Source organism: Notamacropus eugenii, chromosome 1 (assembly GCF_028372415.1).
Source record: "Notamacropus eugenii isolate mMacEug1 chromosome 1, mMacEug1.pri_v2, whole genome shotgun sequence".
Taxonomy (NCBI): domain Eukaryota; kingdom Metazoa; phylum Chordata; class Mammalia; order Diprotodontia; family Macropodidae; genus Notamacropus; species Notamacropus eugenii.
Window position 1 is genome coordinate 248,019,513 of NC_092872.1, and position 65,609 is coordinate 248,085,121.

At 41.4% G+C, this 65,609-nt stretch overlaps 3 protein-coding genes across 4 annotated transcripts in view; 1 reads left to right on the plus strand and 2 right to left on the minus strand.

Moving 5' to 3' along the window:
* The window catches only part of MTG1 (mitochondrial ribosome associated GTPase 1), a 15,720-nt gene extending 12,263 nt beyond the window's left edge, over positions 1-3,457 (minus strand). Inside the window, exons 1-3 of the mRNA XM_072628453.1 lie at positions 3,220-3,457; positions 973-1,037; positions 7-111 (exon numbers count right to left, since the gene is read on the minus strand). Coding sequence (XP_072484554.1) covers positions 7-111; positions 973-1,037; positions 3,220-3,331 — 282 coding nt within the window. The 5' untranslated portion in view covers positions 3,332-3,457. The remainder of the gene's footprint in view (positions 1-6; positions 112-972; positions 1,038-3,219) is intronic.
* Positions 3,458-9,651: 6,194 nt separating this feature from the next.
* On the minus strand, positions 9,652-22,549 carry PAOX (polyamine oxidase). Of its 2 annotated transcripts, none has more exons than XR_011971542.1 (7): positions 21,121-22,549; positions 20,174-20,660; positions 18,962-19,161; positions 16,654-16,906; positions 14,082-14,194; positions 13,324-13,582; positions 9,652-10,119 (listed from the first exon to the last, which is right to left on the minus strand). XR_011971542.1 is itself a non-coding variant. In XM_072628452.1 (7 exons), exons 1-7 carry the CDS (start codon positions 21,299-21,301, stop codon positions 9,976-9,978), a joined length of 1,536 nt encoding a protein of 511 aa, XP_072484553.1. In that variant the 5' UTR covers positions 21,302-22,549; the 3' UTR covers positions 9,652-9,975. The 2 variants fall into 2 exon arrangements, 1 of the variants encoding a protein (XP_072484553.1); XM_072628452.1 differs by having other exon boundaries at positions 13,324-13,481.
* Positions 22,550-35,474: 12,925 nt separating this feature from the next.
* Positions 35,475-54,143, plus strand: ECHS1 (enoyl-CoA hydratase, short chain 1). The gene is made up of 8 exons (XM_072628455.1): positions 35,475-35,724; positions 42,315-42,512; positions 44,660-44,787; positions 47,343-47,442; positions 48,285-48,389; positions 49,125-49,244; positions 52,005-52,072; positions 53,574-54,143. The coding sequence occupies exons 1-8, from the start codon at positions 35,637-35,639 to the stop codon at positions 53,637-53,639; spliced, it is 873 nt and encodes a 290-aa protein (XP_072484556.1). The 5' UTR covers positions 35,475-35,636; the 3' UTR covers positions 53,640-54,143.
* Positions 54,144-65,609: the final 11,466 nt, after the last annotated feature.

A 65,609-nucleotide genomic window follows, 5' to 3' on the forward strand; every position in this document is an offset into this window, starting at 1 on the left:
CCATACCTGTTTCTCTTTAAGATCTGCCAAGTCCATCTTGTTAAGTACAAGCAGGTGAGGCTTAATTCCAAGAGTTTCCTGGAACAAAGGATTTCGACCAGATAATGGAATGTTCCAAAATTAAGGAAAAAGTTCTTGGAAACACTTAGACATTTCTAGATATATAAATCCTTTCTAACAGGGTTATGCAAGAAGTGGGCTTCTTCTAAAACTCAGAAAGACAAGTTACAGAAAAGGCAAAAGCCCAGTTTGGTTCCAGTGCTCAAACTAGCACATTCCTACCTACTAGCAACAGAATCAATGCCCTTTCAATACTGTTTTAGGTGGACTGTCATGTCACATTGTCACTTAAAATTCTTGTCCTTAGGTTAACATTAAAGATCATTTGTAAAGGATTCTTCCTCTCCTTGAAAGACCTCTCTGAATGAGCATTAAAAAAAATGTTAGCTGCTCAAAAAGAAACAGTCAGTATTTAATTAGCATGTGGAATTATTACCTTTGCTTTCTAGTGACAATCAAAATGACAAATAAGTGTAAGGAAGGTGCCCCAAAGAATCTGTCAGTCCACAAAAGGACAAATTCCATTTGGGCTCTTCTGGGTGAGAAGTTTCATTTTGATTTTGTTTCCTTACTAGTCTCCCTGTTCTGAGGGTGATTCCAATCAAGCTCTTACAAATGTCAAAATTAATCATTTTCATCCAGAATACACTGGACACCTGCTAAGGCAAATGCATGATGAATGACACTGTATTTACTGCCTTCTTCTTAAGAAAACTCAACAGGGACAGTTCTGACCGAAGAAAGTTCTAGCAGGCTTACTAGACCAAGAATGTAAATAACCGAGGGCAGAAGAAACCTTGGGAGAGACAAAAAAAGGTCAACTGCAAACACTGGAAGGCAAATCCAAATGGTTTTCCTGCCCTCCTTCCTGCCACTTCCTTTGGGGAGACAATCAGTACTATAGCAGGATATCCGAGCATCATGCACCTCAATGATACAATCTACCAGTTTCAGGCTGCTCTGCATCTTCTTGAGACCTGTAAAACACAGAAGTTGCTAAGACACAATAGAAAAAGTTAAGACACCTGGAATCAGGATATCTGGGTTCAATCCTGCTTCAGAAACTTACAGTTATGGAACTATGAACAAGTCACTTCACCAATAGCATCTTAGTTTCTGTATCTGTTAAATGGAGATAATCCTTACAGTACCTACATAGAACAGTGCAGTACCTACAGTACTTTAGAGTACCTCATACGGTAGTACTTTGCAAATCCTGAAATCTATAAAAATGTGAGTTATTAATTATTGAGTGCTTTAAGGGTAGTCAGAGAAGATGGAGTGAGGATTTATGTTTAACATGAATGGTCACAATATAGTAGTGCCAAATATATTATTATTCATCTAGGCAGTATACAGATATACATGAATTTGCATACATTTATCAATTTCCTTTGTGTTTTAGCAGATTTCCACTCAATCTAAAGAAAGATTTCCTAACAATTAAAACTACTTAAAAGTGTAATAGCCTGCCTTCAAAAGTAATTCTGTCTTCAAGTAAGGGCCTTGTCAGGGAAAACTGCCAAGGAAATAATTGAGTACCTAGGAGAAAGCATTGAAGCTTTTTGTTGGAGTTGAACTAAAAATACCTCTAAAAACATTAAAAGATTTAATGACTCCACTGGTTTGAGCTATTAAGAAAAACAAGAATTCATTGGAAGGTCAGGGGCAACGTTAAAAACATTGGCCACGAAGTAAGGTGATCAAGAAATCTTTCAATAACACCCTCATTTCTTAAAAAAACAAAATGATTATCACAAGTTCTTATTATTAAAGAGGCTGAAATTCACATTAATCTCCTTTAATATCATTAAGAAGTCATGTTTGACATGCTACCCACCTGCAAAAGAGGTGACAGACTTAGGGTATAGAATGAGACATACCTTATTTTTTTTGACATGGCCAATGAGAGAGTCTGTTTTGTTTATATATATTTGTTACAAGGGTTTTATTTTTCTTTCTTTCTTCTTCTCCAATTCCCAATGAGAAAGTAAGAGGAAGAGAGAATATTTTTAAATAGTAAAAAAAAAATTAAACTTTAATAAAAGAAGCATGATTAGAATTTACATGAGATTTTACTTACAACAGTCTTGGAAAGTACGCGATTCAATTCAACATTTATCAAACTGACCATATGGGTGTAAGAGAATACTACGCTCAGTTGGCAGCCTGGAAGCAATATTTGACAAAGGTGATATAGGACAGTTCTTACCCTCAAAGAACTTGAAAGCACAGAGAGGGAGAACGACATGTATGAAAATATTTACAGGGCAGAATATTCAGAAAACGAACTCATAATTTTCCTGTCCTCTCCTGTCTTTTTACCTCTGCCTGGACTCACTTTCCCCTTCCTTCCAAGGCCCCATTCAGGAGCTGCCTCTTCCACGACGCTTTCCCAGACCACTCAGGACAGACCGCGATCTGTCCCTCCCCAAACTTCTCGTAGCACTTTATCTGGCTCTCTCCCTTGAATCCGCTATTTGCGCGCTGGACCCCTCACACCCACCTCTGGCACGCAGCAGTCACTGACTCCATGCCGGTGGCCCGCGGGGGGCCAGAGCGCTCTGCGCCGAGAAAGGGGGAGCTCATGTCCAGCTAAGAGAGAAGAGGGCCCCTTAGTAAAGTCAATAATAGACCTAAGGCTACACGCGGGCCCTAAGACACTTGCCCAAAATCTCAGGCGGGGCAGCTGGAAGAGCCAGGATCTTCCTGGAAGAACCAGAGTTCTGACTCTACCCCAACCCGCTCGTTCCCCCGGCAGCATAAACGTTAACCACATGAGTATGTCAGGTCCCTGCTTTTATTAAGCACCTACTATGTGCCGGGCACTGTGCTGAGGGGAAGGCAGTCCCTGCCCTCAAGGAGTTCACAGTCTAAAGGGGAGACAAGACAACCGTTATGACCAACGAGGTAGAGCCGGGATCAAGGGGGAGGAGTCTCAGGGAAAGGCGGACATCGGAGGCATCCCAGGGCCTAGCAAAGGGTCTCGCGTACACAGTAAGTGCTTAATAAATGAAGGTGGAGCCGAATGCACGACCGGCTGGGCAGTTCTTCCACTCATGCCCAGGTGGCGCGGACCGCTCTGCAGGGCTCAGAGGCCCCAGAGCCTTCGGGAGCGGAGGCCGGCGGTGCGCCCCCTCTCGGGGACCCGACTCTCACCTTTGGCCATGTGTCCCGGGAACCAGCGCGCCACATCCTGGCCCGCGAAGGAGAAGCCGCCCCGCCAGGCTGCCCCTGCCACACTCCACAGCCCGCCCGCCGGAACCCTCATGCTCCATTCAACTGTGCCAGTCCCGGCGCCGGCCGGACACTTCCGGCCACGGCGCAGCGCGCACTCGTCCCTGTTCTCGACGCATCCGGTTCCCTTTAGTTCCGCGTCCAGAAGGTCCGGTCTGGCAGCTGCGCATGCTCAAGGGAACGCGCGAGTCCTTAAGCTGGCCCACGTGAGGCTCCATCATTTTCCTTCCCTCCCCTTTCCGGGACCAATCGCGCAGCACCTCCGCCTGGGTCAGAGGGAGGGCCTGAGCACTGGGAACCTGCAGGTCGCGTTAGTGGTTAACCACAATACCGCGGTCATCTGACAGAAGGGGAAACAGACCCGAGTCAGTTGCAGCCTCATGAACGTGATTACCCTGGGCAAGTCACTTAACTTCTGCCTCAGTTTACTATTTGTAAAATGGGGGTAATAAAACGACCTACCTCCTAGGGTGGTGAGGATCAAATGGAAGAATATCTGTAAAGAGTTTTACAAACCTTAAAGCGCTAGGAAACCGCTAGCTTTGGCTTTTATGACTCCCCGTAGTAGCAACTCCCTCTTTTAATGTTTTTTATACGTATGCACTTGTATGTCTGTTTCTGTTACATTGTAGCTTCCTCCAGGGCAGGAGCTGTCCTTTTACTCTTCTTGTATCCCCCGCATTTGGCACGGTGCCTGGCGCATACTGGGGCCCAACAGATGTGTGTTACAACTAACAGCAGTCAGGACAGCAGTCCTAGTTTGCTGTGGGGAGTTAGAGACTGGTGTTCAACTGATGTCGCCTTTAGGAACTCAGGGTCATTTATTCACGATGAGAGATGGGAATACAGTGGGACTTTCCATTTGATCCCATTAAAACTCATCTTTACTGCAACTCAGCATTGCAGCTGGGGCCAATTATTTTTAATCTTGACTGCCCTCCTCCCCAATTTTTTACCTATTGAAGATTTAGTAAATATGCCTTCTGTCTTCTTCCAAGTCATTTGAGACTTCACAATCATTAACTTACACTGAGTACAATTATTCAAACATCTGAGAGTTCATTTAGTGGACTGTTATCTCCTCCGTAAAGCTCTTTGCTCTGGAGTCCCTCCCATATTATCCCACCTTTTGAATTCCACACCCATTTCTGCTATGGACAGTGAGTGGGATAGGTTTAGTGAAGACTTCTCAGATTGTAATTCTTCTTCCAGGGGTGAGGTAAGGCCTAAAGGCTCAAGATTACACTATTTTTAGAATAGAATAGTTCCATATAAGGATATAAAACTGTGTAGTGTATTAGGGTCTCAGTGATTGCACAAAACTCACATAATTCCTCGATGTCTTCATTTCAAAAAGGATTGGTTACATTTCGTGTCTAGAATGTAAGATCATATTCTCAGCTAATGAGGATAATGGTCAGTGGGGGAGGAGGGAGTTGTGTTAGGGTCTATATAAATCACTGCCCTTTTCTTTGTCTTCGGCTTTCCTACCCCTACAGGTTAGCCCCGATTCTCGAGAATCGAATAAATCTCTTTCTGTCATCACTTTGAGAGGCCTCTGAGTAATTGATTTATGTAGGGACCTGAGCCATCCCACACAACAGCAAAACCCATAAACACTTAAGTGAACAAATATTTTAAGAGTCCCAGAAAAGCAGATATTGTAATGTTACCTAATTACAATTAATATTGTAACATTGCCTAAAATCTGCTAAGTGGCTGTTAAGAGCTGAGTGATGTGACAGATACTGGGTATTCAACCTAAGTCTGCTTTTCCAAACTCTTGTCGTTTTTTATACTTAGAGAAAATTTTTCATTACAAACTATCCCACTGAAAATTGTTTATCTAGGTGAAGTTTTTAGCATGGCATTTCTAACATGTATCTACAATTTGTCATTTATATAGCTTTTAAAAAAATTTATAAAAACATTAATAAATTTGGGGGGAAATTTAACATTTTTATTTAAAATTTTGAGTTCCAAATTCCATTCCTCCCTCCTTCCCCCCCACCTTCCCTGAAAAGGTAAGCAATCAGATATAGGTTAAACATGTGCAATTATGTAAAACATTTCCATATTCGTCATTTTGTGCAAGAAGACCGAAAGAAAAAAATGAAAGTGAAAAATAGCATGCTTCAGTCTGTAATCAATCAGCATCAGTTCTTTCTCTGGAGGTGGTTAGTATGCTTCATCCTTAGTCCTATGGGATTGTCTTGGAGCATTGTACTGCTGAAAATACCTGTCATTCACAGTTATCAAACAATATTACTATTTTTGTACACAATGTTCTCCTGGTTCTGTTCACTTCACTATGCATCAGTTCATGTAAGTCTTTCCAGGTTTTTCTGAAATCATCCTGCTTGTCATTTCTTATAGTACAATAACATTCCATTACAATCATATAGCACAGTTTGTTTAGCCATTTGGGCATTGATTGGGCATACCTTTGATTTCCATTTCTTAGCCACCACAAAAAGAGCCGCTATAAATATTTTTGTACAAACAGGTCCTTTTCCCTTTTTTTGGACATCTTTGGGATATAGATCTAGCAGTGGGACTGCTGGATCAAAGGATATTGCAGTTTTATAACCCTTTGGGCATAGTTCCAAATTGCTCTCCAGAATGGTTGGATCAGTTCACAACTCACCAACAGTATATTAGTGTGCCAATTTTCCAATATTTTCTCTTTTTGTTGTTATATTAACCACTGATAGGTGTGAGGTGGTACCTCAGAATTGTTTTAATTTGCATTTCTCTGATCAGTAATGATTTAGAGGATTTTTTCATATGACTGTAAATAGCTTTGATTTCTTTGTCTAAAAATATTTGCCTGTTCATATCCTTTGATTCACCTTCCAGATTCTCAAGATGGCTGAAATCACCATGCATGAAATTGGTGCACTTAAAAACGGAACTGTCTAGCTTTTTACCTTTCTTGTTACTGATTCATAGCAAGGAAGAAGGAAATTTCATGAGTGATATTTTCAATTGGTTAATCAGGTTGTAGCTGGCAATTACAATGATATTTAACTTTCAGGAGGGAACAATAATACTTAGGCATTTTATTCAGGAACTTCACATTTTAGACACCACTGGAATGTAAGCTGAGGACAGGACATTGATGGGTTGGGGTTTTTTTTGGCTTTCTACTCATAGTACACTGCCTAGCACATAAACGTTTGATTGACTTGCCATTGTCAGGATCCCCATGCCAAGACCATTGGCATTATTATTATTAGGAGACACTCTGTTTTCCAGAGCTAAGCCTCAGCCAGCAAGCTGTGCCCCGAGCTTGGCAGAACAACAATCCTTTGCACTCAGCCTCTGGATGATCTCAACCCCAGCAAAATGCCAGAATTGTTTCACACCACCAGCAGGTGGTCCCTGAGCTGGGGCAGGCCCCTGTAGCACCCATGCTCTGGTCATGAAGTCCTGCTATGAATCAAACTGCCTCATTGTTGCTGTTATCCCTCATTATCAGGGCTACAGCTCACTGTGTAGCTGCCTTTGATGAATGTATTAAGATTTCGTCCTACCAAAGCAGGTCTCCTCCTCCGGAGGTCCCAGCACTTGTGTCTAGTTTCCCTCCTCCAGCAGAATAAAGAAAGCTTTTTTGCATATGCCCACTCTTAGGTCTCTGTTTCTATTTTATTTCTTAATAGTTACCTGTGGTTGTGATAATCTGTGTGAGCTCTTTGGCATTTTCAGAGTTCACAACAGTTGCAGAGCTGCCATGGTTGTATAATTCTTCAGTCATTCGTTTTCAGATTTGACACCATATTGAAGAAATGGTCCCATTATTGATTCATTGGCTGATATGCCTCAGCCAAACCTGGTGAACCCAAGTAGACTGGCTTTAGTATTTGCATTGAGCAATTATGATTTTTTTCTCCACATGAAAACACTGTAACACAAAAGATATTGTAAAACTCAAATAAACATCCTTATAGTTATGGATAGTCTTATTTCTGGAGGCAGTAGTGAATCTATAATTGAAAAGGATCTGACGACTGTTGTCCAATTGTGTCCAATTCTTCATGACTCTATTTGGGTTTTTGTTGGCAGAGATACTGGAGTGGTTTGCCAATTCCTTCTCCAGCTCATTTTACAGATGAGGAAAACAGGGTTAAGTGACTTGTCCAAGCTCACACAGCTATTGTTTAAGGCTGGATTTGAACTTCCTGACTCCAGACCCAGTACTCTATCCACTGCACCACCTATCTGCCCCATCTGATGATTAGGTCAAAGTCAAACATTTCTTTCCCTTGATCTGATAAATTCCTGAATCATTATCTACTCCTAAACCGAGAAACAAAAGCTAAACTGTTGGACTGAAGTCAGATAAGGTGAGCTGGTTCTAGTAAAATGTGAAGAGCAAAATATCTTGGAACTAGGGCGAAGAGAACAATATTATGAAGATCAAATGAAATAATTTACACAAATCACCTTGCTGACCTGAAAGACTTCATCAATATCAGCTACTACTGTTATCATTCCCCACCCTCAGTATCCCATCTACCAGTCCCAATAACCTCAACATAGAACTCATCCTATCGAAGGCTGCTCCTGGGTTGGCCACCAGTGTAACCTGTGGCTCTAAGTTTTAATAGTGTCTTTGGAAGTTTCATTTTCTGGGCAACTAAATCACTTCTCTCTGAATTTAATCCCTCTTTTCAAATAAGGATAATGTTGACCATTTTTGTTTGAGGATAATTGGAAGAATGACTAATCCAAATGAAGGTCAACCCATTTTCACAGAATAAAGTACTATAGAAATTGTAAATAATGCAGCTCTATTTGGATGGATCTGATCCATTGATGTGGAAAGCCTTTCATTAGTGTGGATTGCCAAATTTCCATCTGAAGTAATTCTTATCTATTTGCTTCCACAGGTCCTCAGAAGAGGGACTATACAACATGCTGACAGCCTTCCCTTTGGTTTTTTTAATAATACATATCAGTGAAACATTCCTGACCGTCCATCTTTCATTTTGAACATGGTTCAGTTCCTTCAGGAATATGGGTCACTGTCCAAAGTACTTGCATTTGTAATAGCTACAGTTAAATAATTTACCTGTCACTGCAGAATCAAAAACCAAATGAGGTGAAAGGGTATTTCATCTTGTGCCAGTCTCATGGGTTGCCACAGCCAAAAAATTCATCTCCTGCTGGCCAACCTGCTGGTGATGAACCCAACTGTACTTAGCATCATGAGCATTTCATCAAGCAAGGAAATGTGCAGGAAAGCTGTAATTCTATTTGAGGAGTAAAGGACACAGAGTCACTGGTTCCAAGATGTAATAGATTTGTGATCTTGGAGCAAGTAATTTAACTCTTCTAGCCTGTTTCCTCCATCATAAAGAATAATTACACCCACAAACTGGAACATCTACATGAAGCGGCAGATAGAAGACCCAAGTTCAAATCCAGCATCAGACACAGTAGTTACGTGATCCTGGGCAAGTCACTTAACCTCTGTTTACCTCTTTCCCCAACTGTAAAATAGAGATAGCAATAGCACCCACCTCGAAGAATTGTTGTGAGGATCAAATAAGATTCATTGTAAGGTGCTTAATACAGCACATACCTAGCACTATACAATTATTAGCTATTATTTTTACTGTTGTTATATTTATGCTACACATCTGGCAGTACTGTTTTTAGGAAAGAATTTTATAAATGTTAAAGTGTTAACAAATCACATGTATGTGCTATAATAATTATTACTATTTTTACCTACGCTCCGATGAGAGACAAGCTGGTCCAGGTTGGAAATTGAGTAGGTATAAGTTCCTTAGTCGATCAGAGTGGGATTGGTGCATGAGAAGTTTCAGAATTCCAGACTTGACAAGATGAGAATACCTAGTCTTTAAAATACATACATATACATGTATGTATATGTATGGAGCAGCTAGGTGATGCATTGAATAGTGCTGGGCCCAGAATCAGAAAGACTCATCTTCATGATTTCAAATCCAGCTTCAGAAACGTACTAGCTGTGAGACCCTGGGCAAGTCACTTTACCCTGTTTGCCTCAGTTTCCCCACCTGAAAAATGGGCTAGAGAAAAAAATGACAAACCACTCCAGTATCTTTGCCAAGAAAACCCCAAATGGGGTCATGAAAAGTTAGACACAACTGAAAAGCAACTCAACAATAATGTATATGCACCTGTCTATATATTATGCATCTGTACATGTTTGTGATACCTACTAGGCTAGTCTTCTGACAGCAGAGATAACCTGTCCATCCTTGAAACATACTTGAAACTTTTCCAATCTGGGAGAACTTGGCAGAGCTTATAAACCCAGGGTCACCTCCAAAGTATTAATGATGAAAACCATCAACAGAAACGTGTTTTTAAAAGACTTTATTTTAGTGCAATACGGTTTATCATACACTGTATTCAGAATCACTAGAAACAATTAGCTCTTGCTGCTCAGGCATGACACAGATGGTAATTTTTCTGGGAGTCTGAGCATAGCAATAGCCTCAAAAAATACAAGTTACCAACTAACAAGTTTTTAAAAATTGGAGAATGACTCTCAACATTCCCAAAGAAAGCCTGACTTGGACTGAAAATTATTTGTTGGAGGAAATAGTGGCCAATAATTAAACAATCATGAAGCCATCGGAGAGGAACAGCATTCAGAGCAAAGCTGCAGCAAGAAGGAAGGTGTCAGGGCTTGGGTTTCAGATGCTGGGCCTCCGAGTCACAGCAGCTGATGAGGCGATCCGCTTCCCTCCACCCAGACAGCAGAGCACCGTGGGTGGTAGAGTAATATGTCCGATGGGTGGCTTCCCCAGCAAAAAGGATCTGAAACTGCAAGTCAAATGGAATGCTTACAGGAGAAGAGAAGGGGCTGGAAGCACATGAAACATGTGTTTGCCCCCTTAAGGAATAATTTTTTTCTAATACTGTTACCATGGAGATCACAGCTTAGAAGAGAAAGGTTTTTTGGTTTTTTTTGCTTTTCACTTAAATATTGGAATGAGACCTCTTTCATAAAAAGGATAATGCCTGGAAGAAAAAGAAATATTTTCAAACATGCTTCTGTTCACTCCATTAGGATCTGTGTGTTTTCCATGCCTTCTTAAGGTGCGAAAGGGCTACTGACCAAACTATTAAGAACGAGACATTAGGGTCCCTCCATAATGGGCATGGCACAGATCAATTAAAAGGCAACAAACCAAAGCCTCAGTGTGTTTCACATGTATCTCTCTCTATGTTAGAGCCCTTCTCCCTGGATAGGATATAAATTTCTTAAAGCCAGAGACTGTCTTTGGTTTTGCCCTGTGTCCACAGGTCCAAGTACAGTGGCTGGCACTTAATTTTTGTTGAACTGAACTAAACTCAGATAAATGCAAAGAAAAAAGAAAAAACTTCTATACCAGGGAGGTTTCACATCCACACTCCCCTCCCAATTAATATAACTAACAAAATGTCCTATTCCCTGATATCCCAATGAGCTGAGAACACCTTTTTGATTTACAGAATTGAATGTATAAACCAGATATGAACAACTCCTAGAGTTGAGTAACTAGCCCTTTGTGCCTGGAACTAGAGGTAGAGACTGTAAGAGTGTGTGCATGGCTCCACTAGGTCATTAGGGAGTCAAGACCAGCCAGGAATGGTGGGAAGACAAACTGGACAAGTTGAAGAAAAGTGTGAGTTCTTTTGGCAAAGGATCCTGAATCCTCAGGGCCTATCAGAGCCATAGACAACCACAGGAATTGCAGCAGGATTCCAGGGGCTGGGAGATACATACCCCCCTTGCCATACATGCTCTCCAAGCTTGCTTTCTTTTCTCTCTTTGTTTTCAAAACTACCTTCCCCTGGCCTCTGTAGGCAACTGTGAAAGACTAGGCCCACTTTTGCAGATGTTCTGTACCCACTGTTCTAATCATACTGCCTTAGTACATACCCCTGAAAGCTAATTAACCCTGGCTGGCTAATTGATATCAACTAGATAATCAATGAGAACCAAACCAGTAGGGGATCATAAGGACAGTACAAGAAAACTACCCCAAGAAGCCGGAGGGGAAAGGTAGTCTGCCACATTCTGGGGACCCAACCTGCTGGCATAAGTGGGGGTTGGGAGAAGGAGGAGCTACACTGAAATTGAGGGATAAAGTAAATGTGTGAAATTATCAGCATTTCCTCTCTACACTAAACTCTTCTGCCTTTCCCTAGAAAATGTGACCCGTCCCTCCAGATCAGGGACTGTTTTATTTATGTCTTTGTATCTTTACAGCTACGTACATGGCCTTGTCTAGCAAGTACTTAATAAATGCTTGCTGGGTTCATCAACAGTTATATCTCTCCTCTACCAAACCCCTCACCATTACTATAAAGAGGTTAATTAGGTTGAATTTATCCCTCTTATTTCCTCTGTCCATCTTCCAATGATCAAAAGGAAGGTCTGAAAATTCAAATTCCATAATCATTCTAAATGCTCACAAAAGTGTCAGGACCACTGAAAGTACAGGATGCATTGATTCCTTGCATCAATGATCTCATACTAATAAATCTTAAAAATATTTACTCATACACATAGTATGTTTCCTAATCCAAGTGAATATGCTATATTCTTCTCATGACTTATGCCTCTGTGTTACCTGGGCAAATACATTTGTATCTGAGGCACCCCAAATTAGGAGTGGTGTCTTCAAAGTTCATTTGTAAGGCATTGTAAGTCATTCGATTATTTCCATTTCATGACATCTATATTCCATTCACTCCAAGGGACATGGCACCTTCTGCCTCCATGCCTTCACCTCGTCCATCCCCCATCCCTAGAATGCCCTCCCTGCCCCCAGCTCTGCCTTTCAGATCCTGCTTTTTCTTCCCAAGACCAGCACAGGTGCCACCTGCTCCATGAAGCCCTCACACTGCCTTGCAACCAAAGTTTTCTCTCTCTCCTCAAATTTTCCTAGCACTCTTTGTCAAGATGTCTCTTTTACCCCCTGATACAACCTCTCTTGTATTGTACTTAGACATCCATACTTTACCTTCTGCCACACATTCCCACACCTCTCCCAAGGAGAAAGCTCCTAGAGGCACAGACTGTCATTAAAAAAATACTTCTTAACTCCAGTGCCTAGCATGGTGCTTTTTGTACATAACTTTCTATTTGTTGAATGAACTTTTTTCAAATGTTATAAATGATGGTCAGGGTCTTAGTCAAGGGTTCAAAAAACAATTTAAGCTATAATGCATCTAAGAAAAATACTATTTCATTCCCACCATCCTTTCCCACCCACCAGTCTGTGAGACTGGTCAAGGGGAAAGAAATGGGTTTGGAGTCAAAGGCTCTGAATCTGAACGCTGCTTAGCCACTTTCAACCTGTGTAACCTACCTCAGGTTCCTTAAGCTTTTTGATTCAGTTTCCTTAACTGCAAAATAAGATCAACTGCAAGATTCTTTCCTGCTTTAAATCTTTTATCCTTTGATTATAAGATTCTTCCTACTGGAAAATGTATTCTGAATTCTAGTTTGTAATATCAAGACCACATTCCTGTCTGTCCTCTCCCAAGCCAAAGGCACATGGTCATATACTTCTTGGCACTAGGAACTATCCAGCTTCATCCATCTTCATGACAGAGGCCATCTGCCATCTTCATATCTACACAAGGGGTAATGCTTTAACTAATCACTGTGTATGAATTATAAATTAGAAAATAAAATCTAGTTGCCTCCTCCAAAGGAGACCCAGAGCCAGAGTACTAGTCTTATCTTCTTATATTGCTTGTTTTTAAGTGTAAGATTTTTTTTTTTAATATAAAAGTGTTCCTAAGTTGAACAATTAGAAATTGTCAACATGCACTGTGGTCAATGTGTTGGTTTGCTTTGCTTTACTGTAGCTCTTTGGTTTAAGGGCATGGCAGGGAAGTGGTAAGGGTATCATGGGAAAGTGACAGCAATGCTGTTTTATAAAGCACCAATAAAACATTTTTTTAAAAGAGATTGACTGTACATCAAAAAAAGGTATTAGAGTTCACTGTCCAAAGAGGAAAAATATTTACCTGGGGGACTGAGAACTCTGCAGGAAGGGGTTGGGCAAGTGTGTCAATGTCTTCTCCGGAACTGCCAACTGCAACGTAGCTGTAAGAGCCTCTGGTGTAGGGGGCACTGCGCCACCTGGACCTGAGCATACTCCTAGGCCTGGAGAGCTGTGGATTTCCTGAACCCCAGAGATGCAGCAGGTTAACACAGCACTCCCTCCCGTATGTTTGCAATTTGCTTTTCATTTTAAAGACTGGGTATTTTCCAAAATGAAAGACACTACCAGGGAAGAAAACCACGTCATACAGTATATTAGCAAAAGGCTCCTTCTGCCATGTTAGCTTTGCTAAATTCTAAAAAAACAAAAAACAAACAAACAAAAAACCAGAAAAGCAATGCAATCTAGTGGATAAAGTGGATGCTTATCAATCAGTAACAGATTAAGAGGGGAGGAAGTGGATTCTGATCCATCAACTATGTACAACCTTGACAACACTACTTTCCCTTTCGAGGTTTCAGTTCATCTGTAAAATCTGGTTAATGTCAATTGCTTCTGTTTTAATTTAGGGTCATTGGAAGGACTAAGCAAGACTGAACCTACAAACCTCAAAGATAAGTGCTTTTAATCAATCTGTGTTTATATAAAGTGGAAACTCCCTTAGGAATGCATAGATCAAATCTATTACTGGGATATCCTGAAACATTGGGCTTAGGAATCAGTGGTCAATTCAAAGGAAACACAATCCAGGTTCCTTATTTCCATGTAAGGGAGGAGTACCTGTTATTCTCCTTAAGACTTCGGTTAGAGATGAAAGTATTTCCTCATCAGAAAGTGTTTCCATAAATTCCGATTCCTGTCCAGCAATGAACCCACAGAGAACATACGTGGACCTGCAAAGGAAGAAAGGAGCTTTCACTGGATGGGAAGTAGCTTAGGTAAGAGACAGGCAAACCACAGTCCTTCCTGGCCTCCTGGTCTCCTGCCAGCAAGGATACTGAGAACCACTCTGGGCAGAATTGGAGACAAGAATGCTGTGAGATGGGGCAGGCAAATGTTGGACTGGCTCCTTTAGCAGGGTCTGAAGAAGAAAACTGCTAACTCTTCCCCTGCTGACTCAGTTGTTTGGCAACCAAAGGACCGTGTTCCTCCTCCTTCTGTCCTGCTGTGCTGAAGTCTCCTTTGCTGTTTATCTTTTTTGCTAGGATAACATTTTTCTTCCTTCATCATACTATGCCAATTTAGATCCTTTACTCTTCTCGACGAAACAGTTCTTTCAACCTCTAAATTATTCATAATCATCTCTGAATTATCATCACCATATATATATATAACAATTTACATACATGCATACATATATATACATATACACACATACACATGTATACAGATAATTTTACATGGTATAAAGGCAATGGGATTGAGCTGCTGGGTATGGAGTCTGGAAGATACAGGTTTGAATTCCACTTCTCGACACTTACTAGTTATGTGAAGCCCAGGAAGCCCCTTAACATCCCTGTGCCTCAGGCAACTTTCAAGGACTAATCTATGAAATCCTGAATGGGTTTTGATCTACTCTGCAGAGTTGGTGGAAAGAGTCTCAGACCACCAAATCAAAGATGCTTTTATACATACATACATACACACACACACACAGCAAGCCTCATACATATGCATATGTGTGCACACACAAGCAAATTCTTTTATATATATATATATATATGTACACACACACATATGTATATACACATACACATATGGCAAGCCCCATATCTATATATACATCTATCCTTATATATCTATACACATATACTCACACAGCAAGCCTCATACACACACATATATGTGCATACACAAGCAGATTCTTTTATATATATATATATATATGTACACACACACACACACACACACACACACACACACACACACACACACACACACACACACATATATATATATACACATACACATATGGCAAGCCCCATATCTATATATACATCTATCCATATATATCTATACACACATACACACACATATACTCACAAAGCAAGCCTCATACACACACATATATGTGCACACACACAAGCAGATTCTTTTATATATATATATATGTATATATATACACACACATACATATGGCAAGCCCCATATCTATATATACATCTATCCATATGTATCTACACACACATATACACACACATACGTGCATGGGCACGTGCACCACCTTGGCTCCCAAAAGTAAGTTATCATAACCTATCTGTGACTTAGTAGATCAGTCCTTGGAAGCTGCCTAAGGCACGGGAAGGGGCAAATAAGTGTCAAGATGCAGGATTTGAACCCATGTCTTCCAGACTCCAACCCCAACACTCTATATCTCCTTAGCTTTTCCATATGATGCTGCCTATGTCAAACTGTATCATGTGACTGAGCATTGCTACTCTCTGGTGTAATCTTGATGAATGACATCTTGTTTATTATCTTCATTGCCAGTGCATTTAGGAGGGACATCCCAGTTCATCTAATGCAATACCTTCATTTTAAAGATAAAGAAGTTGAGATCCAAAGAGTAAATGGTTTGCCAAAGTAGTAAGTAGTAGAGGCTGGATTTGAACCCAAGTCCCATGATGTGCAGCTAAGTGGTGCCACAGTGCTTGAAAAACCAAGGACAAGAGCAGCTACGTGAAACAGTGATGCTGGACCTGGAATCGCAAAGGCTCATCCTGAGTTCAAATCTGGCCTCAGAGACTTACTGTGTGATCCTGGGCAAGGCACTTCACTCTGTTTGCCTCAGTTTCTTCATCTACAAAATGAGTTGGAGAAGAAAAAGGAAAAACACTCCACTATCTTTGCCGAGAGAACCCCAACTGGGAGAACAAGGGGTCAGACACAACTGAACAACAAAAACAACAGCCCATTACTCCAAATCCCTAACTCTTTTCACTATACTGTGCTCCAATCTTGCCTCACAACAAGACTATAAACTCCTTGTGGGTAACATCCATGTGTTTGATTTTTTCTGTGATACTCAGCACCTAGCAGATTATAGGGTCCTCAATACCTCAGATATTACCTACCCTCCCAAATACTCAAACAGGCCAGGTCTTCTATGTAGCAATCCAGAATGGATCTTCTCAGAACCACATAGACTTATTTCCCTTCTTAGTGGGCTTTGAACCAGTCAAAGAGGTTGGACATGAAGATTAAATTCCTAATGTCATTTCCTTTCAATGCTAACTCCCCAAATTGCCAGGAACATGGTTGCCATTTTCTACATCATCATCCACTCATAATTCAGTCCTGAGGAATGTCTCAAAACAAAAATAAAACAAAACAAACAAAAACCAATACATACTCCAAGGGAGGCAGGACTAAAAAGCCAATGAGCTTTTTGAACCATATGTCCCGTAGCTCAGCCCTGACATCCGCCAAGGGCGATGTGTCCTCCCACACCACCTGGATTTGTTGGCAGTCTGGTTCCCAGAAAGGTTCTTCAAACTCCAGGAATATTTTATTGTTGGTTCCAAAGCCCAATCTCCTGATCACTTCTGCTTTCCTACGGGGTAGTGGTGGGCTGAATAAAGTATTCATCTGCTCTTTGAGAACACCTGAAATAAATCAAATCAAAGCAGTTTGGGCGATCACTGATCAAAACCTGAGTCTGAAGTCAAGATGAAAGTAGATGGGATGAATTAATAATTAGGAAGAAGCACAAAAATATCACAGCTTTGAATCTCAATAGTTAGCCTAGTTCCCACCAAGTTGATGCTTTGAGGATAGCCTAGCAGGAAAGAGGAGCTGGTAGGATGCTGACCCAGAGAATTAGCTGATGTGGAAGCAGTTACTACCAAGGGGCCTGAAATGACTACAGATATCTTCTCAGGAGATCAGATAAAGCTCCTTCACTTTAACACCACTGTTTAATGTATAATGTCACTAATAACAAGCATGGATTTCATCTTGTCGATAATTTGGAGTATAATGAAGTTCACTAAGATCATACGAAGAGTTTTGAAATCATCTCAATCCCACAAAAATCCAGCACCCTTCACAATGGCAAAGAGTGAGGATGCTGGTCAAGGAAGACTGCTGAATCCAAGAATTTAACCTAATTAAAAGCATGATTTCTGGTAACTCCCACTCTACCACTTGCTCTCTCTGTGACCCTGGTTAAGTTACTGAACCTGCCTATTTGGTCATGTTAAATGCTCACCCTCCCCACCCCTAAGGGTAGGAGTTTTAATCCAGGTGCCCACCAAGGGCCATTCCAACCCTAAGCCCTGTGATGATATGACTAACTCTATGAAGGAAAGCATCCTCTTAAGACTTATGTACAACTAGTCCAAGATTTTTCTATATTCAAGCCATAAAAGGGCAGAAAAAGGGTCTTTCAAATATGGACAATGAATCCAGGGGTGGGGAACCTGTGACCTCGAGGCCACATGTGGCCCTGTAGGTCCTCAAGTGAGGCTCTTTGACTGAATCCAAACTTCATGGAACAAATTCTCATGATAAAAGGAACTGTCTCACCCTTATTTCAAACATGGGGAAAAAATTGCTTATAAACCTCATTTTTCTCAATATTTAACCTTTGTCTACTATATGAAGGATATTATTTCCTCAACTAAGGGAACTGCCTCCATCAAAATAGATTGTAATTTATCAGTAATGCAGCAGATCATCTGATCAGAGTCAAAAGGAACCTTACAGGTCACCTAGTCAAATCCCTTGATTTACAGCTAAAGAAACTGAGGCCCACAGAGATGAAATAACTTGTCTAAATTCACTTACACTATATGTGGGAAGTGTTCCCTTCCCCCTCAACCTAGCCCTTTCCCCACTAGATTACATTATTCTCTGGCTCAAATCCATCAGTGGTTCAACACTGCCAGCTACATCCTTGGGAGATACAAAGGGGATTAATGACATGGTCAGGGTCATATAACTAGCAGCCATCAGTTATCAAATGCAAGACTGGAATTCTGTTGTTCTTGACTTCACATCCAGCATTCTTCACTAAGTCTTACTGTCCCTCTCTGTGCTAAGAAGCAGAGCAGGTAGAGGGCACAGCAGAGTACCAGGCCTGGAATCAGAAAGACTCATCTTCAAGAGTTCAAATCTGGCCTCAAAGTGTGTGACTGAGCAAGTCACTTCACCTTCTTTGCTTAGTCTCCTCATCTGGAAAATGGGCTGGAGAGGGAAATGGAAAACCACTCCAGTATCTTTACAAGAAAACCTCAAATGGGGTTAAGAAGACTTGAATATGACTGAAATAAGAAGGAAGAATAATATAAACTTTTAAAAAGGCACCAGGCTTTAAGTCAGAAGACCATGGTTAGAAACTCAGTTTTGCCACTTATTAGCTGTGTGACACTGAGCAAGGTGCTTAATTTAACTAAGCTTCAGTTTCCCCCTTCGTAATATTGGCATGATAATACCTAGTTCACAGGGCTGCTTGGAAGAAAGACTTTGCAAACTGTAACAGGTTATACAAATACGAATAAGGACATGGTTGAAACTAAAATTAGTTCATTAACACAGCAAAAGTGAAATAAGGCACATGGCTACTTCTTTAAGACAGGGCTATTGAGATACAAGAGGCTACAACTATCAGATGAGTTTGGATTAAAAATGTAGCAAGAAAAAAGAGGAAAAGAGTTTACCTAAGGGTATAGTAACTATAACATGATGTGCTGGGAACTTCTCTCCTCCTTCACATTCCAATAGTACTGGAAATTTCTCTCCTGGATATTTTTCTTGTCTGTAGGAGCCATTCCAGTGAATGGTCTTCACTGGTTTGTTTAAAAGTATAACATTTTTCGGCAAAGAAGTCATTATGCAGTTTGTGAGGCCTTCATACCCCCTAGGAGAGTTATGACACAAGTCAGAATTATTTGTCAAAAGAGTCAGATGGCTGAAACTCCTTTTAAAAATTGTTGCAATAAAACAAAACCATGTAATTGTAATGACCAAGCTTGAGTCTGGAAGAGTTGAGCAAATGCACCTCCCTCCCTTCATTGCAGAGGTAAGGAATTCTGGGTGGGGATACCGTATATACTGTCAGACAAGTTTGACTCACTAGTTAGTTGGTTGAACTAGATTGTTTCTTTCTTTTATCTTTTAAATATATGTTACAAGAAAAGACTTGCCAGGCCAGGGAAGGTGAAGGGCTGGTTCAAAATGAATTTAATATGACAAGTAGCATCAGTAAAGAGAAAAAAAAATTATAAAGAAATTGTTCCCAGCTTGCAAAAAAAAAAAAACCTTCTGAGGTAGGAGCTATTTTAGTAAGCTCTAACACAGAGAAAAGAACACCAATTCCTGAGGTTTTCTATAAAATTTTACTTCTGGATCTGCTCACATTAGATCTATCATCTCTATTCCTGAGCAATAGAACTCATCATATGGCCACAGGTTACTACACTTAAGAGTCTCTCACACACAAATCCGGGTGAAAGATAAATTAGTGGCTCAAAGTGGCTCAGTCTGGGGAAGAATCAGAGGATACTATGTCAAAAAATGCTTCTCCTTCTTTTAATTATTTTCTCTTGAGATTAAGCAAATCTATATGCCCTTTCCCTTTTACTTAAGTGAGAGAGACCTCAAAGACTGATTAGCCAAGGGGAAAAATAGCTTCTTTGGAGGAATAGGGGGTGAGGAGAGCAATGCTCAGGAATAGAAGCATGGAAATGTGACTCATTCTAAAATCCTCTTACCCACCTCCCACCCCATCCCCCTGATGTTCAGCATTTTCTCTGGAAAACCAGAATCAAAAGCTGGGGTTTCCTCAACTAGGTCAAACCACTATAAATGACTTCTTCAGACCAAAGTTACAACTACCTTTAGGGGCACACTATGAAATGAAATCTACTTACTCAGAAAAGGTACAATCTAGCCCTGGCAACATGGCGTATTCCCCAAAGGATCCAAGGGCAACCAAATCCATACTGTGGCTCCCACTCACACAGCACTCAAGGTTGAAGAAGGTGTTCATGATGGACAGTTTAAGGCGCTTTGTTGCTTCATCTTCTGTCCAATCCACCATATGCCGAGCAATCTCCTTCTTCAGGTATTCCCCCACGCTGGGGACAGGGGTCTCTGACATATGAAGGAACTCACGGGTTTGGTCTAACAGAGTATAAAACAGATTAGACACCTCTTCCACCAGCTTGAGATTCACATTATTGCCAGAGCTGGAGAGGGACAGAGAGGGCAGACCAGGGTGGCCACCAACTTCAATAAGCTGATTTTCCTCGGACATCTCTTTCTCACCCAAGAGGCCATACTCTAAAGCCAGCTGGAAGACAGGGTTGCTCTTGGAGGGCCCATGAATCCAGTGCGCCCCAATCTCAATCACGCTGCCTGAGGGAGTGGAAGGAAAGGGGGAACAAAGTTCATCATCTTGGGGCTTTTCTGACTTCCCCTCCCTTGACCTTGCTTGTCTCTAGCTCTCAGACCCACAACAGAGAGGACTGCTGAACCTCTCCAGGGCGAGGTCCCCATCACCTCGGAACCTTCTCCCCAGGGGGCAAGCTAGGATCTGCTTCTCCCCACGGCTTCCTCCTCTGTAAGAAGGGTTGAACTACAAAATTGCCAAGGTCCTTTACAGTTCTAAATCGAGGGCCATGGGCCCAACTCTCACCCCGCGGTCAGGGGGCTTCACTAGATGGCCTCGCAGGATCCTCCCTCCCGCGACCTTTTTGGATGACCAGGGTCAAGGGGCATCGGGTTCCCCCACCCCCATTCCGAGGAACCCCTGGTTTCTACCAAAAGCGGCGGGCGGGGTCTCCCTGGCCTGGAGGGTCTCTGGGGCGTGTGTTACCGAAGGCGGCCTGTGAGCGGATGCGGCCCCCGCAGCGGTCAGTGGCCTCCAGGAGCAGCAGGTTCCGGAAGCTCGAGTGCCGGCAGAGCCGCTGCGCCGCTCCGAGCCCCGCTATGCCGCCGCCGATCACCACCACGAAGGGGTTCGGCCAGGGCCCTCCTCTGCCGCCGCCCTTCTCCATGCGCTTCCCTGTCCCGCCAGCCCGGCCGCGCTCCGCTCCGGCGGGGTGGCGAAGCTCCGGGGATCTGCTGGACCGCAGCCTGCCTCCGGCCCGGGACACTCAGCTGCTGCTTTCTCCGCCTCCGTCTCCGCCTCCGCTCCGCCTCCGTCCGGACGCTTTGACCACGCCCCTTCCCGCCCACGTTCTTCTGATCCCGCCCCTGCTCGGCTCCGGCTCCGCCTCCGTTGTGGCCACGCCCCCTTCCGCTTTTACCTGGCCAGTCAGAGCTCAGGTCTAACTCTGCCCCTCGTCCAATCAGAGCCCTTCCTCCGGCCTCCGCTCTAATCCGTTCCCATCTCCAATCGTGGCCCCACCTTCGGACCTCTAGGTAAATCCTCCTCCCCGTCAGGGCCCGGTCTAACTCATCCCTTCCCCGCCCCCGCGTTGTAGCTCCGCCCCTTCTCGCGACCCTGCTCAGACTCCAGTTGTTCTTTCAGCCGTGTCTGGCTCTAAGTGTTCCAGGGGGTTTTCTCAGCAGACACTGGGGTGGTTTGTTATTTTTTTTCTCCATCATGCCTTCATTTTGCCCTTTTCGGCGTCTAGGTCTGACCCCCTCCTCTCCCCGCTGCGACCCCTTCGGTCCCTAGATCCGATCCCGACCCGGCTCCTAGATGTCCCCAATACTCAACTCCTTTCGTGTTTCTCCCAGGCTTTAACCCAGCAGTCCCCGTTCCGCCCCGCCCCCTCCAATCCGGGCCACGCCCCGAAGTCCTCTGCCCTCCCCAGCCACGCCCTTCCAGCCCACCCTCCCCCTGGGGTTCCGCCCCCACTCCCGTCTCAGTCCTCGCCCGCTCTTTTGGGGCTCCGTTCCCACCCTTCCCCAGGCTCCTTCTCGGTTTGGTTAGCTCCCTTCCTCTGCCTCCGCTGTGTGACCCACGCGCTCTCGCTCAGTCACCCTCTGGGGTCCCACCTCCCCCCGGTCTAAGGCTAGGCTCCCGCCCTGGCCCAGACTGTTCTGCAGCCCTGGCCCTTGTCCATTACTCCACGCGACCCTGCTACCCCCGGATCCCAACTCGTTGTCGGTATCCTGGAATCGCCCACTCCAGGAAGCCAAAGGGGCTGGGACCAAGGATCCGAGGCTGCCGGCAGCGGGCAGGGGCTGCAGGATGCATGGGGATCGGGGCGAGCCTAATTACACTAAGTGGGAAGATTGTCCCAGCTGTGCCCCCCTCCCCTCCCAAGAAAAGAAAGGAACAACTCGAATAAAGCTACTTCTGCGTTGATCATTTTCTGTATTCTTACTGGTGTCCGCTAAAGCCGGTCCTCCTCGAGGCCCCCCTGAAGGTGATCGAAGGCCATGCCAGATGGCCAGCTCCAGGAGCTCCTTCCAGACTGGAAGGGCCCCCAAGAAGCGCCTGGAGGAGAGCTGTTTGTCTGTTATCTGCGGACCAGACCAGCTAAATGAGCAGACTCCTGACCAGGTTAGCTAAAGAGCGAAGGCTTTTTTTTTTAAGCCCTGCAACTCTCCAAAACCATCTACAGAGTGGTAGAGAGGTTCTCATATGCCTAACTGGAGAACTTGGGGGAATCGCATTTACTTAAAATATTCACAAATGACCGTGCCCCAGACAAACTACTGAGGCCCTGCTACCTGAAGACCCTTAGCCTGTTATGTAAACCCAATTGTTATTTTCAGTCCTGTACAACTTTTCTTGACCCTATTTGGGGTTTTCTTGGCCTATACTGGAGCCATTCACCATTTCCTTCTTTAGATCATTTTACAGATACGGAAAACAGAGGCAAACAGAATTACTGACTAGCTAGCCCAGGGTCACACAACTAATAAATGTCTGAGGCCAAATTTGAACTCGTCCTCCTGACTCCGGGCCCTGTACTCTATCCGTTGAGGTCAGATGATAGAATGTGGTTCCAGTGAAATAATTCACTTAGACATCCTCAGTAGCCATTGGGAGTTTTATTACCTGAAGCACACAAGCCTTGTCAGCAAGTAGCTAATTAAAGGCCCTGATATTTGGGAGGACAAGGCTTACATAGACAGAAAGCTATACAGTCTGAATATGTTCAGCATGATGATGTAGTTTTAAAGTTAAAGATTAAGAATGAGGAAGAATTTATGAAACGGTTGCTTACAAGATAAGGAGGAATTTTATGACAGAAAAAGGACAGGTGAACACAGGATAGGGAAAAAAAACAATTCTTTTAGTCTTACAAGATAAGGAAAAGTTTTATGATATTTCAAGATAAGGAGAAAAGAGCTTTAGGATGCCCTCAACTTACAGGATCCTCAGGGGATACTTCACAAAGCATTGGGAAAGCAACCCTTTTTTAGCTCTTAGGGCACCATATGCTTTCTACATGACAAATTCCTTCTCTTTGGAAAGATCTACAATTGTGTTTCCCTTGATTATGCTTGTTAGTTCCAAAGGTTCACCTTCTTTTTCTTTTAAATTGCAGGAGCATTGGCCTCAGGATCATTGATTTAGAGCTGGAAGGTATCTTAGAGACCTTAGCATAGAAATAACATAGAAATAAAGCTAGAAGAGACCTTAAGGGACCTCTCCCTCCTCATTTTACATGCAGGGAAATCTAGGCCCAGAGAGAGGGAACAACTTGTCCAAGGTTACCTTGCTAGTAAAGGAGCAGAGTTGTTATTGGAACTCACATCTTCCTGACTTGTCCAAGATTACAAAATTTATAACTGAACAGGGATTAGAAAACCTAGATTATGATACCTCTTTGATCCAGGGCAAAGTGCCTAAGAGGCTACAAGAGTCTCATTGCCTGGATCTTCCCAAAACAAAAGCAAATAACTTTCCCATAGGCTTCTTCAAAATGAAAAGGGGGTGAGGGGTGAAGAGAAGGATGTGATCATGTTTTTATGCTGCCTGGCTACTTCCCTCCCTACACAAACTTTTAAGTGCCTGCTAAGTACTATTTATGAGAGATACAAACAAAAATAAAAGCATTTATATAATACCTTAAAGTATATGAAACGCTTTGCATATTATCTTTATCAATCGATCTTTATCATGGTTGTTAACTAAAAAATAAATCAAGCACACCAAAAAAAGACACACACCCCAACCCTCATCAATCTCAGTTATTGATATCCACCCAAAACACATAGGTGAACAGCAGAAAGAGTGCTATATTTTAAGGAAGCTGACCTAAGATTAGTATAGTGTAACAGCAAGCACCCTAGCATGCCCAGGATGACCTGCTAGCACAAGTTCTTAGATCTGCTTTTCTAAAAGGAAAGCAACTTTTGAGGGGGTCAATCTTCTTCAATTTAATCAAACATATATATCATCCACATTTCTGGAGAAAACGTTGACACCTTGAACTTCAGAGAAAATACAAATAGAAATTACAGAGAAAATAGCATAAAGACGAACAGACGAGACTTCTAACTGACCATAAGCAATACATATATCACAGATAACAGACAGATCCAGCTGTTTGACCATTACATACATACATAGTTATGAGAGAGAAACACCAACATCTGGGTTTTCAAAGGGGGAGGGGTGTGTGTGCTTCTTAACTCTACCCAGAGTCTCATCTGGCACACAAACCTTCTTCTAAAGAGTAAGCTCCAAAGCAAAACCTCCCATAAGAGTATATGTACACTTTTCAGAGTCAGAGGGCATCAGGACTCGGTAACCCAGTGCCTCATTAGAAATTAACAAAAGGTATGGACCTTCCTACAAAAGAAGTCTCCCCTATTCAAGCTTCCCTTAAAGGGCTCTACCAGAGGACTATTAATGGGCAGGGAAGATCTTTAACTCTTACAAATGGCTCTGCTAATTAATATTTGGGTAGTTGGTGTCTCAAGATCCCTGTGCCTCCAGTCAGGAAGACTCATCTTGCCTGGGTCCAAATCTGGCCTCAGACATTCAATAGCTGTGAGACTATGGGCAAATCACTTAACCCTGTTTACCTCAGTTTCCTCATCTGCAAAATGAGCCAGAGAAGGAACTGGCAAACCAGTCCAGTATCCTTGCCAAGGAAACCATAAACAGGGTCACAAAGAGCAATCAGTTGAAAATGACAGAACAACAAATAATACTTCTGTGACAGGGCAAGTCACACCTCCTCTGTTCATTAATTTCCTTATCTTTAAAAAAGAGGAGATTGGCTGACATGACCTATGAGCTTCTCTTTCAGGATCTTATGAGTCTTTCAAATACACGAAGTAACTGCTTTTTTTATAAACCAAGATACTGCTACTGACCCACAGTAAATAGGAAATTAGTTGAGTTGCTGAGTTTTTGGTTTTTTTTAAATAGATTTTTTACTAATTAATCCATATTCTCCCAACAACTCTGCTTTATGATCTAGTATGTAAAATTAGGGGATGCAATCTGTGATCCCATAAGAGGATCATTTAATTAGCATATGCCCATTATGTATATAACAGTGGGCTAAGCCCTGTGGAAGATTATTTTAAGTATGATAATAAATAATTTGTAATAGAAAAAGCTCCTGCTCCATCTTGAGCAAGTTATTTCATGTTCCTGAATCTTTATTTTTCAAATGAGGACATTGGACTAGATAATCTCAGGTTCTTTCTGTCTCTAAATCCTATGAAACATTTGGTCTCTTTTCAAGAAGTGGGACAGTGGCAAATACGGGACATCAGGGCATATGGTTTTCCTTCATAGGCCCTTCCTATCTCCAATTCATTCTCAGGCACTGGAGACAATTCAGGACCCTTGGCCCAAGAGTCTTGGGAATAGCAATGGCCCACAGACCACTGGTGCTGCTTCCAGCTTAGCCCTTAATAATCATTATTTCCCTCACCTCACCCCCATACCAATTATTGACCAATTCCCATTGATGGGAAGGTTAAATTAAAGAACTCTGAGAATAGTAATGTTTCCCAGATCACCAGACCTTCTTCCAGTTTAGCCCCTGAAACCATTCAGGGAAGAACAACCCAGGTAAAAGCACGGCCTTCCTATGTTGTAGCCCTTGCTTCTTAAGTGGTCACAGTTACTACAGACCTGGTAAAGAAGATTCTCACCACCAAAGTCCTTGGCACTGCCACATGGCTTAGTCTCAGAAACAAAAATTGTTTTATCAATTAAAATGGCATTAAGGTGGTATGCTAGCATCTGTTTTGCTCCCTTACCCTAAACAATACTGGACCTCTCCATATTACTTGGAGTTGAAACCTCCTCTCTATATTGTCTTTTTTTAAAAATATTTTGGTTTTTCCCCAATTACATGTAAAAACAATTTTTAACATTCATTTTAAAGTTTTGAATTCCAAATTATATGCCTCCCTCCCTCTCCTTCCCCCTCCCTGGGACAATAAGCAATCTGATATATGGTATACACATACAATCATGTAAAATATATTTCCATATGAGTCATTTTGTGGAAGTAAACTTGAAGAAAGGAAAGAAAGGAGAAATGAGGGAAAAGAAAGGAAAGAAGGAAGGAAGATGAAAAAAGAAAAAGGAAGAAAGAAAGAAAAAAAGAGGATGGAAGGAAGAAAGAGAAAATGGAACATTTTGGCCTGTATTCAGATACTATCAGTTCTTTAGAGGCAGATGGCATTTTTCATCATGAGATCTTTGAAACTATCTTGGATCATTGTACTGCTGGGAATAGTTAAGTCATTCACAGTTGTTCGTCATATAATATTGCTGTTATTGTATACAATGATTTTTCTGGTTCTGCTCACTTCATTCAGCATCAGTTCATGTAAATATTTCTAGGTTTTTCTGAAATCATCCTGCTCATCATTTCTTATAGCACAATAGTATTCCATTACAATCATATACCACAACTTGTACAGTTGTAACGGGATGAGTCAGAGCCGACCCCTGTCCATTGCAGGACACCACACTGAGAGCCTACCTAGATAACCTGGGGGCTTGTCAGTAGGGGTGGAACTAGATGGATTTCAGGAGGAAGGGTCTCGTCTTTGTTTGAAACGTGGCAGTTCTTTGTCCAGCTCCGGATGTCCAGTGGAGAAGACACCCTTATAAGGAAAAGTGTTAGGTGATAGGTTCAATGTATAGGCTTAGGAATGTTCATGTAATTAAGACTATATATGCATGTGAACTAGCTGGAATAAATGGAGTCCTCACCACCTTGTCTCCTGCCTCATTTCATTACTCACTAGATCAAGGCCTCTTGCCAGATAAGAGCCTTGGGTCAGGTCCAGGGATCCCCGTAATGGTCTAGGGGACCCCAACATTCTGGCGCCCAACGTGGGGCGGGGAAAAAAAATCCATGGAACACAGCGCAGGGCTAAAAGTGCAGTCCTTTAGCGGGGGAAAAGACACGACCTGTGCGCCCTGAGGAGCCTCGGCAGTGACCGCTCTGAGAAGAGGTTCGGTGCACTCAACCTCAGAAAGACAAGGAAAAGAAGACACCAGTCTTGTGAGTAACCTGCTTCTAGAGTAGTGAAGTAAGAAGGAAAAATAATCTTACTATGGGGCTAGTTGAATCAATAGAGATGGCCAACAGAGAAACTTTTGTTAAGTTAATTTACAGATCAGCTAAGACACAGGGGGTCGTCATTCAATTGAAAGTGATCAGGGAGTTCTTAAAGGAAGTAGAAAGAATTTGTCCCTGGACAAAGCAGAGACCTCCAGTCTCCATAAGCTTGTGGAAAGTTGTAGGAGAACAGTTAACTAGCTATGACTCTGAAAATCCTGGGGATCTGGAGCTAACAAGTTTCTTTCTGTAAAATATAGTAAAAGCGGCCCTTCAGGCTGCGGATAGCTGTTGTGACCGGCAACCCAGGCAATTCACAGCCTCCGCACAAACAACCTTCTGTTTCACCAGATTCCTCCCCCGAACCATCCCGAGTGAATTCTCCCAGTCCACCTTCAATTTATCCTAATTTAGAACAGCTTCAGGAGCAGAATCAGAGGGAGGAGGAGAGAGAAAGAATGCAACAGGAGATAGATGAGTTAAAGAGTAGATTATGGGACTTAGAAGTGGAAAAGAAAAACTCAGTTAAGTTCAAGGAGGAAGCGAAAGTTCCTGCCAGAAGGGAGGACACTGAAACAAAGAGCAGAGCAGAAGAGCAGAGAAACAAAGGGAACTTGAACAGTCTCCAGGGAGAGAGAGCGCAAGGGAGACACCTAGTGGAGCAAACAAGTTTAAAATCACTCTTCAAGGAGATTACTTACTGTGGAAATTTGAATCTCACAAAGTATGTTTGGAACTAAGTAAAAGAAATCAAACCATAGGTCTAATTTGTGCAGAGGATTTCTGACAATCTTTTCTCAGTTTTTGAATTTTTTTTATTGTCTGTGTATGTGTTCAGTCTTTACATGTTCTGTGTGCATGTGTTTGTGAGTTATTACAGCTGGCTCCAGTGTAGATGGAATTTGGAATGTTATCTCTTTTCCCTCCCCCTCATCCCTTCTCTCTGATGGCTGCAGCATCAGGGAGGAGAATGGGAGAGAGAAAGTGAGAAACTAATCTTATATTATTTATATGATTGCTAAATGCAGTTTTAGATAAGAAATGCAAGGAAATAATGTATGTGTAGTTTTAAAGGGGCTTTAATCAAAGCCCACTAGGAATACAACATGGGTATGAAGTTTAAGGAAAGCATAAAAGTTTTGGAACTTATTGGAAAGTTGTAGGTAAAATTCTCTCTCTCTTTCTACCTTCTAACCCTGGCCAGGTTGTGAAGGTAGAGAGAAAGACAAAAAGAAACTGGGGAAATTTTTTTCCCTCATATCATAAAGGCAGATTGAATAGCATTTTAATTATCTCATGCCTCACCTAAAAGAGAAAAGTTTTTGTGTATGGGATACAACTAAAAGGTAGTTATTCTGGTCATATTTTAAGTGAAACATGTCACTCCTAATTGGATGTTTAAGACAGGTCAGAATTTATTGTATTATTTGGCACTAAGGCAAATTGAGAAAATGCATAAATCTGAAAATGAAAAAAGACACCTCAGAGATCAAGCCTTGAACTACCAAGTGGAAAGGAGGAGGCTAGGCGCCACTGGACTTTGTTCCAGAGTCTTCCTCACTTCCACTTGCAGTTTTACAACTTTTTCTTTCAAAAACATTTTTAAGGAGTAGACATAGATGTGAAATTTTCTTGAGTAAAAATTAGAACCATTGTGATTTTTATTTTACTCTATAATCCAGAAATGGTGTTAGAGAAAGCAATTTGTAATCTGAATCTTGTTGAAACTAAAAGATGTTGGAAAAATTGCGTGTAGCCATTTATGTTATTTAAAAATTTTATCAGTCCTACTAACCTTATCTTATAATGTTTTGTAATTGCCATTTAGAAAACCAGGTATTTTCACCTTTGCCTGTTAAAGAAGTTACAGCTAAAATAATTTATCATGTATAAAAGTTGTAAGATTGTTAACTAAGTTTTTGAAGTTGCTGTTTTAATGCTAAACCTAAAATTGTTAATTGATTACTATGTGTAGAAAGAAATGAATGGAGTAAAAATTTTATCTAAACTGGTTCTGCCCATTCGGAACAGTCCTCCTGTATGCTTGGGGGTTGGCAGTCATGGGATTCATGCCAATTCCTTTCATTTTGTAAAATTGCCACAGTTTCTTTCATGTGTACAAGGTCCTCAGTCCTAAGAAAGAAAATTGTTTGGCGTATATAATTCATAAACAATGAATGTGACTTGCTCAAAAGTTAAAATTAATGTGTGAACTTATTAACAACTTAATTTCTAAAGTTTTTTCTTCCAGAGTGAATACAATCAGAAAAAGATAAACAAGCCGACGAAACAACGATGATCATCTATTCAGTTGTGATATTCAACTTAGAAATCTCTTTTGTTTAAGACAATACAGCTATGCTAGTGAACAGTAATAACATGCGCTATCTTGTCTATGGTAGAAATATAAAGGAATATGAAGCAGTCTGAATGATCAGTTCTAGAGATTTGGAAAGCTAAATAAAAGCTTGATCAAAATATATAGAAAGCAGATAAGGAGGTTGGGGACAAATGGGAATCATCCAAGCCCCTCCTATCCCTAGATAGTTACTAAGTATGTCAAGAGAGTGTGAGGAAGTCTGACAGTATTCTCACACCTACCTCACTTCTAGTTATTTTATTCTTATGCTTTTTTGATTCCTGTTTGTTTAATCTCCGCCAGATTTGTGTTTTCTAGGTTTCTTTGTCCAAGACCATCACCTATCACCCTCTGAATCATCAAGTTCCTCATATTGGTTAAAGACACAATCCCTCCAATGTTGGGACCCTGTGAGGCAGGGTTAGCTCTACGTCCAGTCTCAGCAGGAAGCAGTTTCAGAAGCCGAGACTTTCATCCCTTATCCCAAAATGTGTTGGGTCCCATCAGTTTAAAGGGGGACAGGGTGGGGTGCTTGAGTGCATATACTTGGGCCCCACTTCTGGTATTGCATTTCTCTTTATAAATCTTTCATATTTCAGGAATACCATATAACCCTACAGGCCAAGCCATTGTTGAAAGGGCAAATCATTCCCTCAAGGTTTACTTGCAAAAACAAAAAGGGGAAATTACACAAGGCCCTCAGGCATCTCTCAATTTAGCCTTATACACATTAAATTATTTAAAATTTGATAAGAATCTTTCAGCAGCCATGAAATATGCTATTGCTATAAAAACATCAAGAGGAACTTCACTTCTAGAAAAAACACAAATAGAGAATGAAGGAAAACAGGCTATGTGGCATGATGCAGAAGGACTATGGCATGGTCCAGGAAAAATAATCATATGGGGAAAGGGTTATGCTTGTGTTTCCACAGGAAAAGAGAAAGAACAGTGGGTACCAGTACGCAGGCTTCGGCTGATAGAAGAGAGAGACAACGGGAAGAAAATCACAGAGCAAGAGACTGAGAGCAGCAAAGCGGAGAAAGAAGCTGGAAGAACAAATAAGGAGTCTTTGTCTTCAAAATGAGGAGGTTGATTCTGTTTCTCTTACTGACTTTTGGGGTTGGAGGACATCCAACTCCGACCCAGGAGACAAGTAGGAATGCACATCACTGGGCATTCACCCCGAATCCTCCGTGGGTGAGGGTCATAAGATGGGGTGAAAAGATACCAACACTAGTATTACATGGCAGTTTATCACGCATGTTTGGGGGTACAGGCTTTGAATCTATAGATAAATCAAATGGTTCCCAGCCAAGAATGAACTTTACTGGATTGATTGCAGGATTACCACTCTGTCTTCAAAAGAAGGTTGTTGGATGATGGACTGGCACTACATGGGTTTTTAATAATGTAGCGGCTGATATGACATGGTGTGCAAATGTAACTCTGGGACATGAGACTTTTAGCTTATCGAGGGGACTCTAGACTCTTTCACCTATGGACTTGGGTCATTGAGGGACAAGACATGAATCTAAAATGAGAAATAGGTTTGAGAAATAGACCATATTGTACAAAAATGAATGGGGCACGAGACATGTGACAAAAACGAGAAGTGATTTCTAGATCTGGACCACAACGTAGAAAGAGGAATGATCCTAATGTCTCCATTTATTGTAATTATTCAAGTTTCATATCATTTGAAGATTGTCAGTCACATCAATGTCAACAGACTGTGGTATTCTTAGAGCATTATAATGAGAGCCTTATTTCTTGTCACAACCTATCATATTTTAGGCCAGATCGCTATGTCTCAGGATATCCTAGTCCTAGCTATGTTACTAACAAGGGTTCTTATACATCAGGGATTGAACGGGTGATTGCCTCTGTTGGGGGACAGACAGTACAAAGTTTTGTAGGACCATTTATTATTGTAAGACCAAACGGTAATATAATTACAAACCATATTAGTCTTACGGCGCGAGTGTGTTTAGGATCATCTCATGCCTTTACGTGGGATCGTGCAAGTCAGTCTACACTCGTGCCACATATGAATATGACAGGGATATTCAATTTAACTTGTCCAAATTGTTCGGTACATGAATGCATGGGGTCACAATTTGATAAAGGAAGGCTTTATATCATTGCTAGGCCAAAGTATGCACTCACAATAGTGAAAACACAAGGATGGTATCGCACTCCGGCTGACAATATTGTCAGTATTAGATCAAAAGATAACAAGTATGATGCAATTCAAAAGACGTATCCCATGTGTAGTGTTAGGTATAACCTTATTAGTTGAGCTAATTGTTAGTTCTACTGCTCTCCCAATGTCTGTCTCTAACACACAGAGTAGTGTCCAAGAAGCGAGTGCTCTTCATGGTCTCATGCACAATGTCTCAGAAGGATTTCAACATCAGGCTCAAATGGATAAGGAATTTTACAATGCTATTCGTGCTTTACAGAAAGCAGTACTGTTCTTGGGAAATGAAGTTGCATATCTAGAATTACAATCAAAGTTGCAATGTGATTATAGGTACAATACTTTTTGTCTTACTCCAAAACAATATAATGCAACTGAAATAGCATGGGAAAAGATTTGGGCTCAATTACAAGGTGTAATCAGTGATAATATGACCTCAGAGCTCCAACAATTGATTCAATTGGCAGAATATATCAATCAGGCTTCCCATGAAGACCTACTTCCACATAAAACTGCTCAAAATATCTTAGATTTTTTCCAACATGCTAATCCCTGGCTCTCACTAAAAACTTGGCTAATTTCATTAGGATCAGGAGTACTAACATTGCTTATATTAGTTGCTATTATACCAATATTATTAAAATAGATATTGTTAACAATTTGTAATTCCCTCTTCTCCACTAAACATACCATGTTGGCTATGAAAGAACAACTGTACCAAAACAAAAAGGGGGAGTTGTAACAGGACGAGTTAGAGCCGACCCCTGTCCATTGCAGGACACCACACTGAGAGCCTACCTAGATAACCTGGGGGCTTGTCAGTAGGGGTGGAACTAGATGGATTTCAGGAGGAAGGGTCTCGTTTTTGTTTGAAACGTGGCAGTTCTTTGTCCAGCTCCGGATGTCCAGTGGAGAAGACACCCTTATAAGGAAAAGTGTTAGGTGATAGGTTCAATGTATAGGCTTAGGAATGTTCATGTAATTAAGACTATATATGCATGTGAGCTAGCTGGAATAAATGGAGTCCTCACCACCTTGTCTCCCACCTCATTTCATTACTCACTAGATCAAGGCCTCTTGCCGGATAAGAGCCTTGGGTCAGGTTCAGGGATCCCCGTAATGGTCTAGGGGACCCCAACATACAGTCATGCCCTAATGGATGGGTATCCCTTCATTTTCTAGTTTTTAGCTACCACAATAAGAACTATTATAAATATTTTGGGGCATATAAGTCCCTTTCCTTTTTCTTTGATCTCTTTGGGATACAGACCTAGTAGTGGTATTGCTGAATCAGAGGGTATGCCCTTTGGGCATAGTTCCAAATTGTTTCCCAAAATGGTTAGACCAGTTCACAACTCTACCAGAAATTCATGAGTGTACCTGTTTTCCCTCATCCCTTCAGCATTTGCCATTTCTGTTAGGGGTAAGGTGGCATGACAGAGTTGTTTTAATTTGCATTTTTTCTAATCAATAGTGATTTAGAGCATTTTTCAATATGACTATAGGTATTTTTGATTTCTTTGTCTGAAAGCTCCCTGACTATATCCTTTGACCATTTATCAATTGGAGAATAACTTGTTTTCTCACAAATTTGACTCAGTTCTCTATGTATTTGAGAAATGAGTCCTTCATCAGAAACATTTGCTGCAAAATTTTTTCCCCTGTTTTCTGCTTCCCTTCTAATTTTGGTTTCATTGATTTTGTTTGTGCAAACATTTTTGAATTTAACAATCAAAATTATCCATTTTATATTTCATAATGCTCTCTATTTCTTGTTAGGTTTTAAATTCCCTCATCCATAAATCTGACAGGTAAACTATTCCATGCTCCCCTGATTTGCTTATGTTATCACCCTTTTTGTCAAAATCACATACCTACTTTGATCTTATCTTAGTATACAGTGTGAAACATGGATCTATAAGTATATATAATTGCTTTCCAATTCTCCCAAGTTTTTATCAAACAATGAATTTTTGTCCCCAAAGCTCTGTATTGTCTTGTCTCCCCCTTTTAGAATGAGTTCCTTGAGAGGAGACTGTCTTACTTTTCAATTTATATCCCCCGTGGTTTACAACATAGGTAATAAACATTTAATAAATCCTTTTTGTTTCATTCATTCATCCTTCACATGTTGCCAAATTGATATTCCTAAAGTACATATTTAACCAAGTCACTTTCCTGCTCAAGAAACTCTAGTGATTCTCTACTGCCTCTTTGCTAACATACAAATTCCTGGAAAGGAATGGAGGAGGGAAAGAAAGAATGCAGGGAGGAAGGAATGGAGGAAACAAAGCAGGAAGGCAGGAGGGAAAAAGGAAGACAAGGGAGGAGGAAGGAAGGAAGGAAGGAAGGAAGGAAGGAAGGAAGGAAGGAAGGAAGGAAGAGAAGATGGAAGGAAGAAAAGAAGGAAGGAAGGAAGGAAGAGAAGAAGGAAGGAAGAGAAGAAGGAAGGAAGGAAGGAAGGAAGGAAGAGAAGAAGGAAGGAAGAAAAGAAGGAAGGAAGGAAGGAAGAGAAGAAGGAAGGAAGAGAAGAAGGAAGGAAGGAAGGAAGAGAAGAAGGAAGGAAGAGAAGGAAGGAAGGAAGGAAGGAAGGAAGGAAGGAAGGAAGGAAGGAAGGAAGGAAGGAAGGAAGGAAGGAAGGAAGGAAGGAAAGGAAGGAGGGAAGGAGGGAGGGAGGGAGGAAGGGGGGAAGGACATGACATGCTTTCCCCTGTCTCATTTTGACGTCTATGGACAGAAGTCTTCGCTCTGCTTTGCCCCTGGCGCCCTTTGCCCTGATTCCATACGGCATCCCAGGTAGGGGCAGGTGCCCGGCACCGACATTAGGTAATCTGGCTTCGAACGCTTGCCCAGATAAACTCTTTCTGTAACGTTGGGAGGGTCAGAAGGCCCTGGTCCAAATCCCATCTCTGCCAGTTTCCTGGCAAGGGGACCTTGAACAGCTGCTCCCCGTCCCTGGGGCTCGCTTCCCTTGTCCGTAAAACGAGGGGCTGGAGCGGACCGCCTCGGAGGCCCCCGGGCAGCTCTAGAACCATCCCTGGATCTCGCCCTATGCCAAGATCTGTGCCCCCCACCCGTTGGAAGCTAAGGAGCCCGCGGCTCCGCCCAGGGGGCGGGGCTGGCTTACCCTCCTCTTCCCTCCTCCCCTTTCTTAGTCTCGGTGGAAATCTGGCGATGCCTTTAAGGAGGGGGAGGTTCTCGATCCGGCCCCTGATTGGTCTGCATGAGAGACGGGGGCGGAGTCATGGTCAAGATTCTCCTGGCCCGAGGAGCTGTGCTCGGCTCGTGACCGTGACCGTGTTTGTAGTCTGTGGCGCGCCATGGCCTCTCTTTCCGCGCTGCTGCTCCGCGGGCCCTCCCTGCTCCGGCCCTGCCCGCAGCTGTCCGCGGCCCGCACCTACGCGGCGGGTAAGCGGCCCCGGCACCGGGGCGGGGGGCGGGCTGAGGAGGGGGCGAGAGGTGGGCTTGAGGCCGGTGGATAGAGCCTCGCGGCGTAGCCACGTGACCCTGCGCGAGGCACGGCACCTCGCCCCACTCTGTTTCCCCACCAGCCAGATGGGTCTGATAACCGTCCCCACTTGTCCGGGCTGCCGAGCCAGGAGGGCCTTGCACACCTTAAAGCACCAGGGGCCTGTGCGTTATTCGAGCCAGGATCCAGGGGTGATTCCCTACTGCGTCTGTGATAACATACAAACTCCTGGAAAGGAACGGAGGAGGGAAAGAAAGAATGCAGGGAGGAGGGCTTCCAGCCACCCGGAGTTTGTTTAGCACCTGCTCGGTGCCGGCCCCGAGGCGCTTCCATCCTCCGGGGCTGCGGCTGCTTTACGGATTGAGAACTGGAAGGTCCGTAGAGATCCGGAAACTTAGAAGCGGGAGCAAGTAGGAAAGAGTCTCCCTGTTAGGGAAGCTGGCGAGGAGGGATTCCCTCTTCGGGGAGGGCCCTCCGCTCCCCCTTCCAGGCTTGGGAGACAGTGTCGTGGAGAAGGCCGAGAATGTTGGGGGAGGCCCACGGAGCCCCGACTGGGGGCGGGACAAAGGTCACTTTCACTCTCCACGTGGGAAGAATCAGTCAAAGGAAAACCCAAAGGAGGGCGCGTCTGTAGCCGAGAGATTTAGGCGTGGGGGGTGGGCATCGACCGCAGGAGAAATGGGACCCTGCAAAGGCCTTGGTACTAAGGGGATGGGTGGGAGGGTCTGCGAAGAGATAGATGACTGGTTAAAGAAGTCTGGAGTTCAGTAGGAAAGCCGTGCCACCGCAGCAGAGGCATGGAATTCAGCAAGTCTGCCTGCGTGTATTAAGTGCCTACTAAGTGCCGGGTCCCTGGGAATATATTAAAAAAAAGATGCATTGGTCTCTGCCCTCGAGGAGTTTTCTTTCCATCGGGGATGGGAGTGCTAACTTGCACCCTGTTAAGTAAATCTGTTAAATAACTAACTGTTCAGTTATTTGTGCAGGGAGGGGGAAGGGACAGAGGGAACTGAAAACTGGGGGAAAGGGCCTTGTGCAGGACTGGCGCCGCAGCCAGGCTTTGAAGGGATTCTGAGAGGTGACCTTTGGGAGGGGGCACCGAGACAGGAGAGCGGAATGTGGTATAGAGACCTCAGCGAGCAGGCCAACTGGGCCAGAACCTGGAGTCTGTGAAACGTAGACTGGAGCCAGATTATGAGCTAAAGCAGGAGTTTGTATTTGGTCCCAGGGCCATGGGCAGCCTCTGAAGCTCCTGGTGTATGCAAAGGAACGAATGTCCTTTTAGCTGCTGTAGGGAGGATGGAGCATCAAGGGGATGTACTGATGGTGACCAAATTGGATACATTTCATGCTTCCCCTAGGAGCCTCACTTATCAACTAGGTCTTTTGTCCAGAACCAGCTTTCCTAAATTCAGGCAAGATCATAGTCATTAGCAAAGAACTGAAATAATAAGGGAAAGACCCCTAGCTTCTTATGATAATAATCATAGCTAGCATTTATATAATGCCTGCTGTGTGCCAGGCACTGGACCAAGTGCTAGTATTACCTCATTTGATCCTCTGGGAGGCTCTTATTATACCCATGCTATAATTGAGGAAACTGAGGCAGGCAGGTTAAGTGAGGAACCCAAGGCAATGCAGCTAGTAAGTATCTCAGGCTGGATTTGAACTCAGGTCTTCCTGATACCTTTTACTATTCCTTTCTTATTTGAACCCTAGCAACAGTTTCGGAACTAGCATTTCAGAATCAGAATTCATTATATCTCCCTAACACATGCAAGATAAGAAATAAGCCAAGCTATTATTTTATTCCATTAAATGCTATCATGACTAAACAGGATTTGCAATGTAAGTCATTTACACTTTACATGAAGCCTAAGAGACAAGGTGTAGTATTCAGGTATGCCATAGGTAGTTAATAAATACTTGGTGATTTGACTTTGGATCTATGATTTTTTTTGAACAAAACATGTTCTTCCCTTTCCTTCTTAAATCAAGAAATAAGCCAATGTCACGTATAATACATTTTATTGTAAGGGCTATCCCTGTTGCACAAGGTTCCCAGGTAAAGTGAGTTATTACATACTTACAGTTAATGCCCTAAAGACAATGCAATGGTAATAACTTTAGTTCTGAGATTTTATCCCTATCGCTACATCCTCCACAAATGCTAATTCCAACTGTCTTTCTCAAGCCTGTGTTATTGCCTTTTTCATATTGAGAAAGACATTTATAATTTTCACAGTAATTGATATATGTGTAATTCAGTTTTCTCAAGAACTGCCTCTGGCTCAGGAGTCAAAACTCGAAATGCAGCTTAACCTGATTAATCAGAACTTTGACAGCGCTCCCGATTCCTGGGCCTTCAAAGGTTGTAGAACTTGTTCCTGTCACAGAACTTTGTTCCATACTTTAGGGGAGATGATTACAACCCGCACACTTGACTCCAGAATTGCTGTATTGTGGGACTCATTAAATGATTGTTTGTAATCCACCTTCCCCCCTTGTTTCCCCATTTGTGATTTAAGTATATAACCTGTGCTTTTACTTCAACTCCGAGAACATTCCTCACTCTGAAACTGATGAAACTACTTGATTGCTGACAGTCCCATCTCTAGGCCTGCTTTGTGTGATTCCAAGAATTCTCAGGTTCAGTAAACCTGGCTCAGTAAAAATCATGTTGACATAAATTGGTGTCAAAAGTTTTTAAGGGGTGTACGTAGGGTTGAAGCCTTGAGCTTCAACAGGAGTACGGGGAGAAGGGACAAGTGATTTTTTTTCCAGAAGTCCCAGCACACTTGACTGACTGGGTCAGTGCTCCTGACTCTTGCTCCAGTCTGGGCCCAGCTTCCGATCACAGAATGTAGTTTCCCTATTTTTTTATTTTAGTTAAATCTGTTTTAGCTTTAACATTGTCTGAGATGATGGTTATTACCCCTGCTTTTTTTTACATAACAAATTTTTTTCAACCCCTTTATTTTATTTCTGTATCTCTCATTTTTATTTTGATTCTTGAAAGCAACAGGTTGTTAAATTCAGATTTTTAATCCATTCTGCTGTTTCTGTTTAGTGGTGAATTCATCCCATTCACATTCTAAGTTATCATTACTTGTGTATTTGCCAGCATCCTATTTTTGTCTCTCCTTAATCTGTTCTCCAGATCAGTTGCTTTTTGATAACGTTTTACATTCTCTTCTATTTTTTCATTCTTTTGATGATTTTGTTTTATTATTTCTTGGTGTCTTATAACATTTTTATTTCCCTTTGTCCAGTTCTGGTTTTCAAGGAATTATTTTCTTAAGTTTTTGATTCTCTATTTCCAGTTGATTGACTTTTTGTTTTTTTATAATTTTCTTGGATTGCTCTTATTTTTTTTTCTAATTTTTCCTCCATCTCTCTTATTTGATTTTTAAAGTCCTTTCTAAGTTCTTTCAGAACTCTTTTTGGGCATGTGACAATTTGACGTTTCTCATTGAAAAAGGAGTGGCTTTTTTAGCTGCACTGTCTTCCTCTGAATGTGAACCCACATCTTTTTCCCCATAGTAGTTATCTAAGGTTGGGTTCTTTCTACTTTTCTTTCTCATTCTTATTTTGTTTTCAGCAGCTTACTATTGTAATCAAGTTCTAGTCCCAAGGTGTAGAAAATAATGCCCCAAGCCACAGGTCCTTCTTACTGTTATTTTCTGAGCTCTGTCCTGTGACCAAACCTCGGACATTTCTTGACACAACTAGGGCCCCCAGCCATACCGTTCTGCAAACATTCTTGCTCCCTCTGGTGGCTGCAAACTACAGCTGTCCTTTCTGTCCTGGAACTGAAACCGGGGACTCTGCTGTCCAGCAGGAGATGTTATATCAGTCACCAGGCGTGGGCTAACTCCTCCCCTGCAGCTAAAGCCTGGAAGGTCTTTCATTCTTCTCCTACTCAACTGTCAAACCCCCGCACAGTTAATGAGGTGAAAGTTTACTGAGATCAGGCTGCCTATTGATTCTCTGGAGTTGGCTTGGAGGTATTTGCACTTTCCTCAGGCCAACCTTCCACCCCTGGATGAGTCTCCCTGACTCCAGGCCCAGCACTCTATTGGCTGCACTACCTTGTGGCTGCTCTTGTCCTTTGTTTTTCTTAAATTGTAAGAGACCTTTCTAAGTTCTTTGAATATTTTTAAAAAGGCCTAGCACTTCACTGGTCTCCCATCTGTCTCATGATCTCTTCCCCCAAATCCATCCCTCTTCTGAATTACAATATATTTTTTTTTGAGAACACCATCCTTCCACAGGCATCCAGTTTTGCAACCTGGAACTCATCCTCAACTCCTCATTCTCCCTCCCTAGTCATATTATATGATAGGTTTTTCCAAGTCTTGTCAGTTTTACCTCTGTATCTCTGGCATCTGTCCTCTTCTCTCTTCTCACACAACTGCTATCTCTTCATTAGACTGTGGCACTGGCCTCCTCATTGGTCTCCCTGCCTCATATCTCTCCATTTTGTTCTCCATTAAACTGCCAAAGGAATATTTCTCAAGTGCAGATCTGAACAGTAACCTACAGACTGCTTCCTCTCTTTGCTATTGAAAGCCTTTTAAAATCTACCTTTTAGGCCTTATGTATTGTTCCCCTTTATCTGCTCTGTAGGCTAGATAAACTGGTTTTCATGTTGTTCCACACACCACACAGCATTCCTTTAGGTAGCAGGAGTTCTTAACCTTTATTATTTCGTGGGCCCTTTCTCATAATGATGTTTTTTTTTTTTAATGCCTACAATACAAAGGATGATAAAAGAAAACAGTTACATTGAAATACGATTGTCAAAAAGAATTTAAAGTTCGCAGACTCCAGGTTAAAAATCCTTGCCAAATATCCTCTGCTCATAGAGCCCATCTTTTCCTTAAAGATGTAGCTAAGACCCCACCTTCTGCAGAAAAGCCTTTCCTGATCTTCCCAACTGCTACTGTCTTCCTTCCCAAATTACCTCATATTTATTAACTTTGTATTTGTGCTGTATGTGTTTTTATATGTATTTATTGTCTCCACCATGACTCATTTTGAGTAGGGATCAGTTTCATTCTTTGTGATTTATATTCCCCAGTTCCTAACCCTAACCCTGAATTTTCCCATAATTTAGACATTCTCTCTCTTTGGTCACATTTACTCAGCTTTAAAAAAAAAAATTATTTACATTAAAATTAAATTTTATTTTGTCAATTAGCGAGCATTTTTTCCCCCGTTTCTTCCACTTCTCTTGCTAGGAAGAAAAGAAGAGAAAAAAACAAAACCCTTGAAATAAATATGCATAGTCAAGCAAAACAGCTTTTCCTGTTTGTCATGATCCAGGTGTATTGGCCAGTTCTGCTCAGTGTCTGGGTTTTTTTGTTTGTTTGTTTTTTTGATGTGTTTATTTATCTGTAGACCATTTTAGCCATGCAAATGTGTTACTTAGATTGGAACTCACTCTGGGATGGAGCAGGGAAATAGTGGCAAGTGGAGTGTTTATTATTCATTGGGGGAGTGGGTAGAGGGGAGTGTGGATGTGGTCTGCTCTGTCTCAGCCATTCTGTTCTTGAGAACATAGAGGCCACATGATGTAGTGAACAGCATGGGGGACTTGGAGTCAGGTCAGCCTGGCACTGGAGAGCTGTGCAACCTCTATGAAATGGGAATAATCTCAATAGTCCCTATCTCATAAGATTGTTAAGAGGTTAAAATGGGGTAAGCTGTGTAAAATTAAATTCTGTATGAAGGCCAGTTATTCTTCATGAGAATCAATCGATAAACATTATTAAGCAGGTACTACATGCCAGGCATTATGCTAAGCACTGGGGATACAAAAAAAATAGAAGACAATCCCTGCCCTCAGGGACTTACAGTCAAATGCCACTTAGTTACTTCAGTCTTTATTCCCAGAGTTCCTGCAGAGGAAGTCTTCAGGAAGAAAGAGGGTAGGGATAGGACCTTGAACTCACTGATCAGTATCTCTTTAGGTTTCCCTGGGTCCCCTGTTTCAGGCACTTGCCCTTTTCTGACAAAAACTGAGAAAATGGGATCCTAGGGTGTGGTGGCTGGTTAACTACCTAGGGCTCACAGAGCTGTAGCTGATGAGTTTGTAGGAATGTATGAAGACAGGGTAACTGACTTCCCCACCCTCTTCCTGTCTTCCTTTTTTCTACTGTTTTCTTTTCTATTAACAATTTATTTTCTCTCCTTCCCACCTTCTCATTTAAAAGCGGGGTGGGAACCCTTGTAACAAATATGCTTAGTAAAGTGAAACAAATTTCAACATTGGCAATGTCCAAAAATGTATGTCTTAGTATGCACCTTGAGTCCATCCACTCCTCTGTTTAATCTGTACTAACTTTTCAGCCTCTACTACCGAGAAACAAACCTTGTCATCCAAAAGGAAGAATGGCTTGCAATTCTGTTTTGAATCAGTTGATGTTTTTTGTTGTAGGTTTAGGAGGCTGGGGAAAGGTGAGCTCAGTGAGTTACTTTGATTTTGTTTTCCTGAGTGGAATTTTCCTTTGCTCTCTTATTGTAGGTGGTGACTTCAAATATATCATTTCTGAGAAGAAAGGGAAGAAAAATAATGTGGGACTGATCCAACTGAACCGCCCAAAGGCCCTGAATGCACTTTGCCAGCCTCTGATAAACGAGATGAACCAAGCCCTGATGACATTTCAGGAGGATCCATCTATAGGAGCCATAGTCCTGACGGGTTCAGAAAAATCATTTGCAGGTGGGTCACATTGGATAGAAACAGTGATTAAACGACCTTGCCAAGTTTGGCTAGATTTATGGACAGCTTATGGACATATAGATGACTTTATGAGTTGTAACTAACATTCCTCAACATCTGTATTCTATTCTCAGAGACTTTGATAAAGCATAGTTTTGTGCCGTCTCAATAGCAATATTAAAGTAATATCTATAAAATGGTAACTGATAACAGATTAAAAACTTGAATTCAATAACATGTTGTTTTCAGGAAATACTATAAAAATGAGACAGGCATACAAACTTAAAGGTCAGGAGTAGAATTTATTATGTAAAGAAGCAATAATAGTAATCATGATCTCAGACATTTAAAGCTAAAATCAGATTTAATCATAAGAGAAAAATAGGGAAACTACCCTGTCAGCCATATTAATTAATGGTTTTAGATCTTATAAAATAACTAGACAGTAGTAAAAAAAAAAAAAAAAGAAGCATATACTAGCCAAACAGACATGGGAACTATATGAATATAAACACAAAATACCTTTTATACAAACAAAGTTAGATCTAAATAATTAAAGTAATATTTATTATGCATGAGTAGATAAAACTAATATAATTTTTTTAAAATGCAGTTTTACTTAACTAATCCATTTATGTAATGCCATCCCTATTAAATTACTAAAACATTATCTTACTTAGTAAGGAAAAATTATACAGGGTTCATTTGGAAGAACAGAGCATCAGGAATTCCAAGGAAATCATGGGTAAAAGATCTGAAGGAACTAGATTCAGTAGTATCAGATCTTAAACTATATTATAAGGTGAGAACAGTGTTGAAGTGTAAAATGAATAATTTTGATTATTTTAAATTTTTCCTGTATAAATAAAACCTAAGTAGCAAAAAATAAAAGGAATGCAGAAAATTGGGGGGGCGGGGGAGAACTCTCATAGACAATCTCCCAGATAGAATGTGATTGGGTTGGAACATTGTTGTGGTGTAGGAAATGTGGAGCTGGTAGATTTAGGAAAATATGGAAAGACTTGGACACATGAAGGAAGATATTGTCCACCTTCAGAGAAACAAATGACAAGTGGAAATCAGCATAATATGGCCTTATGTATATACATTTGAGTGTATGTGTTTGTATATTTATGGGTATCTATGTATGTATTTACATATACACATAATATATGTGTGAATATATACATGTGTCTGCGTGTATATGCTTAATTGTAGCTATCTGGAGGAGCGGGGAAGAGGGAAAATAAAGTCAAAGGTACATAACAGAGAACAGAAGACAGCATGCAAGGAGAAGCAAAGAAAAGATGGACAGCTCAGCACAATGTGTAGTATTTATTATATAGATTTTCTTGAAATGGAAATTTACTGCTTTATATTAAATCCTCTCATGTTCTGCTGTGTACATGGCAATGTTTTTTTTTCCCTTTTCTTAATATGTATTTAAGTTTAAAATAAATTTTAAAACTTAAAAAAATACATTAGAGTGAAATACTCTTTGGAGGCAACCCTACCTACAGTGATGTGGGAGCAAATGGGAAACTTGCTAGCAAGCAACTTTTCTTTAATCTGCAACAAAGCCTGGGAAATGGCACTTCTATTAACCCTGTGACCTTAGGCAGCTCACTGGACTTCCTTAAGACTTAGTTTTGTCATCTGTAAAGTAGCCTCTAAGGTTCCTTCCAACTCTAGATCTATGATTCTGTCCTCCCACCCCACACAAAGATACCTGTGATTTCCTTGGTGTAGGGAACTCTAGGAGCTACTTCCTCCATCGTTGTAGGCCCTTGCTTTCTTTGCAGCTTTTGGTCAGACAGTTTCTTGGAACATTAAGAGCTTAAGTGACTTTTCTATACAGTTAGTATCGGTCAGAGTCAGGACTTGAAGCCAGGCTTTCCTGATTCCAAGGCTGACCTTCTGTTCACTATACCATGATGCCTTGCAAAATTAAGATTCAGTCCCACTTTTGTATTCATATGAATGTTCCTATAATTGTTTGATTTAAAATCCCAGCACACATACGTAGAGGTCACCCCTACAAAGATTCGATTGGATTCTACACTTTTCAAAGTTTAGGTGATAAGGGATGTGACCTCTTCTCTGTGATGATTCAATAGATCTCCATCAGCTTTTCTCTCTCTTTATAGCTGGAGCAGACATCAAGGAGATGAGTGATAAGACTTTGCAATTCTGCTACTCGGAGAAGTTACTAAAGGGCTGGGACAACATGTCCCAAGTCACGAAGCCCATCATAGCTGCTGTCAACGGTTTTGCGGTGAGTGTTGGTGCTCTCTCTCCCATCAATTTCCTTCATCTTAGTGATTCAGTTCAAACATATTTTAGAATTTTCCCACTTGGAGCCCTCCACTAGTACTTAGGGGACAAGAGGAGTAGGTTCTCTCTTAGTAGTCATCATTTCCTCATGAAAACTAAACTTTAAACTTTGGATTTCACTAACTGATAAAAATCAAGTCCTACTGGAAACCTTCAGGTTATTTGTTATGGCCCTTGGTGTGAATTTATCAGCATTTATTTTTTAATCTGGGAAGTGGACATTGTAATTGCCTTTGTACTTTATAGTTTCTTTTTATTTTTAATTTAAACCCCAAATAAAATGAGCATTTTCATATACAAAGTAGGATAGAAAAAGAGGATTGTACATGAAAATATTATGTATAGTTTGTGTTTCCTTTTAAGTATATGATAAATGCAACATGTACCTTTCAAAGCTTCCTTGTTTGTGTATCCTTCAGACTTTTCTTCTGTTGTCCCCTGTGCATTCTTTTTTTAAAAATACTTCGGTGATCCTCTTTTCTTTCTTTTTTTCTTTTTTCTGGCATCTGTTTTTCTTCCTTTGGCTAACTCCTTGATGCCTTTCACCTCCTTCATTCTCCAAATTGGAGGGAGGGAAGAAGGAGGGAATTAGGAAGGAAGGAAGGAAAGAAAGAAAGAGGTGAGGGAAGGAGGGAGGCAGGCCCTTGTAAAAAAATCTGCATAGTCAAGCACAATTAATTCCCACATTGGCCATGTCTGAAAGTGTTTGTCTCCTTCAGCAACTTTTGTCCATTGTCTTTATAATGTTTCTTTTATTGTATAAATTATTGTCCTGTCCTGTTTATTTCACTGGACATGTGTTTATACAGGTCTTCCTAGATTTGTCTAAAACTATCCTTTTTGTCGTTTCTTACAACACAATAATATTCTGTTTCATTCACATACCACAATTTCTGCAGCCATTCCCTGGTTGATGGGCACCCGTTAGTTGTCCTTTCTTTGCTCTCACAGATGAAGCTGCTATTGACATATTTCACTTAGATTTTTTCTTCTTTCCCTGTTCTCTTTGTGATGTGGATTTAGTATAATTCCAAATTATTTTCTAAAATGACTGAACCAGCCTATTTTACCATAGCCCCTCCAACAATTGTCCTTTTTTGTCATCTTTAACATTTGATGAATGGAACCTTAGTATTGCTTGCTTTTTATTTTTCTCTGATAATGATTTGGAGCACTTTTTATAAAGTTATATATATAGTTTGAATTTAAAGCACTGTCTTATCCTGTTCTTTGACCATTTATCTATGGGAGAATGGTTGTGGCCTTGAGCTTTTCAGGCTGTTTCATGGGAATGCACAAGGTTTATCATTTTAACACCTGGACCTCTGACAAAGAATCTGAGATGGGGATTTGTGCTTATCTGTTTTTCCTGGCAGCTTGTAATTCGACTTCTAGCCAGATGCTCATATCAGTATCTTGAGGAGATGGTCATTTTATTCATCTATAAAATGAAGGGACTGTATGGATCAGGGAATGACTAAACCAGATGTGGTATATGGATATAGTGGAATACTATCATGCTCCAAGAAGTGAGGAACGGGGTGGCTTCAGAGAAACCTAGGAAGACTTTTATGGACTGATGCAGAATGAAGTCAACAGAGCCAGGAGGACCATTAATATAATAATGACAGCAATGTAAAGATAAGAAACTTTGAAAGATTTAAGAATCTGGTCAAAGCAGTGATCAGCTACAGTTCCAGGCAGCACATGATACATGCTACCCACCTTTAGAGAGAGGTGATCAACTCGGTGCATACTGAGACGTATTTTCTTGGATGTTACCAATGTAGGACTCTGTTTTGCTTTGACTGCATATTTGTTACAAGGGTTTTGATTTTTGTTGTCAGTAAAGGGTAAGAGAGGTGTTAGGAGGGAGAGAATATAGATTTTTGTTCATAGAAAATATTTCATTTAAAAATGACTCAGGTCAAAGATCCTCCCCCTCCAAAAAAAAATTCAAAAATAAAAATTCCCAAAATATAATTAATTTCAAAAAATAAAATGAAAGGACTGGACTCAATGAATTCTAACTTCCCGTCCTGTGTTGCAATAGTATTTTAATTTTAATCTGTTAATTAATGTTAAAATTTAATCAGTCTTAAAACTTTTTTTTAGTGCATTGTTACAAAACACTTTTCTCTGGGTACTTTTCCAGCTCAGATGAATTAGAATACAGAATTTTTTTCTTAAAGGCTTATTGGGAGGAATGCTTCAGTTTTCCAACCTACCCTTCGTGAATATACATATTGTTTTTTGTTGAATGTAAAAACTGCTTTCAGGTCGTATGGTCCCCTATAGTAGAACAGGGATTGTGAGAATAAGTAAAGACTTGAAGTACTGTGTTAGAGATGTCATCAGCCCTCCTCTAAGAGCTGGCTTTTCTATCTGTGTCAGTGTCCTCCCTTTTTTGTTTTAAAGGGATTTATGGCTGACAGATGGAATTATGGTCTCTTTGGTTTCTGTTGTGTGCTAATGGCATTTTGTTTGTTTTTGCAGCTTGGGGGAGGCTGTGAGCTTGCTTTGATGTGTGACATTATCTATGCTGGGGAGAATGCTCAGTTTGGACAGCCAGAGATCCTGATAGGGACCATCCCAGGTAATGAGCCTGCAGGCCATGACATAAACTCCTAATTTTGCCCCTAAAGTTGTCTTCCCATGGGTAACCATGGGGTTTGAGGGCTTTGCCAGCACAACTCCAAAATCTGGAGGGAGACCTTGCATGCCAAGAGAGGAGTCCATAATATTGACCAGGTTCTGGTCACTGTGTGCAGCTGGGCATCTGATCAGAATTGGGTGATGAGATCTCCCTCAGGTGCATCTGTTTAAACTAAATTCAAAAGCTAGGGAGATTGTATGGGAAATGGACATTTCTAGCCTATAGAAGAGTAATCCAAGTTCCAAGCAGAAGAAAGGGATGTTAGATATTCTGTTAGAACTGGCTGCAGTCGGTGATAGATAACAGTTATTATTTATTGAATTGTTTTACCCCTAACACCTACCCATTGAGTAATGAGGGGCTGGGAGCTCTGAGTTGGGGTGGGGAGAGTTCACTGGGGTTATGGGCCATTGTTGCAAAACTATCGTTTTCTCTGGTGAGGGGCCCACAATGGGAATTGTTGGAAAAGCCAGAGTAAAAAGAAAGTGAAGAAATGAAGGCAATTAAGCACCAAAGACACTTTTTACTAGAGTGTGGATAGGCAGGGCTAGACTTAACTAAGGGAATTCCTGGAAGTGAGGTGAATGAATGCCCTGTAGTCTTTCTGTTAAGAATTTTTCTGCTGCCCCCAGTTAGTGCCTTTCCATCCCCTATTTACCCTTAACTATCTTATCTATCCCATCCTTGGCCCTCCTTTATTGAGTACCCCTGAAACTTGCAAATGGAATAGTATTGGTATCTTTTTTTTTTTTTAAGAGAGCCTAATCTTCCATTCCTCCTAGGTGGTGGGGGAACGCAGAGGCTTACCCGAGTAGTTGGAAAGTCTTTGGCAATGGAGATGGTCCTTACAGGTGACCGAATCTCAGCTCAAGAAGCCAAGCAAGCAGGTACTGGCCCCAAACTTTTGTAGTTGTCTTTCAACCAGTCAGTGAGCGTTTATTAAGTGCTAGGTACTATGCTAAGCACTGGGGATTTCAAAGCAAGGCAAAAGACAGTCCCTATGTGATGGTAAAACCCACAAATAGGGAATTCATTGTCACTGTATGCCTAGGTTGGAGGGAGGTTTTGTATCTGTTGTTTTCCTCCTGTGTTCAAATGGATTGTTCCTTGAGATTCCTCTCTGGAAAAGGACCATTATTATTTTTGTATATGCTTAAGGACCTTGGTGTTACTGGCACTAATAGATGGCAGAAGGTTGCATAATTACCCAGAATGTCTTTTCACTCTGCCTACTTCCAAGAGTGTCTGTATAAAGGGTTTGATGAAAGGGAATTTGCTGTTCTCTTCCCCTGAATTGTTGCTGCCTGGAGTTTGGTTCAGTCCATCCTCAAGACAAAGCTCAGGAAGTCACTGTTGAAATCTCTTCCTTGATACCATCCACACATGGTCTTTGTGGGGAAACTCTTGGCTTAATCTCGATGATGAAGAGAGGAGACAGAGAACATGTATTTGCTGAGTTGATTTGTTAATTGATTTTGGAAAGGTGTCCATAAGAAATTGGTCTTGAATACTTTGTTGAAGTTTTGAATACTTCAGAATGTCATTGATGAAGTAGGAAGACGGACTAAATAACCTTCAACTATATTTCTCTGGCGTGCTATTTACCTTGATTTTTGCTTTAGGCCTCATCAGCAAAATATTCCCTGTGGAGAAGCTGGTTGAAGAAGCCATCCAATGTGCAGAAAAAATTGCCAACAATTCTAAAATTGTGACACAAATGGCCAAAGAATCAGTGAATGCAGGTAGTGAATTTAGCAAAAGAAAATAGAGTGGAAGAGGTGCCTGGGGGAGGGACCATGGTTGCAGGGGATGGTTCTAAAATCTGAAACCTAATGACATTGAGTGATATTGTGGTTGAAAGTCTTTTGAATTTTCACATATTTCAGTTGGTGGTGGGGCTATCTTCTGTCTGAGCAAGGCAGGCTAGCTTCCTAACATTTGTAACAAAGTGAAAACTCTCCCCTTTATAACTTCCATCTAAAGCATATGGCTTTTGCTTAAGTTAAATAAGAGAACTGAACTTTCTGTGCTTGTTAGAGAATTCATTTAAGAATAGATGTCCACCTCATGCTGAAGGCCTATGTCCTTGGCTGTTTGAGCCTAGTAGGCCTAAAAATAGTCCAGTGTTCTAGTTCACCCAGGTTTTTGTTTTTCTACATGGTAGGTTATGTATCATCATAAAACCAAAGATCAGGACCATATTATTCTAGCTTTCTCTAAAAAGGGCGATGTTATATTCACCCTTAATCTTAGAGGGTCCGGGGAAGACTATTTAAATAGGGTTTGATTCCTATAAGGCCATACTTGAAGATATTACCAGTTTTTTGGCTTAATGTGCCCTTATTCAAGCACTCCTGGAATGAATTTCTCCATAAGACTTACTTCCAGGAAGAAAATTAATAAGTCTGTCTCTGCCAGATGATCACTAGGAATATAACGAAATTCAGTGTGTTCTCCTCTTACTTTCTAGAGTCCAAATCAGCCTTTTCAGTGTCTAGAAGCCTCTACTCTGAGCTTCTTGAGCCCATCTAATTCTCCTTATAAGCTACCCAAATGCTCTGGGAAGCAGGTGGCCTGCAAGTAAGCCAGATCTCCCAAGGGCAGTTCCTTTTGACCTTATTTACCTTTCATTTCCTTCCTTGTGCCTCCCAGGATCTTGTTATCCATCTTTTTATAAGCTTGTGGAACAGAGGTCTCACAAACCCCTTTGGTAGGCTGGTGAAACCTATGGACCACTTCTGAGAAAATGCTTTCAAATGCATAAACTATACAGGGTTTGATATAGGAGGAGTATCTCCCCTCTCAGTTCGTGTGGCAGATAGCTGTGGCAAACATATATTTACCACAACGCAGAAATTATGATGGTAAAAGCCTAGGCTTTATTATTATGCTTAAGTGTAGGTTTAGAACTTTAAGTAAACTTGAACCACCATGAGAATTCTGACAAGGCTTCATATAATTATAAATAAGAATTCTATCACTGTAAAAGTATACATCAGGATGACAGCAAAATAATTCTTTTACATGTTGCAATCTTGTACATTCCTCTTAGGCCATAAAAGTTAAAGAGAAGATAGATCCAATATCCTGTACTTCCTTCAGTGTTATAAAAGTTGTACAAACTTAGTTAAATTAAGTCCTAATCTCCCATATCCCCTAATGAAACAAACTTCATCACAGAAACTATAGGTAAATGGAGTCAGGTTACAGATTAAACTATTTATAGGGGATTCACAATAGGCTGATTGAAGAGAAGGATTTCCTCATCTCCAAGAAGTCAGAGACAGTTGAGATTCTTCTGCTGACTTCTTATAGAAGGAATATTTAAGGTTCTTAAGTAAACTTTTATATCCCATAGAATAGCTTTTGTTCACACGAAGTTAACATGAAAACAAACTTTTAGTTAACAAAATGCAGGAGTGGCTCTGAGTCCCAAATAATAAAAGGGAATCCAAAATGCCCATAATAGATTACAAAAATCAACTATATTGAAATATAGTGGTCAGAGTATTGAAAGTTACAAGTTCATGAATACCCTGAAATTTATCATAGACCCCTTGTGGTTCCATAGACTTAAGAACTCTTATCCAGGGATATTTGCTTACTTCTGATACAACTGCTACAAAAGTCTCCAAATTCAAACCAACCTTTTGGACGTACACCTCAAACAGAGTATAAAGCATGTGCCTAGGAGTAGTTTCTTTTGTACCCTGTTGCTTGCCAGTCACAGAAGAGGGTCTTTCTCTGGGTACAGTTCTTGAAATGAAAGGTTAGGGATGAGAACCTGTTGGCCACATGAATCTTTTTTTGACTATTGTGACTGGGGCTATATAAGAACTGGACTAGAAGTTGGGGAAAGCCCTGGGCCTAATGCTACTAATTAGCTTTGGGCTTTAGGGCACATCACATTTTCTCTTGGCCTGTCTCCTCTCCTGTAAAATACCTGAGAGAACAGGTACAAAGAGTACTCTCAAAGCCCTTCCAGTACATTTGTTTAACTTCTTTATTATTCTTTATTTCAGTTGTTTGCAGAATTTTATCTTATCCAACAGTGGTGAGGGTTAAGGTGGTAATGAGTATGAATTGTGAGACCCTCAAATTCAGTAGTATTGAGGTAACAAGTTTCTGAAGTGCTTCTGAAAGAGCACTATAGGGTTTGTATTGGGTACTACAATAAAAATCAGCTGCAGTGAACCATTAGCTGCCAAGCACACCTAATGATATTGGATTTGAGTTGCTGTGGCACATCCTAGTGGACTTGACAGCTTGTGATGTTCTGTGGAATCATAGGAGCACGAAGGTAAACATAGGAGGAATAAGGCTGAGCTTCTCAGAGGCCACCCCATTTTGATGAGCACTTTGGTGATAAAAGTGTCCAGAAAACAGTGATCTCACACATGCGCACATACACGCACACACATGCACATGCACACATATACGCACACACACACACACACATCCTGTATCTTCCACATTCTTGACTTTTAGGATTTGTTTTTCAGCTTTTGAGACAACATTAGCAGAAGGAATAAGATTGGAGAAGAAACTCTTCTTCTCAACCTTTGCCACTGTAAGTAAATGGTTTATCCAGGGTTGGTGCCCCTGCTATACCTGAGAAGTGAGAGGAGTTCAGATAAAAGTATTTACTCACTTATGGCCTTAACATGAAAACAGGAGGTTATGTAATTAAGGCCCTTATGATGATGGGATGTAAAGAACCCTGAGTTCTTTAGGATTGTGCCAACTGAATACAAGCTTTGTCAGGTCTTACCAAGCCCACAAGCCTTCAGGCATGTTCGAGGCTGTCATTAAAAAACCGATCTAGCCAAGTTTCAGGAGGTGCCCCCCCCCCATTAGAAGGTTGGCTCTCAGATGTTGATTTTTTTTAATCAGATGAGAAAACACACTTTGTAAAGCATTCCATCAGTGTAAATCACTGATTATTATTATTTTTGGCAATTCATGAGGACTGTTGACTGAGGCATGAGGGGCCAAAGCCTTCACTGGTGGAGGGAGTGGGAGTACTCACCTGAAAGACCCTCAGCTTCTCTGAAGTGATGGCTAATTGCAACTTCAGCTTGACCAGCAGAAGGAGCTGCCTCTGCCTAGCTGACTCAGCTCTGATTTCCAGATGTAACTGGGCATGTTTAACCTATTTGGAGCAGACACAGCACAAGATAAAGAAGTCAAGAGTTAGAAAAGGGCAATTTAGAAGATGATTCTGGGCATTAGATAGAAGATTTGCCATCTTTTTTGAGAGCTCCTCTAATGTATCTAAAACATCCTATTTACATGCAATTTTTTCCATGAAATTTATGTAATAGACATTCTTTGTGTGTATTGTATAAAATGTATCATCCAGGTTTTTTTCTTTTTTATAAAATTTTTTAATTAATTTATTTGTTTTCAGTTTTCAACAATCACTTCCATAAGTTTTAAATTTTGTCCTTCCCCCCACTCTCTCCCTGAGACAGCATGCAATCTTATATGGGTTCTCCACATACATTTTTATTAAACATCTTTTTCACATTGGTCATGTTGCATAGAAGAATTAAAACGAATGGGAGAAATTGTATCACCCAGATTTTTATGTTGAGAAGTGTAACACCTTAAACTAATAATTTTAGAATATTTGCTGGTAACCAAAGGAAAGAAAAGTTTTATGAATTCTCATTCTTATTTCTTCATTCCTGGTGAGTACTCACTGTGCTAGAGGTTTTGCAGAACAAATAAAAGAGTCTCTTCCTAGCATGTGGAAGTATGTGAGTCAAGTATTGGCACCTAAGATATATGAACTCAGATTTAGGGAGACCTGGGTTTGAATCTGGATTGGCCAACAAGTTACTTAACCTTTCTGAGCCTTGGTTTGAAGATAATAATAGCACCAACTTCACATCCTTGTCATGAGTATGGGAGATTGGAATGAATGTGTGTAAGTAGGAATATATAAAGATACAAGAAAAAACTGTCATAAATTCATAGAATTTTTCCACAACAGGGAGAGGTTAGGGACTAAAAGAAGAAAGATTGTATATCAATGCCAACTTTTCCCTTTTCTCTCTCTACGAAAGGATGACCAGAAAGAAGGAATGAGCGCATTTGTGGAGAAGAGGAAGGCCAACTTTAAGGACAATTAACTACTGACTTGAGAAGTGGCAAAGAGACAAGGGACTTAAAAAAAATAAAAATAAATCATAGCTATCGTACACAAGTAAACTGTAAACGACACAATGTGCCTCTCTTAAAACTGTAGCATTGCTTTGGAAGACCGCATCCTTTGCTGATTCAGAGAGTTTGTACTTTGTTGCACCAGAATCCAAGTTCGTGTCTCAAGACACTCAAGTCATTTATTTGCCTTAATGGATCTGTCTCTGCATTGTCATTAATTCCAATGCCAGGTGCTTCTTAGCAATCTGATTTATTATCTGGTGTTAGGTCATAAATTCTTTGCTGGAAGCCTTTGGTGTTCTGTATTAAAAACAAACTTCACTTGACATAAGGGACAAAGTCTGAAAAAATCTGTTTGTATTCACTGTCATTTGAATGTAATCATGTCAGCATGAGAAACATTTCCTTCATGCTTTGGTGCTTATTTAAATTGTATGGATAAGCCACTGATTAAAATGACTTCTTATACATTATACCTTTTGTCTAAATAGCTGAGGGTTAAAATAAATTCATCTACATGATAGTGCCACAAAACAGGGAGCCATTGTGCAGGAATGTAACATCGTTTTTTAGGGAGATTACTTGTTACTTAGGCCATGTACATATATCTGGCAGCCTTAGTTAATAGGAACATAGTGGAGAACCAGGAAGGGGGTGAAGAATGCTTCTGAGGAGCTGAAATGGACACCAGGATGTCTGTTAATGGAAATAAACACATTTACTTTTAGGAGACAGATGGGCTCTGAAGAATGATTCTTGGTTCATGCACAGCCCCAGTAGGCTTGGCAGTCCTGCTTCCCAGCCCGAAGCTGCAAATGAGTATTGGGAGCAGTCAGTCTGAGAATGATAGCAAAAGGTGATTGCCCAAGACTTGAGAGCAAAGGAGGAGACAAAACTGAAAAGTAGCCACAGGAATCCAAAATATTGTGTTCTAGGACAATTTAGGGAAAGAGGAGATAACAGTGAAAGCCCTGAATTTGGAGTTAAAAGTATTGTGTTCAAATTGTACCATAGATTTAGAGTCAGAAGGGTCCTTAGATGTCATCTAGTTCAACTTCCTCATTACAATTGAGGAAACTAAGGCAGAAAAGAGAGCAGTGACTTATTCGACCTCCAAAGGTCACATGGAGCAAAAAACATAGCTGCTGTGGACCATGAGCAAGTCACTTAACTATTATATGCCTCAGTTTCCTCATCAGTAAAATGAGGATCGTGCCACTGGCACCTTACCTTCGGAGTTGTGAGGATCAAATGATATAACTAAAGAGCCTAGCACAGTGCCTGGCACATAGTAGGCACTGTAAACGTGTTAACTACGACTATTATTAAGTAGGCTTTCCAGCTTATTCTACTATACCACAATCCCACTTTAATTCAGTGCTTTACTAGCTGTGTGACTTTGGAAAAGTGTCTTTACTTTTCTAAGCCTTGGGTCCCTCATCTCTGTAAAGAGAGAGCTGGGCTTAGATCTTTAAAGCCTTTTCCACTAATAACATTTTGAACAGTAAGTTTCACCTCATATCAACTCATGGTAAGTTGGCAAAGATGATGAAAGATGGCAATAATCAACATTGGTGAGACTGGGAAGACAAACACAGATACGCTCACTGCTGGGGTGGGGGGAGCGATGAATTTGCCCAATTATCCTGGAAAATGATTTGTTCCTATGTAAAGCCACCAAACTCTTCTTCTCTTTTGTCCCACGATGCTACTACCACCAGCAGAACAAAAGACTCAGAATATGATGAAATACTCTTAAAAGTGCTTTGTGGTAGCAAAATAATGTGGGTGCCTGCCTGTTGGTGGGGAGCAAATTGTGTGACATGAATGTAATTGAATGTGAATCATGAGAAAATGAGAAATTTAGAGAAACATGGAAAAACTTGTATCTAAGTGATACAGAATGAAAAAAGCCTACCTAAAGAAACATCCACCATTTCAAGAAATACAAATGATAATATTGCCAAAGGTCAATGGAATTCAGATTAACCATGGTGAACAACCTTGGTCCTTGAATGGAAAGAGGATAACATCCCTCCTTTGTAGAGGGATAGGGGGACTATAGGCTGTTATGCTTCTTGCTTTGTGGGTCAATTAAGCTTAACATTTTCTTTGTCACAAGGTAGACTTAAAGAGAGGAAAAAAGCATATCAGAAAACAATCCATGTAAAAATACAGCTTTTTAAATAAAGAGAGGTCAAGGATGATTATGTCTTTCAAAAAAACAAAAACAAGCACAAAACCTTGTGGCCTACAAGTGGGAACAGGGCCTGAATTTCAGAAAGCCTACAGTTGATCTCTAGAGGGATAAGTCACACTGACTTAGATGTGGACCGGAAAGCAAAATGTGGATCTTTTTAAAGCAGCAAGCAAGTGAGCCACAAAGAGGAAGGGATTGCCTTTATTCTGCTTAAGAAGTTAGGAGCATGGGGAACACCTTTTAGATTTCTATCAGAACTTAGTCCAATTTAAAAGTTTTGGGGCTAAAAAAAGTAAATCTTAATTAGGGCAGCTAAATGGTACAGTGGATAGAGTGCTGGAATTGGAGTCAGGAAGACCTGAATTCAAATTTGGCTTCAGATACTAGCTGTGTTACTGTGCAAGTCACTTAACCCTTTTTGCCTCACTTTCCTCATCTGCAAAATGAGCTGGAGAAGGAAATGACAAACCACTTCAGTATCTGTGCCAAGAAAACCCCCAAAATTGCTCATGAGGAGTTGGATAGGCCTAAAATCTTAATTATTTTATCTAGAAAATTCAGAGATATGTGACATTATCACCTGTGAGGCTGGATAAATGGAGTGTTACTACATATTTTCTAGAGCTACCAGGGATTGAGTTGCATTTATAATGCCCAGTTGCCTGCCATGACTATCAAAATATGTATCCCCAAATAATTGGCAATTTCAAATGATCCTGCAAAGTGACAAAATGGGGAGAGATCTTCCTCTGCGAGTAAAGAGTGTCACACCTTGCAGATCCTTCCTAGATTTTACCATCTCTTCTGGTACACTATTAATGAAATAAACTCTTGATCCTATCACTTCAAATTCTACCAAGAGAAATTTTTCTATTAATGAATAATTATTAAATTTGGATCCAGGGTTTTTTACTCTTTCTCTATGGAGACCCAATTCCTGTGGAAGGTAAGCTGATTGAGATTACTTCTAATTCTTTGGGAAAATACTCTTTGATCTTGGCTGGACCCCACTCAACTAGGAGACCTTACTTCTGTTTAGAGTGTAAACAGAATCCAGTCTGGGTAAGTTCTTAACCCAAAGGAAATGAGTCCCTGTCCTTGAACCCTTCTATTAGAGTTTATGAAAGAGAAAACCAATCAGAGTGGTTTAGATAGAGATGGATTCCCCTGTTCAGATTGCTGGAGGCAGCTGAGACTCATGATCAAACCATGTTCTCAGCAGGAGGAGCTGAAGACCTGTAGTCTACCTCATTAAATGTCCACCGATTAGGGTTGATTTTCAGTTATCAAAGAAATTCCCTTTTAAGGATTATTTAAAACTTCCAGGTTCTCCATGTCTTTTGTCTTTGGTTGTTGAGAGAAACTGATCATCAATTTATTGATTATTAGCTAGCCTAATTGATAAACTGATCTGTTAGTTACCCAGAAACTCATCTCTACTGATTCAATTACATGCTTTATATGATATAGTGTGAGATTAGTAGCAAGTAGTTGCTAATGTTTATGTGAATCTTTAAAGTTAGCAAAGGATTTTTGCTTATTTTTACTCATTGAGTGCTGTACTAGTATCTTCAGGTTAGCAAGAGACCCAGAGGAAGACCTCCAGTATATTTGATGTGACCTCCATGGAAGATTTATGGAAAGGCATGGGCAAGAATTATGAAGGCTGATGGCATATCATCTGACATGACCAATTCTTGATAAAGTCATACTTTATCAAGTCATAAAGGCTTCTTGGGATCATGCTTGACTTCTTCATCTGTTGAGGGCCAGGGTGGAGTGTGGTTGACAAGATCAGGATAGACCTTCAGGGAAACTGTTCTTTGAGACTGTGCTCATTATCATCCGGAATGGCTCTCCATGCCGCACACCACCCCCCCCCCCCCCCCCCCCATGTTGCTGTCTCCATGAGACAAACAAGAGAATTACAGAAAACAAGGGATATGTAAAATAGATGCCCTCTAGGCTCACAGTCTTTAAGATAAGACTGATTAAATCACTAGGGCAGGAGACAAGCAGAGTGTCAGGTAGGCTTGCAGTTTCTGTCTATAAATACCCTGACTCTCAGATCAGTAAATGGAGTTGGTCTATCTTCTCTCGCCTCTCGTGTCTTTCTTCTTCACCACATCACCGAGCCATGTAGGGATGCAGGCAGTCCACTACATTCATCTTTAATACATTCTAGAATTAGTGTAGGAATTGAATTGCTCTGAGATTGAGAATTGTGTTTCTGACATGACAGTCTAACTTAGGCCATGGGAGGGGATAGGAGGAGAGAGGGCTGGCCAAGACATTCCGTTTGGCTGTCCTCTAAGACTCTTGGTTGCTTTAAACATATCTGATAGAATGTAAACTGGAGAGTAGCGACTGTTTCATATTTGCCTTTGTATCCCCAGAGCCTGGCACAGAGAAAATGCTTACTCAGTGCTTGGTGATGGATTGGTGTGTCCTGTCACATGAAGTATGTGCTCAGATTGATGACCCAGTAGCGCTGCTATCAGGCCTGTTGCAACCAGTGACACTTCTGTCCCCAGGGGATAGTAGACTTAGGTTTCTTCTGGATCTACCCTTATACCCAGGACATGTTTCCATCTTGGTACTGCTTCCCAGTTCAGTTCCTAACTCCATGGTCTTCCTCTGATATAATCTCTCATCTAGGCTCCCAGTTTCTTTCACGTTTCTTGTCTACACTATCATGGCTTTCCAGGTAAAAAAATGACCTTTCAGAATAATGTCATTTTCTCTCATGGGCAGAAAGGGCTGATGAACCAAACACTGCCAGTAACAGTATTTCTAGTACAGCACTCCTCTTCAGGATAATAGAACTTCCTATGATTCTTTAAAAACAAACAACAGTCCACTCATCTACCCAGGGCACATTCTTTTATACATAGAACAATTACTCTTCTTCCTGCTCTGTACCTGAAGGACTTCTTTAAGTAGTTGCTCAAGAGATGACCCCTTTAATAAAAAAAAAAATCAAACTGTGAGAAGACCCTCAGGGTTCCTGGGTAAAAAGGAAACAATTTAGTATTTAAATCCACTTTGTGCTAGGTGACTGGGGACTTGTTGTCCAGTCTATGAGCTTCAAAGTGAATTGGGTTTGAGGCTTGATCTTTGAGCAAGAAATGTAGCCAGTAAACCCAAAAGGCAAGAAAGCAGCTTTTGGGGGTAGATCACAAGGAGGAGGAGGAGGAGGAAAGCTGCTACTCACTCACAGGTTGTGTTTGTCCTTCGTTCTCAAAGAAGACGGTGACATCATGATGACATGACTTGTATTTGATATTGATTTGAGGCAGGGAGGGATGTGTAAGGTCACCAACCTCACTTTCTTCTCCTGAGCAGTCTGGATCCAGTAGCCTGATATCAAAGTCAACCAACTGCAAGTTGAGCTGATGAGGTTCAGACTCTGGGAACTTCCTTGAGCTCCCTAGGAATCTCCTCACAGAATCTGGCCTTTCTTACTCAAATCTAAATCTTCCCATTTGTTCCGGCAGTCTCAAAAAGCCCATGGGCTTTTCATTATCATTGCAGGTCTCTTGCACTCCCCACCCTTGATCCCATCAAAACCCCATTCCCATACTGCCCCTATCAAGATCTCTGGATTGCTCCACCTGCTTCCCACCCAAACCCTCCATTGTCTGATATCTCCTGATAGCCTCCAGCTGTTTCCAGCCTTTGACCCTCCTTGGACTTCTCCTCAAGACCCTTCCTAAACCCCCCCTCCCATCACCCTGGACTACCAGACCAACCCCCCCAGATCCCTCCTATACTCTTTTCTGTATTTAAGTCCCACCTTGCCTCCATGAAGGCGCTCAGTTGCAATCCAGCTCAGACTCTGTCTAGCTGGGATTGTGTCTGGCCCGCTTGTGAATACAAGTGTTACAAATGCTTAGGCTCCTTAAGAGGCAACCCAGTTTGGCGAATCCTTAATAAACTTTGTTTTCTTTGGCTTTAAGAAGGCTTGAGTCGAATTCATTTGAGCACGACCTGGACTGTCGGTATTTTGGGGTCCACGATCACCCCTCAACCTCATCAGAGCCAGTTTTCACATTGCATCCTGGGCCATCTCCAGCCATCCTGATGAATATCAGGCCACTGGATACAGATGGTTCAGGAGAACAAAGTGAGGTTGGTGAGATATATAGACATGTATCTGTGGGCAAACAAAAGTCTTAGTGCCATTTTAAGCTTTAATGACATAAAACTCCACTAAGACTTTTTGAATACTCTGTGTGTGTATGTATATATATATATATATATATATCTATATATATATATATATAGATATATATATATATATATCTATATGTATATATATATATATATATAGGTATATATAGATATACCTATGTATGTATAGATATGTGAATTTACATATATGTATAGCTGTCTAGCTAGAGATACCTACCTATATGTGTGCATATATGTGTATTTACATGTTTGTATACACACAGAGAGATATCTACCTATATATGTATTTACAGACAGTTTTTGCTTCATGTAAGTAGACCATTCCACGGACCTCTACCATTTTTACTTTTACACAATGCAGATTTGCCTGGGATGTGGGGAAGGAAGGGAGGCACACAGTTCAAGGCCAGAAAAAGGAGAGCAGGAGGAGGAACATGAGGGGGCCAAGGAGGCAGGGTCAGCCAGTTGAAGGCCGGATAGGAATGCAGAGGAAGAACACATAGAACAACTTTGGGGCTGGAAATAGAGACAGGACAGGACAGGCAACACATGGGGTGGGGAAAAAGACAAATGGTACCCAAGCATGGATGGCAGATGGACATGAAGGTGGCTTGACTGAACTGGGCAAAAGGCTCTCGCAAAGCTGGGCATCTCAAGCCAAGCAGCTCTCCCCATCCCATCCCCACCCCATCCAGTAGCAGCAGTGGAGATCTCTGAGTTCCCATCCTCCTTTCTCTTGGAGGTTTATTTTGGGGGTAGGGGAGGAAAGGCCAGGGAGCAGTAAGCAGAGGGGCAGGAAACAGAGAGAAAGAGCACAGTACTGTACAGTAAAGGTAACATAGATGTTTTTTTGTAATGCAGATTTCTTTCAGAATTCTTTATGTAAAGTTGAGTGTGGTAATGTGAATTTATGAAAACCCAGAACTGTCTATCTTTTATTGTTCCGTTGTGTCCAATTCTTCATGACCCCATTTGGGATTTTCTTGGCAAAGATACTACTAGAAGGGTTTGCCATTTCTGCTCCTCCAGTTTGTTTTACAGATGAGGAAACTGAGGTGCACAGGGTGAAGTGATTTGCCCAGGATTGGATAGCTAGTAAGTGTCTGAGGCTGCATTTGAAATACAACCACTGAGATACATTACTGCTGGTACTAGCATTTCACATCTTCCTGATTCCAGGCCTGGCACTCTTATCTACTACACCAACTAGCTGCCTGTTTGTGTATATGTGTGTGTACATATGTGTGTGTATATATACATATATACACACATATATACTTATAGATACATACATATTTACAGATTCAGATAGCTAGAGCTACATATATACACTCTATCATTAGATATATACATATACTATTAGATATCTACTATACATACATACATGCATGTATGTGTGTATACATATATGTGTATGTGTGTGTATACACCCTCCCTCTCTATTATTAGAGAGAAAGGAAGGTTTAGGGGAAAGACGGTACTCCCTCAAGGGTGTGACTCCTGACAAGACAACTGAAAACAACTCTCGAATCTGTGGAACCCTGGGAGTGGAGTCTGAGTTTCCTGGGGGATGGAGATGGTCCAGAAGAAGTCAAAGAGTTCTGGTGGAAACAGCAATGGTTTGGGAGTCAAAAGGCAAATCAAAGATTCAGAGCTGACAACAGACTCAGAGAACAACTGGTCCTGATGCCTTCATTTTGCACATGAGGAACTGACATCCATAGAGGTTAATTTAAGTATCCCATGTTGCCCCTCCTAGATAATGGAGTGCTAGAATGGGAATTAACTGTGGAGATCATCCCATCAACCTGCGTCCTTTTTCTGTGCTATACTAGCTTCCTGACCTTGAGGGAGCCACAGTTGGGACCCTTTCTGTCTTTCTAGCTTCTTCATCTATAAAATGAAGTGGTTAGAGTAGTAGGGGATCTCAAAAGTCTCCCCATATGGGAGAAATTCCTCTGTAGAATTCCTGTTGGAGATTGTTCAGTGTGGCCACAAGATGGCAGCCACTGATCAGCAGTGAGAAAGTGTTGTCTCCCTCCACAGTTCCAAACTTCTATCAAGGCCTGAAATGCAGCCTTTAAGATACATGGTTGTTACTGCTGATACCTGCATGTCTAACTATTTTTACTGATGTCTTTTGTTTTTAAATCACCTAAATGTCCCTCTTTATTTTTTAATTTCCTCCGACTGCTGGGGCACCACTCTAATGTTACAGTAACACTAGAAGAATGCTTGACCAGTTTGAAAGGATTCTTGAAAGGACAGCAATAAGGCTTAGAAATAAGTACATTAAGGGAACCTAGGACACCCGTCTTGGAGTCAGGAGGGCCTGAGTTCAAATCCAGCCTCAAACACTTGACATTTACTGGTTGTATAACTCTGGACAAGTCACTCAATGGTAATTGCCTCTCCAAGAAAAGGAAAGAAAAAAGTACATTAAGACTGTCCTTTCCCTAGGAAGGAAAGATTATAGTTCCAAGCTTGTTGAACAATTTACACTTATGGCTAAATATTAACAGTCCTGAGTATAGACTACTGGGTTAAGTGAACCAGAAGAACAGTTGGTGTTGAGTACAATGGAAAGAACATTGACTTTAGGGTGAGATGATCTGGGTTCAAATTCCACCCATGAAAACAATAGCTAGCATTTGTATAGTGCCTTATGGTTTGCAAAGTCCTTTGCAGATATTATCCTTACAACAACACAGTGAAGAAAGTGCTATTATCATCCCCATTATGCAGATGGGGAAACTGAAGCAGAGAACTTCAGTGACTTGCCCATATTCACACAGCTAGTAAGTGACTGAGGCTGGATTTGAACTTGAGGTCTTCTTGACGCTAGATCTAGTATTCTATGCACTGCTACAACTTTCTGCTTCTACAAATGTAGGCAAGTGACTGAGCTTTCCCCATCCTTCCTCATGTAACAGTAAAGGGGGCCTGGCCAATGGAAGTTCCATCTATATATAGCACATGCACAAACTCTGAAGCCTGCTGCTAGACAGGTGTCACACCGCATCTAGACCCAAAACATGACCTCTGCATGACCTTTTCTTTTGTTCTTTCATGCTTTTAGGTAGATGAATATTACAGCTATGATTGAAGGTCAATATGGAAAACTACCAGAGGTCAGGGAGCCTGAGTCTTGGTCAGATTTTTTTTTTTTGCCAGTCTAGAAGGGAGAGATCAAGGTACACAGTGACCCAGCTCAGATGGCTGCCATAAGCCTATAACTCAAGGGCAGCTAAGAGGTCAGGGTAGAACGCTGGACCTGTGCTAGCTGCTGGGGATACAAAGACAAAGATAAAAGCAGTCCCTGCCCTAAGTTTACTAAGTCTTCTCTTCTCTTCTAACTTATCTCCTCCCCAAGCTCTTTGTACTTCGTAGCTAGGGAATGAAGTGGATAGAGCACCACCCCTGCCGTCAGGAAGACCTGAGTTCAAATCAGGCCTCAGACGCTAGCTGCTAGTGTGTGACGCTGGCCAAGTCACTTAACCCTATTTGCCGCAGTTTCCTCATCTGTAAAATGAGGAGAAATGGTAAACCACTCTAGTGTCTGCCCAGAAAACCCCAAATGGGAACATGAAAAGTTGGACATAACTAAACAGCACCAAAACGCTTTCTTGAGCACTATTCTTATCCTGACTTGATTTATAGTCATCTGTCTGATTATCCCAACTAGACTGAACCTCCTTGAGGGCAGAGATAACTCATTATCCTCCAGTCCCAGCATAATGCATTGGACAGAGTAAGAACTTAAGAAATGCTTATTGAATTTGTTCCATTGAATTTGTTGTGTCCCACAACTATTTCTGGGATTCTATTTGCACAAAATTCCTCCCGGCAGCCCTGGCTCTCCTGTACACCAGATACCAGTTACTGCTTGGTTTCCATTGCCAAGAGACTCAGATTTCCTCCACTTAAGCAGGCTGGAATAATGGACTAGTTCCAGAGTTGGAACAGACCTCAGCACCATTAGTACAAGCCATACCTCAAAATGAATTCCCACTGTGCAAAGCCCTGGAGTCCCCAGGGACAACAGCTCACTGCTGCTCAGTGCAAACATTTTAGGTTTGCTTTCATTTGCTTAATCCAGGGATGGGGAACCGGTGGCCTCGAGGTCCTCAAGTGCAGTGCTTTGACTGAATCCAAATTTTGGAACAATTTGGATTCAGTCAAAGGGCCACACTTGGGGACCTAGAGGGCCACTTGTGGCTTCAATGCCGCAGGTTCCCTACCCCTGACTTCGAGAAGCTAGTAGACCTAGTGACCTAGTCAAACCTCAGGCCTTTTAGAATAATATAAGCTCTATTTCTTCCACTGAAGTCCTACTCCTATACCTTAGAGCAGGAATGTACTTACTAACCTCCATGTAAGTAGCTTGAAAATCACATTTGTTTCATTCTCTGTAATCGTATCTAAAGTGCCCAGTGTGGGCAATTGATTAATATGTGATTGTTTCATTGACTGATGAATCATGGCATGGAGGCCATACTGGGTCAAACGTAATGACAGCAATCTTCAAACTTTGGCCAGTGAACTAGTAATCTGGAAGGCCTAGAGTGCCTGATGTTGGTTATTCCAAGACCGGTGTAGCTGGGTTTAGCCATCAGGGGATCAGTTTCCACCTACTCTGGACCCTTCCAGGTCACTTCTCAGCAGAGTTTCAAACTGTGTTGGATGAGGAAAGATTTATACAGTGAAATCACAGATTATGGGGAAAGAGATTAAACCTGTGATTTTACTGGTATGGGAAACTGCTGCCAGTGTTTACCAGTTATGTACCTTTCTGGCAATTTCTAGCCTTAGTTGTCTAGAGATGAGGTGTTTAAACACAGGGCACAACACTTCTAATGCATTTGGGAAATACTTAAAATAAAAATACAGTAGAATTTAGATAATGTTAATATGAACTTCAGGGATCTTTGTGTACAATTTAGTGATCCCTTCCCCCTCCCGCCCATTTGACTTTTTACCCCACTGGCCCAGAAAACTAATACATCCAGTTATTTGCCTGGAGTCACACAGACAGTGTGTTCAAAGGGAAACTTGAAAACCAGGACTTCTTTGCTTCCAAGTCTGGTCTGTATTGCAACACTGCCTTTAAGATTTAGACTTGTACGGGCCTTAGAGGTTAACTAGTTCAACTCCCTCATTTTATAGGTGAGGAAACTGAGAAAAGATGAAGTCATTTGCTTAGGGTAACAAATCACAGAGAGATTAGAACTCAGGTTCCATGACTCCAAGGCCAGTGCTATTTGAAGTAATGGTGACACCCAGAGCTTCATGTTTGTCCAAGGGGCTTTATAGATCTTCTAGTCTACATGATTCAGGTGAGAGCGAAGGAGCCAAGGTTAGACTGGGAGTCAGACGGGTCTGGGGACATGGCCACGTTTCCAGGGTAGGGAGTAAGGCTAAACTGGCTCCTGCCACCTGGGGCAGTCAGTCCTTGCCACACTGGCATTTGTCTTGCACTGGACCCAGAGGGCTCGGAAGGAGACAGTGACTTTGTACAAGCCCCCCTCACTTAAAGCCAATTCAC

Coding starts and splice junctions, on each gene's coding strand:
- PAOX (XM_072628452.1), bottom strand. CDS start 21,301: ATGGAGAAGGGCGGCGGCAGAGGAGGGCCCTGGCCGAACCCCTTCGTG. Junction 19,162..20,173: donor CTAGATTGTACCTTTTCTGA/GTAAGTAGATTT, acceptor TAACTCTCCTAG/GGGGTATGAAGGCCTCACAA. Junction 10,120..13,323: donor CAGAGTTCTCAGTCCCCCAG/GTAAATATTTTT, acceptor TTTGACTTGCAG/TTTCAGATCCTTTTTGCTGG.
- ECHS1 (XM_072628455.1), top strand. CDS start 35,637: ATGGCCTCTCTTTCCGCGCTGCTGCTCCGCGGGCCCTCCCTGCTCCGG. Junction 42,513..44,659: donor TTCAGAAAAATCATTTGCAG/GTGGGTCACATT, acceptor CTCTCTTTATAG/CTGGAGCAGACATCAAGGAG. Junction 52,073..53,573: donor TCTTCTCAACCTTTGCCACT/GTAAGTAAATGG, acceptor TCTCTACGAAAG/GATGACCAGAAAGAAGGAAT.